Source organism: Amphiura filiformis, chromosome 1, assembly GCF_039555335.1.
Source record: "Amphiura filiformis chromosome 1, Afil_fr2py, whole genome shotgun sequence".
NCBI lineage: Eukaryota > Metazoa > Echinodermata > Ophiuroidea > Amphilepidida > Amphiuridae > Amphiura > Amphiura filiformis.
This window is the reverse complement of record NC_092628.1, coordinates 94511417-94583505: the sequence shown is the minus strand read 5'-3', so window position 1 is coordinate 94583505 and position 72089 is coordinate 94511417. Positions and strand designations below refer to the sequence as shown.

Below are 72089 nucleotides of genomic sequence, written 5' to 3'. Positions count from 1 at the left end.
ACAAGAAATGGATCAAATTGGAAAAAGATGGGTTTTTAAAAGCTTTTTGAAGCTGGCCAGTGTTTGGGCCTCCCTGATGTTACATGGGAGGTTGTTCCAAATTCGAGGACCAAAGGAAGTGAAGGCGTTATCACCAGCTAATTTGATTGTGGGAGGAATGGAGAGCCGAGTAGTATCCATGGAAGAGCGTAAATGACGAGATGTGGTGTAGGAATGAATTCCAGATTGAAGGTAGAGTGGAGCTATGTCATTGACACATTGATATATGATGGTGAGGATCTTGAAATTGACACGCTCCCTGATGGGCAACCAATGTAAGTCCTTGATGTATGGGGTTATGTGGTCACGACGTTTGAGGCCGTAGATGAGGCGCACTGCCCTATTTTGAATACGCTGCAGTTTGGATAAATTGATGTTGGTGGTGCCAGCAAGGAGAGAGTTGCCGTAGTCGAGGCGAGATAATATGAGTGCACGGATGATGTGATGGCATGAGTCTGTATCAAGGAAGCGCCTGACTCGAGCAATATTGCGAAGTTGGAAGTTAAGAGTTTGGCAGAGTCCAGATACATGGTCATTCATGGATAGAGGTGAGTCAAGTTTAACGCCAAGGTTACGAACTGAAGTGGCAGGTTTAATAACAGTATCGCCAACCATAAGATGAAGTGAAGAGGAGCGAGATTGATATTGTGTGGTGAGCCAAATACAATGAACTCGGTCTTGTCCCTGTTTAGTTTCAAGTTATTAGATTTCATCCAGTTGCTTAATTCAAGAATGCAGTTTTGTAGGCGATCAACAGCCAGCTGAGAATGGGATGCAATTTTTGGATTAAAAGATGTATACACTTGCGTGTCATCAGCATATATGTGGTACATCAGGCTATGATTACGGATAATGCTGCCAATTGGGTAGATGTAAACAGTGAATTGAAGAGGTCCCATGATGGATCCTTGGGGGGTACCACAGTCCAAATCGGTATTATCCGAAAAACAGTTTCCAATGCACACACGGCTATGACGATCAGTAATATATGATTTAAACCAGTCTAAAGCGGACCAGAAACATTAAGCGTGGTTTGAAGGCGACTGATGAGGGTGGTATGGCTTATCGTATCGAGCGCGCCGTCAGATCGAGCATGGCCATGACGACGACATGATTTTTATCCAGCTCACATAGAATGTCACTTTTAACTTTAAGTAAAGCAGTTTCTGTACTGTGGCCAGTTCGGTAAGCCGACTGATGGTCTTCATACATATGATGTTCATTTAGATAGTCTTTGAATCTTGAGGAAACAATACTTTCGATGACTTTAGCGAGAAACTGAATGTTGGAAATGGTGCGGTAATTTTTCAGGATATTTGAATCCAAATTATGTTTTTTCAACACAGGTGTAACAATGGCCTCCTTGAATGCATCAGGGAAAATGCCATCTCGCAGAGAAGCATTAACTATCTTAGTAACAATTGGAGAAACAACAGACACATTTTGCTTTAAAATCCAAGTTGGAAGTGGATCAAGATTGCAAGACTTATTTGCAAGTTTGCCGATAACCGTTTCAACCTCATCAACTAACGCAGGGACAAAACAAGTCAATGAGTCTGTTGTTTGACCACTGGATTGAACCATACTGTCATTACCAATACATATATCAATATCAAATTCGGCACTGATTTTATCAATTTTGGATTAAAAAAGCAAGCAAATTTATCAGCAAGTTCGGCAGCAGATTCATGGATTGGAAGACATTTACCAGATCTGTTTAGAAGGCCGTTAACTGTACTGAAAAGATCTTTACTATTCGCATTGGCCAGTTTGGACTTGAAGAACTTTGTTTTAGCCTGCAAAATAAGATCACTGACATGGTGCACCTGATCCAGATATGCAGAACGATCGTGCTCACTACCAGACTTGCGCCATTTGCGCTCTGATCTCCCGCGCACCCGCTTAGCTTTCCTTATTTCTTCATTGTACCAGGGAAGCCTACAGCGAGCAGCAACAAGTTTTGTTGAAAGAGGAGCATATTTATCAAGCAGGTTGGTACATATTTCTGAAAAACTAGATACAATATTATTAACATTATCAGAGTGAGGTAATTTTGAAAGACTACTGGCAAGATCACCAGCAAATACTTGATTGTCAAAATCACGGAAATTACGCAAGGTACGGTAAGTTTTGGGAAGATCAGGTTTGATATAATCAAGCTTACAGGTAACAATAAAGTGGTCAGACATTGGAGGAATTTTAACATCCCAATCAACAATAATATTGACGTAATTGACTCTAGATATTATAAGATCTAATGTGTTACCCAGCTTGTGGGTAGGTTTGGTCACATGTTGATTAAAACCATTAGTACAGAGAGAATTCATAAATTTACAAACCTCTGGTTTAGCAGGACGATTGACATGGATATTTAAATCGCCAAATATAAGAACCTTATTGGCCAAAGATGACACTTCATCTAAGAGGAATCAAAATCTTTAAGAAAATCATTTGTGCGAAGTTTGTTGACACTGGATGGGTAAGGTCTATAGATGGAAATGAGTATTAAACCAGCATGCGAGTCTTTGACGCATGACATCTCAAATGTTTTGAAACTTAAATCCATTGGGACAATGGACAGATTCAAAACAGATCGGTACAATACGCCAATTCCACCATAGCCTTGTTTTCCATCACCACGAGGGAAATTAAGATATGAATAACCAGGAGGAGTGAATTCATTAATTACAACATCTTCAGTATTGGTTAACCATGTTTCTTGTAACAGAAAAATGTCAATACAGTTATCCAATATAAAGTCACAAATATATAACGTCTTTTTCCTGATGGATTGAACATTCCATGAATATACTGTCAAAAAACGATCCACATGAGAAAATGTGCGAAAATTAACTGGTTTACTACTGGGAGTAGAGTTGCATGGTGGTCTGTTTGAACCAAGAACAGGAATTATGTTGTCGGAACGACTGTTATCAACTGGAGAGATGGAGTAAAGTGCAGGAGTAGGTCTGTTGGCACGCACATGTTTACTTATTCCAGCCCGTACCCCTCTGTGTGTCGGTTTACAAGATTTCTTGTTTATACCAAGGGCAACAATATGATTCCATAAATGTTGAGGTAGACGATGGTTTATGCAAGATGGTTTATACCAGAGAGCAGAAGTTACAGTCGTAACTAAACATTAGGCAGCAACTTGTTATGCATTAGATGATTTCATGAAGACCTTCATTTTGTCAAAGAACGTGCCATCTTGCACTGGTAAAGATAATGTAGTCCACAAGGTTACTCTCAATCAGATTTAAATAATGTCATTTTGGTTCACTATTTGGGACAGCCATCAATGCTAAATTATATTAGGTATTTTGTGAGAAAGATTTGTTTTCCCATATCATATTAATTTTGAATTTTAAAATTGAATTATTATTGAATTGTTATTTTAAATTACTGTTATCTTAATTTATGTTACATTTAATTATTTCCACCAGAATTTTGCATACAAAGAGAATAGATACTACTATTTCCTTACCACATCTCAACATGTACACATTATAGACTTTTCGCAACCAATCATGCATGATTGGTTGATTGCATGAAGGTCTTAAACTGAAGGAAAGTTTATGTACCATGCTGCCACTGGGAGAGTGTACTTGTCATTACCCCACTTTCACAACAACTGCAGACAATGAAAACGCTTCAGAGCTTGTCAGTCCTCCTGGTTGCTCTGCTAATTTATTCTGTTCATTATGCGATGTAAGCACACCATTGGACATATCAAAATCATCTGTTATATTTTAAACAGAATCAAGAACTGAGAAATTATTTTCATTCGACTGTGAGATCTTATATACCCGAAAACTAATCAAATTATGTGAATTCTTTACAAACTACACCATTTATTGAATTATTTCCTCTTTAACCTGGGACTTTTTTGAGTGAATAATCAACAACAAAAAGAGTGAATAATTATAGTAAATAATCAACAAATTGAGTAAATAATCAGCAACAAATTGAGTAAAGTCTGATGACAATAGCATGATGGTAGGTGAGTTTGATTTTAGGAAGATAATGCCTTCATGGCCTTGGTTCTCTTCTGTATTTATTTATTTATTCTTTAAACCTGGGACTTTTTTGAGTGAATAATCAACAACAAATTGCCGGTCACATCACCAAATGTGTTTTATAATTGTGATATGTTATTTTGTATTTTACTTTGTATATTGTATTATATATACTTGCTACTCGTACAAATTGAGTAAATAATCAACCACAAATTGAGTGAATAATTATATTAAATAATCAACAAATTGAGTAAATAATCAACAACAAATTGAGTGAAGTCTGATGACAATAGCACGATGGTAGGTGAGTTGGGTTTAGAAGATAATGCCTCCATGGCCTTGGTTCTCTTCTGTATTTATTTATTTATTTATTTATTTCTTCTTTAACCTGGGACTTTTTGAGTGAATAATCAACAACAAATTGCCGGTCACATCACCAAATGTGTTTTATAATTGTGATATGTTATTTTGTATTTTACTTTGTATATTGTATTATATATACTTGCTACTCGTACAAATTGAGTAAATAATCAACATCAAATTGAGTAAAGTCAGATGACAATAGCATGATGGTAGTTGAGTTGGGTTTATATTTTAATTAGTTTCTTATTTTTTAATTTCAACCTTTATTTTATTTGCTTTTGCGCATTTACTTTGTAGGCACGGCGTGGTGGCACAAAAACATGTGTACGCACAGCTATTACCGCAAATCGCACAACCCAAATTTGCTTGCGCGATTAAGAAAGATAATGCAGACGGTAATCATTGAAACAAGGAGGAGGAGATTCTCAAAACAACTCTCTTCTCCTGGGGCATCTGTGAAGGAAGATTGAGATGTTTGGAGTGCTGCCTATTGATTAAATTTTCTTAAGTTTGGATCAAATTAGGTATGAGGGGTTAAATAAAATATTTAACCAAACCCCTTGATGGGAATTCCCATCAAGGAAGTTATTTTTTAATGGCTGGATACCATTAGTGCCACCACCCAGACCATTGCTTGGGACGACATCCGCCCACCAAGAGCTTTTGCAACTCTGAAAAATACCAGCGGCAAGTTCTACAGGGTGGATGTAACATTGCCTTTACATTGTCTGACGTACGCCTGGCAGAACTTGGTCGGTTTAAGTTGCTAGTAATAGCGGTAGGCGCTGCCAGGAGTAGTGGCACTTGATGTGTTTTGCTGTCTTCTGAAGATAGCAGCAAGAAATTGCTATAAAAAGCCTCTTTAACACTTCAAATCAAGTTGGAATTTTTACAATAAGTTGCCACAACTGCATGGATAGTGACAGGATGCTGGTTTTGATTAACGCGGCTGTGTACTCTAGCCATTGTTTCTTTCTCAAAATTGAGGTTTTATGATATGTTTGTACCTTGTTATGTTTTTTATAAATACAAGGAATGAAAATCCAGATTTGTAAACTCCAACTGCAATATTTTAAGGATTTTATTTCACTATTCCACTCGTGTTTGAAATTGAAAAGGAAAGAAAATCTTTGTTGACCAGCAAGGTACACGCCGCAAGCAACAACTCATCGCGTTGCGTATCGCGCAATTTGTTAACGACAAATACGCTGACGATACGCTGACGCTTATCTGCACGCCTGGGCTGCATCTTATGGAAACACCACGGAAGCAATGATTTCACAAAAACCTAGTGGTCAAATGGCTCCGTTTTAGCTGATAAAATGTGGGGTTTTTTTCAAGTTCTTTTCGCCGATTTAAATATCAAGTTATGAATGGATTTCGCTCAAACTTCTCAAGGGGCTGTGGATTTACCCGATGTTCACGCAATATAAGTTACAAAAACGAAAACTGTCGCATTCTCCTGTGAGATTCGATGAAAGTGCAAAATGTGACCACTTTAAACTTCAACGGCCATTATTTCAATGTTCATTTTCTCGGTAAAATGACGATTTAGGTACACGATAACTCAATAAATACAGCATCTATAGGTAAGCAAATATGATCATCGTAAAAAGTATGATCAACTCAAGAAACGGTTTTCTCATTTTTTATATTTTGGTCTATTTCGATTTTGGGCATCATTTTGGGCAAATAGGCGTTTTTGAATTTTAAAAAGTTCATTTTGATGCCTTATATGGTCAATGTCTCAAAAAATAAGGCCAATATCAAAAAAATAAAAAACCGTTTTTGGAATGGAGCCTCAAGATTGAGCTAAAAACAAAATAAAATATTTTGGAAAGAGTGTTTTTTGTTATGATGTACCTAACAAATATTGCCAAAAACTCACCTATTTGTGATTTTCTTCAAAATTGTTGTTTTTACCCCAAATCTGTATTTATATTAAGATTTATTGATGTCTTGCCTTCATAAAAATGTATACTTTTATATGTTTTATGAATAATTACAAAGTTATTGCACTTTTACTACATGCATGTCTGAGAGTACACAGCCACCTTAATAAATATATTTAATCAATAGGCTGGAGTAGGGCTGCCAGAAAACCAAGGGAGGAAGAGATTGAGAATGGGGACTCAAGATGAGGGAGGGACTGAAGGGTTGGCAAACGGTGACAGGATGAGTTCAGGGCCCTACCCTGATCAGGCCAGCTATGCAGATGACTTGACGCCTGCAGCATTTGCTCGTATGCGGACACCTCACACCACATAATGACGGTTATGCCTTTGAAGAGACATTTGTACCAAGGGGATATGAATCGGAGTATGAACCAAAGGCACAGATACAGAGTTCTGAGTTATGTAGCCCTCCTCCATTATGGAGAGAGTGAGAAGTGCACAGGAATTTGCAGCTAGAATGGGAGAGAAGCCGAAGCGTGAGATGACGGTATGGGGGTACAATTGCAAGAGCCCGTGGAAAGGCTTCCTCCTGCATTTTGAAGCATGTCGGAAATATAATAAATGGACAGAGGAAGAGGCTACCTACCAATTATTTGCCTGCTGCCAGGGTAATGCAATGACCACTCTGAGTGTTAACGATATAGACCCAACTGAAACGCGGTATCAGGATCTTGTGGCATTACTGCAAAAAGAGTTTGGGCCTAGAGACTGGACTGAAAATTACTTTCAAGAAATGGCACAGAGAAAGCAACACCGAGGGGAGGAAATAACAAGCTTGGGCCAGGAATTCAAAAGACTAGTAGCGCTGGCTAACCCAGAGGCTGGTTAAGCCGAGAGAGACAGGCGCGACACTTCTTTGTAAAGTGCTCTGTAGGCCTGGGAGTACTACAAAGGGGTTTCTTACAATGGAAAGCTATAGGAGACACAACTGACTAGTGATTTTCTGATTACAATAATAGGTATATTAGTTTCAGCCCAAAATTTGACATCACTTTTGAAGAATGTTCCAAACATCAGACGATACGTGTTGTATATCATATTGTAGCACATGCAGACATGCCAACTTTGAAATCCAGATTTCCGTACTCAGAACAACAAAAATCCGTATTTTGCACCCTAAAACCGTATTTTTTAAATATGTAGGCCTACCTTTTGCATACCTGCCAACCCCAGGAACCCCAAAAGTAGAACACATAATTGCGAGGGAGCACTTGTGCGACCAAGCATGTAACGGCCGGGGTCCAGGGGCCCACCTTACGAATTTGCAATCAAATTTGGCAATACCAAAATACCATTCCATCAAATAAATCAATACAGAAAGATGCTTCCTTTACGAGTTATCACTCATTGAAAGTGCTGCTTTGCTATACTTTACATGGAAAGCGGCCATCTTAAAGTCGTCATATTTCCTTAATTACATGACTGATTAAGCTGATTTTCGGATATGTGATGCACAGTTGAAAATTGATTATTAAAAGATTTGGTGACTTCAGTCGACCTTTGACCTTGTATGTGACCTTTGACCTCACGAAATTGGATAAAGTATGTAGACCAAACAAATTGATATATTTCTGGAAACATGATTGGGTTTTGTTAGAAGCATGCTTTGTTAAAACTTTCCAGTTCAGAAAATCATTGATCATCATCATCATCATCATCATCATCATCATCATCATCATCATCATCATCATCATAGTATGTTTTCCAAAAAAATTAAAACAGTTTAATGCCAATGTCAATTAGAAGACTGTACTGGGTATAGCAGTTGTCTATGCATGGGTAAAGAAAAATATTTAAAATATTAATGTGCCACTGGGTGCACCATTGAGAAAACAAAGTCAGAAAGCATGAAGCATCTTGCAGGCTTATTCTTTTGCAGACCTAAAGGGCACGGTGGCTCAGTGGTTACGGCCTTGGACTCATAATCTGAGAGCTTGCTCGACGTGCGTGGGTTCGATTCCCGTCCCATCACCGTGCTAAGCGTCCTTGGGCAAGGCGCTTTGCCTCGCTTGCCTCACCCCACCCAGGTGCAATGGGAAGCTGTTTGGGGTAGTCACAGTCGTTGTACTGATGGACTCTGCGCCACTTGTAGGCTGCAAACGTGGTTCCGACATATTCTAATGACGGCGGAATAAATGTAAAGCTCTTTGAAGCTGTTTACCGCATAAAGCGCTATATAAATATCTACATTTATTTATTTATTTATTTAAATAGTTAACTAAATACCTCCAGAAGACATAGCATGTTTAGCAGTTAGATGAAGATGCTTAATAAAAAATATTACTGTGCATGAAAAATCCGCAAGTCAGGAGAAAATTATTTCGAAAACCATCTTGTACATGTAGGCCTATAAATATTTCTTTAAAATGTGCATGCATCGTGCGAAAGTCGGAAGTAAAAGGAGGTCGGAAACCTTGTAGGCTTATTCTTTTGCACCAATAGAGCTAAATAGTTAACTAAATACCTTCAAAAGACATTGCATTAGGTGGTTAATAAAAAATATTAATGTGCATGAAAATCTGCAAGTCAGAAGAAAATTATTTCGGAAACCATCTTGTACGCCTATTAAATATTTCTTTAATGTGCATGCATGGTACGAAAGTCGGAAGTAAAAGGAGGTCGGAAACCTTCTTCTATGCTTATTCTTTTGCACAAAGAGCTACATAGTTAACTAAATACCTTCAGAAGACATTGCATTAGGTGGTTAATAAAAAATATTAATGTGCATGAAAATCTGCAAGTCAGAAGAAAATTATTTTGGAAACCATCTTGTAGGCCTATTAAATATTTCTTTAATGTGCATGCATGGTACGAAAGTCAGAAGTAAAAGGAGGTCGGAAACCTTCTATGCTTATTCTTTTGCACAAATTGCTACATAGTTAACTAAATACCTTCAGAAGACATTGCATTAGGTGGTTAATAAAAAATATTAATGTGAATGAAAAATATGCAAGTCAGAAGAAAATTATTTCGGAAAGCATCTTGTAGGCCTATTAAATAATAATTTTTTAATGTGCATGCATCATCGAAAGTCGAGAGAAAAACGATGTAGGCAACCACTTAAACAGACCAAGAAAGTGGTCAAATGATACCAGTAATTCAGTCGGTAGTCTAATCTTGCAGCTGTTTATCATTTTAAGACACAACATTTTATTATTTTGGTCAAAATTCTGGAATTCCGTATTTTTTTGGGGGTGACCGTACTACCGTATTTTTCACGTTTTACCGTACAAAATACGGTGAAACCGTACTAGTTGGCATGTCTGCACATGATGCATACTTTTAGATGACATGTTATATTAGTCTATGGTTGCCATGGTAACAAGACTAGCCTCATGATTGGCTACACACGGCAAATGACAGAAGCTTGCACATCACCATATTTTGGTGGTGGGTGTATAAGAACAATGCGCAGGGAACCATGAGTTCAGATTGTTAGCAGTTGCAATGGTAACAGGAAATTGATGAATTAGGTAATTTTGTGTTATAATTCAAATTTGGAAAAGGAAAAATAAGATTCACTACATGATTACTGCCATAATGTTCTACCTTTATTTATTTCATTTTTGTGCCAAATTCATCCCCTTGTTTTTAACAAGCAATTTACATCAAGCAACCCGATCAAAGGATCTGGTGTAAGTTTTTCATAAAGCAGGACACTATCTAAGCTATGAGCAAGTTTTTCAAGTTGACACAGCATTAGCAGAAAATACTCTTCAATCAATGGATCTGGTGACCGATACCATTATACCACCAAACATTATTTGCCAACAAATTTGTCCATTTATACACAAAAGACAACATCGATTATCTGGATGAGCCACTGGATGAAAAATAAAATCATGGCAACAATGGCAAACACCTGTTGTCATACTTGCTACGCTTGAGCTGTCGACTAGTACTACTCTGAATGTGCCAGATGTTATTGGAGAAGTGATTCCTGCTTATAAAATACCAGGCAAAATCAACCAAGTATTTATAGCTCCAGTGAATAAGGCTTAGTTTGAGTCACCTGCATTAGAAGCATCTGAGTGTGTCAAATGTGAAATAGCTTCAGACATGGTGTTTTTCTTACACCGCCAGCAGTCACAAAACAAATCCAGATGGACAGTGTTCAATGAGGAGCACTCACAAGTGGACCCTGAACAGACTACTATCTTGGATATATGCCAATCATCCTTGCTCCAGCTTATGAGCTTGACACACTTAACACATGCATGTCTTTACACCTCAGACAAGAACATACGGTCATTGCAGTAGATTAGGCATTGTACTGCAAGTTGATGGAGCTAAATGTCAATGTACTATTGTTGAAAGCTGCTGCTTGTTGAATGTAAAGACCACGCGTAAGATTAAACCAGTTACCAACCTCGTAATAGGCTCGACCTGATGAGTGTTTCTTGGACTCCAACCTCTTAGCATGTTGGTATTTTGTGACATATATGTCTCCATCTTGAATCATATAATCTGCAATGAAGGCATTGACGAAAATGCCAAGATCAAAAGAAGCAACATCTATATCAACAAATGTTGCACGAGCTTTCTCGTATTGTGGAGGTGGTCTTTGATCATCTCCCAGTTTGAGTCCACTGATCGCATGTTTGGATTTGACTACAAGAAACTCTGGCAAAAAGCATTTGTTTTATCTTTCAATGAATCTACGTCAGCTTTTTCGTAGTTGAATATTTTTCTTGGTACTTTGGGTTGTGATTTGGGTTTCATGTTTATATTGCATTTGACCCCCTTAGAATTGGCAGCATGGTTCATTTTGATTTATTGGTCTGTATAGATTGGATTTCAGTTCAAACACCCAAATGAACATGCAAGTCCTAAGGGAAGCGTATTTGTGATGTTAAGGCCCTGGACTATATAAAGCCACAATCTAAAGGTGTATGTTTAATTTTTGTTATTTATTTATTTAATTATTTTGGTTATTTATTTTTACAATTTAATACAAGTCATGTATATTACTATTAGCAGGAAAAGAAAGCACCCTCCTTGAACACAGTTAAATAAAACACTTTCTTTTCATTATTACTATCTATTTAGATGTTGCATGTCGAGTTGGATGATCAACCTGATGATGTCAGCCAAACTGGAAGGGCAAACACTGAGACAAAGAGTTCCTTGAAAAACAAAATTCAACTGCAACTCCTGCACATACAAGTGTGGCTCCAAAAAAATTGCTGCATGGTTGAACATGAAAGGACACTGGAGAAAGATCTTTCAAATGTAAGCACTGCAAATATCGCAGTAGCAGAGCATGGAGGTAGTAGAGCAGAGCAAAGGATATGAAAATTCACAACAGAATTCATACAGGTGACAAAATGACAAATTTGCTAGAAAATTTGGACATGCATCCCACATTTCCAATTATAAAATACACAGGAAGACCACCCGCTGTGCCAAAGGTCACTTTTCTAGACATAATATAGAAAAGTGATCTTTGGATATGTGGGAGTCCTTTTACAGTTAACAACTAATTGAATTTGCCCAAGCCAACAATATCAAGATGTCCTCTTTGTCAATTTTCAAACATGCAACATTAAGCATGACTATTTAGATTTCATAAAATTAGACGATGTTATTGCATGCTCTCAACTGCAGGGACAGTTCCATGACTTTTGTACACAAATGAGCAACAAAAGTGGTACTTTCAATTTCTGGAAAAATTTTTGTCACAGAGATATGTTGTATTATATTGGCCTGTATTTGGCCATGAGGAGTAGGGACTTTGTTTTACGTCAGGCTAGCATGAAAGCCATAGGTCCTATTTTCCATGCTCTTGATCGCCACATGTATCTACGTCTTGTCCCATATTCGCTAGCTGACAAGATGAGTTCAAGAAGGGAGGATTCTGTGTTGCATAATCTGAAGATGGATGGTGTTGCATGTCTTTTGACAAGTGCCACAAGATGGATATCAATAGAAAAGTAAAGAACAGCAAGCCATCATCGAGTAATGAAGATTATTTACCTCACAGGGCACAGGTATTGGACAACCTTGACACGGAAATTGTAGTTTCCAAATTATGTGCAGCGACCACTTCACCATTCGAGAAAGAATGTGAACTTGGGCATATGTTACTGTGATTACCTCATCACCAGCTTTATTTGTCCACAGCGATCCTGGCATTGTTCACAGTTTATTCACTGATGAAGTGGCAGATGATATTGTTTCTGACAACTTATTATTGCATTTTTATTCAAAAGGCAAGTCTGCCTTTTTTGATTACATCAGATGTGACCTCCTTCGTGAACCAGGAGCAAAAATGCAAAGACGACAAAGAATCAATCTCAAAACGTTCTAGAAAAAGAAAAGAACTCCGGCGTTACTGCGCACCAGCAAAAACTAGAAATATCCGATCAGAAATTACAAATTGCTTGTCTACGGAGGCAGGTGCCCTTATTATTGACAGAAATGTATATTATTGCTTTAAGGTTAGGTGGAGGTATACTATAGAGTGAGAATTTATTAAGATTAATAGCAAAAGTAACAATTATTATAAAGGTAATGATGTTAAAGGTAAACATAAAAGGGGTACATGTAAGTTTGTTTTAAAGGATGCATTTATTGCTGCCAATTGATTGTTCTCCCCTGACACACACAATTAAATACACTACTCATCAAAATATCAAGGTAAAACAATTTCTTATTCTTTGTTTAAAAAGAAGGAGAGTAGCCAGAAAGAGAGAGAGAGAGAGAGCTTATTGCCGAGATGTAGAATCATGAACATCAGCATAATTATCATAAAGGTACAGGAATTTCTCAGGGGTTGAGACTATTAAAGGTACAGGAAGAGTTTCTCAAAATAGAGCAAGCTAGGATGGAAGCATATGCAGCATATGGTGTATGTTCTTATCACACTTCATTTTTGTAGAAGAGGACGAGAAGGCCTAACAACGCTGAAGAAGATTTCGTTAATTTTTAGACACAATGACGAAGGCACAGAATATGCAACCATGTCACATCTGGAGTCAACTAAGAATCATAAAGGTGACCAGGCTAATGATCCTGACAACAAGCAGGAGAGATGAATGTATGCGCATGAGACGGACCAGTGTCCTGTGGCTGCCTTGAAGCAATTGGTGGACCAGGCACCCACTATGCATACCCACCCGAGATCTTACAATTGGTGAGGAATATACTCCCCCGGAATGTGAAGGGGGATGTATTATAAGAAACAATGATGATTTCACTTGAGACATTCTACCTGGTTATAATTTCAGATCATACATCACCTAGAAAGATAAATCAATAGAATGTATTCCACATTGGTGGGGCTAGCCTGCTGGCATAGGAAGTCTGATCACTGGACAAGCTTTTATCTTCCAAGTCTTAATATCTTTTATTTGAATTGTGACTTGACCGTAATGGCATTAGTCTAATTGATCTTAAGGTGGTACTATACGCCTGATAAATGTATGATTATTTTTGCATTTTTCTCACAAAATAATAACACACTGGTAACAAAAGTTCTGCATATTATAGGGGCAAGGAATCCAGTTACTACACTGGAATTTGAGCGACTCAAGACAAGCGGTACGTTATTTATGATAAGAAAAGAGGTACCACTAGAATGTACCCCATTTCTTAACATTTAATACACACCTATGACGTCGCGCTATTGTTTTACCGCTCCATTATTTTCCACGAATGGAGCGATGATCACAATAACACGCCATTCGTAAATGCCTTTCTCTTTTCTCTGAAAAGCAAATACTTTTCAGGGAAAAAGTATTGGCATTTACTTAATGTAGTGTTAATATCAATTGCACTTTTGAAAAGCAAGTATTTACGAAAAGTACTGTATTGTTATCATCACTTCATTTATGCAAAAAAAAAAAAAAAAAAAACAAGAAGAAAATTATTTTCATTAATACAATAAATTGAGGAAGCGGATAGCAACATTTGCACAGTATTGTTATGGGACCTGAGAGCACATCAGACATATCGAATTACATGCTGAATACGAGGATTGTCCCTATATCTAAAAATAATAATAATTTTGATTTTGTGAAATTCGCGATATAATACAAATTATTAAAATTTCATATTTTTATATTTTTCCAAATTTAACAGTCCTCAAGTAAACTTTATAAATCTAATGATATGTAATTAAACTATAGGCCTATGTAGCTGGGATGAAAAGCCGACTCAATTGAAAATTTGACCTTTTATATTGAACTTAAACATTTTTTTCCAAAAAGACCTACATTTTTTAGTGTTTTGAGGAAAAATCTATATCTTTAATAATGAAGGTCACAATTTTCATATGATTGACGGCTGTTCAACCCAACTTCCTACTATTTACTGCATATCGTTAGATTTATACAATTTACTTTGAGGACTGTTAAATTTCAAAAAATATCAATTTTAATAATTTGCCATAAAATGTGTATAGTATCGCAAATCTAAATTATTTGATATCAGAAGGATGTGTCTGATTTGCTCTCAGGTGCCACAAAAAAAATACGTAAAAACGTCGCTATCCGAGCCCTTACAATGCAATCTGTGAAAAGCAAGTCAAGATCAAAACGGGCAGGTTAAATTGTTGGCTAAGTTGTACTTATTATGCAAGATGTATGTTTACCCTCACTTTGGAAAATGCTTATTTAGGCTTTACTTAGTAGGCCCTTTATTTATTTATTTGGACCTTTCTTTCACGCTTACTGTTTTTTTATAACATTTTTTTCTTCTTTATATTTTTATATCGTTTTCAGTGGCTTAGGCCCTCACGTATAATTTGTCATATTTTGGGCAACATTGCTACATATACGTAATACACATTCTGTATCAATGTATTTAGGCCTATGAATCTGTTTATTTTTAAATCGTTCTCTTCGGGCATGTTTAATAATGATAAAAGCCACAGTAGGTCTATTTTCTGTATAATTTTTATTTGTCATTAGTATATCTGATGTTTCACCTGATGGTATTTTGGCATGCTTGAATATTTACATACATCGATCAGTAGGCCTATCCGATACCGTAAAATGGGGTAACTTTGGGCACTTTTCAGAGTTTTTAAACCACTGCTTCCAAACAAAACCAAATATATTTCTAATTATCTCTTTTTTATGACATTAGGGTTCCCTTCTACACCTTGAAGTTGAAAAAGATTTTTGAATAATTTTGAAAGGGTGCCCTAGGGGTTGAAAATAGCCTGACCAAAGTTACCCCGCATTTGGGGCAACTTTGGTCAGAGTATTACATTCCATCTTCGCTGTATATGGGCAAGGTTTTGTTTTTTGTGACATTTGACCCCTTGCAAAATTAAGCAAGCACGCATCCTTGCTCACAAATATCGATTTTTATTTTGTCTGAAAAAATGTCAAAAAATGCTCATTTTTGGTCAAAACTGCCAATATTTTCGTACCTTTCAACGAAATTGGACATGAGCGACTTTTATTTCTTCCAAATATATTTCTTAACAAATTGAGACCAAATATGACTAAAAACAATATTGCTGTACGGAAATATGACCATTTAAAAAATACATTTGAACGACCAAAGTTACCCCGCATACCGAAGTTACCCCCATTTAACGGTAATTAAATATTACAATGTTAGGGACGATCCATTTGATTTCGGAAGGGGACTGGAAGTTGAGGTGGCTTTTATTTCAAGCGTCGAAGGCGGCGAAGTTTGTTTTGTTTTTTGCCGACAAAGTTCAGGGACATAATAGGCCTAGGTAAAATGTGTTGTAGTACATTTAAAATTTTCGTACCTTTTCGTACCTGATTTTGGTCCTTCTGCTGCGAATCAACGATATATATCCTCGGAATGATTCCATCACAAAATTATCCAAGATAAACAATAGTGTCCATAATTGCATGGTTGTTCCAAAATCGAACACTCGATTCACAGAGAAGAGTATCATTGCTCAGGTATAGCGATAGGTGTAGCTTTCTTTGAGGTACACAACTGTAATGACCATTTCATATGAACCTATATGACCTTTTTGCCCATTTTCCTTATTATGCAAAATAGAGACCTAAACGCAACTACTTCAACAGTTAACGCATTAGAAGTGGGCATAAAGAACTATTGATTGTCTAATCACTTGGATGTTTTTACTAATCTACGTTTATTCAATTTGTGTAACAAACATTTTAAATCTTTATAATTCAAGAAGGTGGTTACGGATGATTTGAACTAAACACCTGGATCGTGATATGATGGGTATTTCTATAGAAATTTTACATAAAGCTGAGTTGGACTATTTTTGCACTCGCACCTAAAATTTAGTACGATCATTATATTAGTGTATTGTCCGCATCAATGAGTAATTGATCAATTTGTAAAGAGCAGCCTATTTCAATAACACTCCATTCGTGAAAAATAATGGAGCGGTAAAACAATAGCGCTTGACGTCATAGGTGTGTATTAAGTCGGAAGATGGCGCGGATTAGAGCGTGAGTGGATAAGAATGGCTTCGCTCCGCGCTCAGCCATTCTTATCCACTCACGTTCTAATCCGCGGCCATTAACTATACTTAATGAACCACTTGTCTTGAATCACTGCAATTTCAGTGAAGTAATTGGATTCCTTGCCCCTATAACATACATAACTTTTGCTACCAGTGTGTAGTTATTTCTTGAGTAAAAGGCAAAATTAGTACAATGATAACTGTATATGTGTGATTGATTAAGGTACAAGTAATGACCTACAATCCTGGGGAAAAAAAGTTGGTACACTTGCATGAAATAATTGAAATGCATGCCCTAACAATGAGTGAATTTAAAAATAAGAACAATCATCCCCTTTTGTATACACCTGATGTACCAGTAATTTCTATCATCTAATCTATGTCAATGTATTTATAATTTTAGAAATTTTAAAATTTTAGTCATTCTCCACATTGTAACTGAAGACTGTGGATGGGCTAAACCATCTACACAAAACAAATTGGTATTGCTATGTTTTAAAATTTCACTAGTATAATTATATATACCTATTATAGCAATACTTCGCGGCGTGAGCATTCCGCGCTAGAAATAGAAATCAGTTTCCAGTGATAAGCATATTCTGACGAGTGTAGGTCGGCTTCGGCTGGCTTGCATGAAACAATATTGTAAATAATGCTTTAATAAATCACCAAGTCTATTTTAAATGTACCTATATTTATATATACACCAGCCTTCGTTCCAACAATCAACAATCAATCATTTCCTTTTTCTGTTTTGATGTATTTGTTCAAAAAATTACAAAGCCAAGGATTCCAAGCCATCAAGGAGACCATTGAACAGAAAAGCGCCACTATACAAAACATCATACAATCAGCTGCTCCCCATAAGAAATAAGCAAAGATGCTGTGGACTGGCAACTAACTGTGCTTCGTCTGAAATCTGCTTCTGATTTGGAGGATTTTCTGCATCAACAATACCTACTGGGCTTGAATTCCAACTGGGCAGGAACTTGTGATGAAAGGGTATGTTTGAGCTACATGATCATGTAAATTTCATGGTTTGAATGTCAAGAACAATGTGTCACCAAAATGAGGACAATGTCAATATTGTGAAAAGTTACATATTTTACATACTTCAGGCTTCTCATTGCCATGAATTGATTCTATGCACTTTCAAATATTGTGCCTGTGTGAAGCCCTTATTGCATATCTTACATTAGACTTTAATGAATAATTGCTTTGCATATTTCAAATTTTGTGCCAGTTTAAAGCCCTTGTTGCATACTTTACACACATGAGGCTTCTCACTGATATGAAATGCTTTGTGCTGTTTCAAGTGATGTGGCATTGTAAACCCCTTGTTGCCTACTTTACATACATGAGGCTTTTCATTGCTATGTATTAGTTTTTGCCTTTTCAAATAACATGCCAGTGCAAAGCCCTTGTTGCATACTTTACATACATGAGGCTTTTCATTGCTATGTATTAGTTTCTGCCTTTTCAAATAACATGCCAGTGCAAAGCCCTTGTTGCATACTTTACATACACGAGGTTTCTCTTTGCTATGAAATGCTTTGTGCTGTTTCAAGTGATGGGGCATTGCAAAGCCCTTGTTGCATACTTTACATACATGAGGCTTTTCATTGCTATGAAATGCTTTGTGCTGTTTCAAGTGATGTGGCATTGCAAAGCCCTTGTTGCATACTTTACATACATGAGGCTTTTCATTGCTATGTATTAGTTTCTGCCTTTTCAAATAACATGCTAGTGCAAAGCCCTTGTTGCATACTTTACATAAGGCTTTTAATTGCTGTATTACTAGTTTTTGCCTTTTCAAATAACATGCCAGTGTAAAGCCCTTGTTGCATACTTTACATACACAAGGCTTCTCTTTGCCATGAAATGCTTTGTGCTGTTTCAAGTGATGTGGCATTGTAAAGCCCTTGTTGCATACTTTACATACATGAGGCTTTTCATTGCTATAAATTAGGTTGTGCCATTTCAACTAGTGTAAAGCCCTTGTTGCATACATTACATGTAGGCTTCTATTTGCTATTACTAGTTTCAATCTCTAAAATAATTTTTTGTTTGTAGTATAATAACAAACTTTGGATTTATAATGAACAAGAATGTACTCCTGTTACATTGTCCTTATTTTGCCTCTTTGGGTCACATTATGGTTTGTTTCAAATTACACAAAGCTTAGTTTTTTACTTTCTTTTTTGAACTTATTCCACAGATGGCTAAAGCAGTATAATGTCGTTAAGGGGGTACTACACCCCTGCCCAATTTTGTGCCTATTTTTGCATTTTTTCCCAAAAATTATCGTGCATTGGTGACAAGTAAGATATGTATATTATAGGGGCAAGGACTACAACTACTGCACTGGAAATTCAGCAACTCAAGGCAAGTAGTTATTGATTTATTGATCAAATATTGGTTTTCCCTCATTTTTGTCTATAACTCCACAACTGTTGTCTGTGCTGAAATAAAATTTTCAGTGCAGTAGTTGTAGTCCTTGCCCCTATATTATACATATTTTACTTGTCACCAATGCGCTATAATTTTTGAGAAAAATGCAAAAATAGGCACACAATTGGGCAGGGGTGTAGTACCCCCTTAAGGCAGCCAAAAACAACGGGCAGAAATGCTCAGAACAACACCCTACAAGCTAAGATGCTGCCTTTTTTTTCAAAGGAGGATGATGGCCATGTGACAAACTTTATGGACCTAATGTACATGATCACATTATGAGAACTCTGGATGAACTGAATAAGTATGTATACACTGAATAAGTATTGTGCACATATTAAATTTATGATAAATTGATATTTTCTCCAAAAATACACTCCAATTGTCTAACTAGGATGAATGCCACAGGCAGATCTTGAAATGGGCGGGGAGCCAATCATGAACAAATCATGGCAAGTTACCTGGCCTCATAATGTCATGAATGAGGCCTAGCCCTTGGGGCCTATGTTTTTAAAAGGCAAGTCTTTTCAAATTTTAAATATGAACTTTTCATTTAATAAAAACTTTGCATACCATCAATAACAAAACAAATCTTCCATGTTATTCTGTTAAATAATTTTTTCTTTTGACAATTAGAGCTTATACTATATTATAATTATTATTATATGTGACCTTTGTAACATTTCTTCGTACAGGTCCTATAATTTGAAAATAATTTGAGTTTACTGTTTGTATTTAACTCTTTAATTTTTTTTAATTTCTGCTTTCTGCCAAGTATAAATATCATTGTACTAGCATAGTGTACTCAGCCTTTATGAATAAGCGTCGAGTTAGTTTTTTTATGTTTGTTCTGCCGAATTCTGTGCTCGTAGGATTTGTGACTCTCGTGTAGCACTTAGTCAACCGTATTCCAGATAAATTACGAGTCATCATCAGACCTAAACTTTTATACTTTTTATATTCTATCAATCATTTATTCTAGTCAGTGTTTATGAAGTGTCACATTGTTTCATTCTTGATTTTTTACTTTATAATTTGTATGCTCGACGCGGCGATAGAGTCCGGGTCGGTACGAACTTGGGAAAAGTCTATGAGTATTTTATAAACAAGAGTGCACGTGGTGATGTAAACATTTCCCGTTGTTTATTGTTTACATTGGTATGTCAAGGCCGACACGTGATGTTATTTTCCCTTTTTAATTAAACTCTTGACTGACTAGAAATGCTGGCTAGAAAGGAACTTTCTGATTGATAGACTTTAATGTCATTTTAATAGAAATATTGATATTCCAATAATAATATTGGAAAATGGAAACTTGTCACAAAATGTCATTTCAATATTTATTTATGCATGTACATATTTTATATTATTTATGAATACTTCCTTCAATAGAACTTTGATTTAAATGATACAAAAACTAATTTGTCTGTCTATTTATTAGATTCTTGTCTCTGGTACGTAAAATTTCATGGCGATCAGGCTATTGATCCTGACAACAAGCAAGAGAGACGAATGTATGCGACGCGACGCAAACGGACCAGTGTCCTGTTGCTGCCTTGAAGCTGTACTTAAGCAAACTGAATCCCAAGCAAGACAGCTTCTTCCAACGTCCGAAAAATATGAAGCGATGGGTTCGGGCAGATACCACATGGTATGAAGACGCACCAGTAGGCAAAAATATCCTAGGAAATATGATGAGTACTATCAGTGATCAGGTTCAGCTGTAAGAGCCAGAGATACACAAATCATTGCCTGCGTGCCACTAGTATCACAACACTGATACATGCTGGATTCAGCAGGAGTGACGTCAAAACTCTGTCAGGTCACCGGAGAGCGAATTCTGTTTGCCTAAAAAACAAGGTGAGGCATGTAAGTGTTGCGGACAAAAAAAAATTAACCAAGAAAATCTTTCTGAAAATAGAAAATTCAATCAAACGATAAAGAAGATACAACATGAACGCAAAAGTGTACTGATAGCTGTTGCAGCAGATGGTGGTATAATAATCCACCAAAAGGGAGGTGGTTTTATCAATCAGGTACACAATGGTGGTGTCCCATATTTTGCTCAAAGGATGGCTTGGAACTACCGATAGAATTTGCTACTCACAGCAAATATTCGCCAAGTGTGTAGCAATGGTCAATTCAGAAAGGGTGTCCAAGAAGCCATGTTGGACAAGGGGGTTATTGACCGACAACATTGCTTGCATCACCTGACAAAATCCCTTAGTCGGAACATTACAAGGGGAACATTAAAATGCTTGCCTGGGCCTATGCAAGCTTTGATTAAACAACAGAAACGAACCATGGCAAAGTTAATCAACTATTTAATCCACTGGAACGCTGTCAAGGGTAAATGTCAATGTACTATTGTTGAAAGCTGCTGCTTGTTTAATGTAAAGAGAACCATGCTTCCTCGCTGACCAAACACAAGATTAGACCAGTTACCAAGCTCGTAATAGTCTCCACCAAAATTCGTTTGCAATTGTGTTAGTGCTTTAAAATGGCGCTCGACCCATTTCGGGACGATATAAAGAGGCTCATTACTGCAAGTAATACTTACGACCAAGTATCTGTATTTTTAAAGAATTGTGGTTTAAGGCGAGGGTGTTCTGCCATGAACATACGTAGGTATTGTTATACGAACCAAATAATTAAAGCTGCAATCCAGCAGGAAGAGCTGAATCAAGTTGTTGCACAAGCTGTCCAGGAGGTAAGAACGTTTATCGTTAATTAAACAAGGTACAGGTAAATCCAGGTACTAACCGTTCGTTCGTTTTCCTGTCTGTTTTTGATTTACAGTAAACACTAAAAACACTCAATTTGTTTTATTCTTTTATTTTTATGCTTAGATTGTAAACTTAAAATAACCTTTTCTTGCATTTTAGTTTGGTCTAAATTGCAAACGAAAAACAATAATAAGTCGGGTTTTTTTATAGTTTTATTACGCTTTTTCTTATCCCTTTTCACATATTATTATTTCGAAAAACGGTCACCTACTGTTTCAATTTTATTAAATTATGAAAAAATTGTCAACTCAGAATGAAAAAGGGAAAATGAAAAATAACCATTACTGATTTCTAAATGATGAAAACCTCAAAATAGAAAAATGGAAAAGGGTTGTTTTCCTTTTCCCTTTTTCATTCTGAGGTTTATCATTTAGAAATTGTAACAGTTTAACTATAATAAATTATGAATTTTGAAGACGACGACGGGAAGGATCACCAACATAGGGTTGCTGGCATAGAGGAGCTTATTAACGTATTTGGCCATGTACTGCCACAGCGTTTTAATTTGTAGTAGCCTACATGTAAAATTAAATTCTTGGCCGATGTGAAGGGGCACTTGTCATTTATCAATGGGTATCATCAGTTTGACCACCCTCTATTGTATGTATAGTCGATATAGTTCTCATATCTTTTTTTCTTCAAAGTGAACCAAACATATAATGTTTAAACAAACATATAATGAATAAACATATAATGAATAAACATTCCCACCAAAGAAAACATTTTAATAACATTTTCGGGTTATATATATATAAAGGACATGAAAAAAAAAAAATTTATACGTTTGCATGGAAACACACTACAACGATATTTTTAAATAATTGTAAATTTAAACTTATGATCTCAACACAAAATTAAGACGTACCTCAAATTTTCGGTCACAACTTTGACCTTCATCTGGAGACTGGCAACCCAAGTTTGGGATCAGTGACCGAAAATTTGAGGTACGTCTTAATTTTGTGTTGAGATCATAAGTTTAAATTTACAATTATGAAGTCTACCAACACAGATGAACTTTAAATGTCATTTTGGTTCACTTTTTGTGACATCCATCAGGGCTAATTTTGTTTATTGTTTTGTGCAATATTAGGAACAAAATGTGCACAGTAATCATTGGAACATGCAGGAGGAGATTCTCAAAAACATCTCACTTCTCCTGGGGCGTCCGTGAAGGAAGGTTGAGATGTTTGGAGTGCTGCCTTTTGTCTTTATTACATTTTCACAAGCTTGGATCAAAAATTAGGTTTGGTTGGTTAATTCTAAATTAACCAAAACCCCTTGATGGAAATTCCCATCAAGGAGGTTATTTTGCCATTTTTAATGGCAAAAAGATTTATTTTAATTTTAATCGGTGATCGGATTATCATCTCGTATTTTTGATTTTCATTTGCTGTTAAAGGGCAGGTCTATAGCAAAAACAAGTTTATCTCTATTCGAAGAGAATAATTATTACATTACAAGTTGACACTTGTTGCAATTTTTGTAATGTATTTCTCCTGAAAAAGGAGAAATTGTGTGGGTAAAGTTCAGCCTCAGACGTGTTCTTCCCCCGCTTGAAGCGCACGTGTTCTCCCCGCTTGACTGATGACGAGGTAAATGAAGCGGCACTTTATCGTATCTCATCATACAATCACAACAACTTTGACAAGTTTGACATTAGCAACAATGAGTTGTACTATCACTTACCATAACAATGCTGCATAACAATATGCACACTATTGTTCTCTTCCGGGAACAAAGCCCACACAGTATTGTACTATGTGTTTGCTTTGTAATATTTCATCCAACTGAAACTATAGTATTGCAATATACAGGGAAATCAGATACATGAGTTTGTGGACTTAACACGGTTTATATGCTAGTCTCAGATGAAATTCTAAGCTCAAATTATGTATTTATTTTTTAGGCCTAATATAATATGAAATTTGTAATACTTAATTTGGCTATTTTTTCTGTGAACAACAACAGTATACGTTCTGTCCATTGAGAGCGTTTATAGTCCCTTTTCTCACAGCGGGCACATCTCATTTCATGACGTCACCGTTTTTCTAGGCCAAATCTGTCTCGTTCGAAGGAACTCACCGCCCAAATTTTTTTTGCGGAATATCAATTTTAATTGTCTTATTTTCTCAAAAAAGGAGTCATTTTCATTGTCCTCATAATATTAGCTTGCTATAGACCTGCCCTTTAAGCAACTTTCATTTGTTCTAATTAACTTTCGTCTTGATCATCACCAGCGATTTGCGGTTTATGATGATCACGATTTTATAAGCTTTCATAAAAAGATGAAATGCCATCACCGATTAATATTTTTTATACATGTCCCTTCCTATACTTAGGTTTTGCATCCATGATATATTATTATTATAATAGGTCTTTTAATGAACATGCATGTAATTAACATTGCCATATTTTTGAGTTTGGAAACTCGCTATTCAATGACTTCTCAATTGTGCCAGGGAGATGACCTTTCAATGGGTGATAGGCAAGCAGCCAGGTCACAAAAATGACTTTATTTTTATACAGTCTTGGGCGAGTTTTACTTTCAGTCGAGTTTAATTGCATGCATGCTTAAGGTGAAAACACCTATACTTAATCACTTTAAGGTGATGATTCCCCAAAATTCTTTGTCTCAAAATTATATCATAAAATGTGCACATTGGATTATTGATTTCCTGCATTAAAATGTAGGTTTGGAAATAACAATAATAAGTATTGACCTAAATCATAATTACCTCTTTAGGTATAGTATTTGGCGGTGTCCCATATTTTGCTCAGAGGATGGCTTGGAACTACCGATAGAATTTGCTACTCACAGCAAACTTTGCAGCTGCCCTGGCGCAAAACTGGGTAGATATCTTGAAGACCAGTGCACATAAACATTCGCCAAGTGTGTAGCAACGCCTCATTTTCCCAGGTTTCATATATTTGATTTTCTTGCCACACTCATTAGTTCTTTGGTTTTACTTAAATTTTTAATGGGTATTTTTCATGTGATTTTTTAATATGTATATCATGTATTTTTCTTAATAATTATGTACTTTTTAAGATATATTTTGATGTATATTCTTGTATTTACATTTTAATGTTTTTTATTGTAAAAACGCTTTGAAAATTTTAATATAGCGTTCTATAAGTGTCGTTTAATAATAATAATAATAATAATAATAATAATAATAATAATAGCAATGGGCAATTCAGAAAGGGAGCCATGTTGGACAAGGGGGTTATTGACCCACAACATTGCTCGTATCATCTAACAAAATTCCTTGGTCGGAAGATTACAAGGGGAACATTAAAATGCTTGCCTGGGGCCTATGCAAATAAAATGCAAGCAACAAAAGGACTAAAATACCCTCACACACATCACAGATTCTTCTCGCTTGGCTCTTTAAGAGCGTTGAGAATATTGTTCCAGATCCAGATCCAGAAGAATGTACAATCTATGGTTATCGTATTCGTATGCGGACCAAATTAAACAATTTATAAATTGTTGAAGATTTGTAATTTGTAAATAAGTTTGTGGTAAAATTGTTTTTTTTTTTAATTTTGCTCCAAGTTAAAGACGATGAACTGTCTGGATCAAATTAGAATAGGCAAGTGTGAAAATGACAAAATGTACAGACAACAGACAGTTGACATGCCCATGCATGTATCATGTGTATTGTATGTTTTTCTTGTTAAATTTGAAGTTTAAATGAAGTGTCAAATTTAACCACAAATTCTAAAGCGAGTCCTATTTTGTAAATTGTTAAACAATTCGATTGTACTAGTTGAAGGTTGCACCAAAAAATTAACTTCTTCAAATTGACTTGTTTAATTCTCATGATTGTAAACCTGTAACTTACTGAAGTTGAGTTGAAGTTATTCATGTTGTTATTAATTGCTGTTGTAAATTGCCAACATTTTATAAAACCATGTGTTTGAAGGCTTAAATGATAAAACCTACTTACCCTGAAGAACTCTAGGTTATGGTATTCATCCGAACTTGTTAGTATATTCCACTATATAAATCCATTCTACATCCAGGTGCTGATCAGCTGATCATATATACACTTGTTTACATGAGAATTAATCCAGGCGTGCAGCTCATTCACAAAATCAGTGCAATGGCAAAAGTGAGCATGCGAGTTTCACACGTCACACGTGGTCGTAGTATGACCAGATGACCCGGATAAAAATGATGATTCTGATCAGTAAATTCCAGCGAAATCCAGAAAATAATACTCAACATAATGCTATGATTCTCCAGATAATATATCACGACAATAAAGAACACAATAATGGTTTAATCAACTGTCTAATCGTCTTGTTTCTTTTTAACATTTCTCCCGGCATTTCTTTGACAGTTCGATGGAAACACAACACGTCAGTCAAACGGCTCAATCAACGGGGCCCCGGAACATGGATATCAAAAACTAATGATATCGTTCTGTATCCATGTAAATGACGTCATTAGTCGGGTTTCCCTAGGGGTATTCCATTATCTATGAGGGATGACGATTACCAAATTGAGAAAGTCACAAGATTTTCATGCAAATTATACGAAGAAAAGATAGTATTTTGTACACAAAATGGTAATGAATGACAATAATAACTTTGCACGATCTATTGTGAGGTCATTGTGTAAAATTGTCGGGTTTTGTTTTGGGCCTCGGTATTTGCGCCCTCGGAAAATACCTCGGCCCAAAACAAAACCCTCCAATTTCCCACAATGACCTCACAATAGATCGTGCGCAGTTATTATTGTCTAAATGGAAAGCATTCTTGCAAGATCTTTTCCAACACCACATGCTTGGCAAAGTTGTAGCCTATTACAATACACTTGCACATTACACAATACACATTTCCCAAAGCCAATCTTGAGATGAAGATTCTACCAGGCCTTCTTGGAGGTGCTGATAGACCAGCATCTGATCACAGATTCTTCATAATCGCACATAAACTTCCTGCACAACATTTCAGGCTAACTGACTATGAACAGTATATAACATAGTGCCAGATATTTATTGTTAAGTCGGCACCACAATGGCTGTGATGTGCTTACTTTGAACTGTCAAGTGATATGGAAGAGGAGGAGGATACCGAAATATGAAATAAACAATGGATTATTCCGCAAGAAATGTTAGTACAGAAACGGCAAACCTTCAGATACCATTGTGAATTGGTTTAAGACCTTACAAAATATTTAAAAAACTGGATGATATCATCCAGTATTATTCACAATGATGGAGCTGCCATCAGTCACCTAATAATAATTGATCAAAATATTCAAAAATCAAGTTCAATACAGCAGGCTAAATGAATAGATTTCTGGAGGTTTTAACTTACCAAATTAATTCAACAATTAACTTTGCATCGAATATTGCCTTCTGACCAAAATTTTAGCCATAAATTTAACATTTTTGCAGTTAATTTCAAAAAGCTTTGAAAAAAAAATTAGCCTAAGTTGACCATTTCAGAAAAACTACCCTTTTTTAAATACATCTGAATACACGAATACAGATGTATCATAAAATAAAGTCCTTTTCAATAACTTTTACCCTTCCCAACTAAGTTCTAAAAATGCAATTTGCAATCAAATTCATCATATATCTTACATGTGGTACTCTTGTTATTTCTTCTTTTTTCAATTATAATTACAGATCAGCATGATAAATGTGGAATTAATTTTACAAGTATAATCCAGCTGATAAACGTTACAACTGTGTAGCTGAAGAATTTCTTAAATACATCAACCAATTTCCAATTACCTAATAATAATACAGTAAAAAGTTATTGATTTGAGACCATCAGTTTACACAGAACAGCCATATGCAGCATGCCATATATAAGGATATGAAACAAGAAGATCAAACAATATCACTTTGTTAGTGTTGTTCCTGATGATATACCAGGTATACAATATGATTCTTGAAACAAAGCCAATTCGAACATGGTGAATAGAAGAAACATCAGAGCACCAAGAAGGACATTGGCAACTAGACCATTTAAGTCATGTTTGGTAGGATTTCAGCAATGTAAAATATATATCTGCTACATCATCAAAGTGACTCTCATGTTCTGTTAATTGTGGTTTTTTTAGAGCATGAATGATCCCAGATAACAGAAGAATGATTGTTCTTTGGAATATTTTAAAGAATGGCATAGACAACCCTATGTCTTGTCGTCTTATTATTGTTTGAAATTTATTTTGTTATTTATGAATGTTGTGCAATTTTATCATGTTTATTTTTTTGTTGTGCAATACTGTAGTAGTTTGCTATATAATTCTGGAATTATCAAATTGTATTCACAGCTGGTCTGGTTTTTAAAATATATATTTTATAATTCTTGTTGATGTATATATAGGTGTAGTATTTTTAAGCCTTTCACAATTTTGTATACTAATTTCATTATATCTAGATGTATCTATTATTTTGTGATTATGATTTTCGATTTTATATTGTAAAGTGCATTGAGGAATCTGCAATTCACAATGCACAATATAAATGCTGTTTTATTATTATTATTATTATTATTATTATTATTAACTCGATCAAAACACAACCCAAACTAAGCAAGAAAGAAAGAAACAATTCATATCTGACAAACTTTACTTTGACCTTCAATCCATGGTACTTGGATTCAAGTCTTATTGTGCCATATGCTGCTGGAAATATTTCCAGCAGCTGGCATCAAAGCCTCACAAACTAATCAAGACAGAACAGAGAACCTGCTTGGCTTCATTAGAAGCGCCAATGGACCTAATGATATGCCAAACGTCCTCGAATACGGTGAGTATACACATCATAATATCCGAACATAGCAAAATGTCTAGTCCTAAAAATGAGCAGTGAATTATTCTAAGTAAGTGTTAATAGTGCATACAGCCTGGGTTTGAAGATTTTGATACAGCTATATAAATAGTCCTATAATTTAGAATCCATCAAATGTCCCAGTATGTAGCTAGAGGGGGCAAGGGGAGGCACATGCCCTGGACGTCATATTAATGGGCACCAAAATGAAGGTGGTATTTTGTACCCTTGCCCGGTGCCAGAACCCCTATTGTCCAGAACAGATTGGTTAGCAAAAATATTCATATCTGATAAAATTAGTATTTAGGCACCAGAAACAAACTTGTTCGATCTTTGGATCGACCGTCGATGCTGCTTCGATGTCTGTTATTAATGAACTATCAACTAATTAATAAGAATTAATGCTAAATTTATATCGTACAGATTCATATTTATAATGGATAGCCTAAACAAAACCAAAAGGCAAGAAGCCCAAAAAATGGTGAGTACCACACCTTCATTGAGATGTAATCCAATTACAACATCCGATACGTCAATTACTAGACTATAACATTTTCATGCACTAAATACATCCAATTTAAAATGACAATTTTTTTTCCTTATAGCTGCTGGAAGTTAGTGAGGACTTGAAAATCTGCACGGCAAAGGTTAATAAAGCCGCAGCAATGTTGCGGCTATACAATCATAATGATTCACATTCACCGTGCAGACCTCAACCATCAGGCATATACCACGCCGCATACAGAAGAACTTGGTCTGCGTCCTCTGCGACATCGTCATCTTCAGCTTCATCTCCATCTCCACAAAGAACGGGGATGAGTCCTCAGGTATCATCAAGCAAGTCAAGACCAGCAGTAAGTCCGGCAGCTAAGGCTGCCGGCTGGGACGATATAATTAGTAAGTTTTATGACGCATTATATTGCTTACATACAAACTTTTGGTCACGGATGAATTTGGGTTTCAAACTTTTGTTGATTCGCGAACCGCGCGCTTATATGCAAAGACCAAGACCGGTACATCCCCTTCACAAACGAGTCGGCAAGGCAAAGGTAAAGACCTCAATACAACTTTTAAGGTGAAACTCTGCACACTATACACGATTCTGAAGAGGTACCAAAACGTTCAGTAAGTATATTGACCTGATCAGCATAATCGGTTGCATGCATCATTCACTAATTATCTTTCACCAAATGTTTCTTTATCCACAGCATTAATGGAAAAAGAGGATAGCAATGATGATGATGATGATGATGATGATGATGATGATGATGATGATGATGATGATGATGATGATGATGATGATGATGATGATGATGATGATGATGATGATGATGATGAATGATGATGATGATGATGATGATGATGATGATGATGATGATGATGATGATGATGATGATGATGCTGCTGCTGCTGCTGATGATAAGGATGATGATGATGATGATGCTGAAACAGAAGACAATACAGAAGAAGACAGGGAAGAAGACAAAGGAGAAGAAGACAAAGGAGAAGAAGGAGAATTTAAAATTCAACCAACTCAATCATAATATATGGGAACAAAATTGGCAGAAAAAAAAGGGAATAATGGGAACGGGAATCATTTGCATTAAAATTTAATAATATAAACAAAAAACCTTTATACCGACAGTTGTCGTTCATTTCTGACTTCTGTGTTCTTGGTCTTAACTCGCTTTATCTTGCCGTTTATGGGAAAGGGTATAACAAAGAATTATAGAAGGGGAACCCATACTCGACCACCATAGGCTATATTCCGTGGAGCAAACATTCGGAATATTCGGTTTCCCTCGGAATCCGCTCAAAGCAATCGTTGTCATGCAAGCGCGACATGGATGATGGGCACACTTAACAGACGCGAAATACACACGATACCAAGACGCTTCATTCAATTCCGCGCACCGTAGGCAAACGAATGACCCCAACATTTATCCCCGGGTATTTCTTCCCATAGCCGAGGCCTACATGGCGGTCAGTATAGAGTCCGGGTTCTTCTTCTAATTGCGTGGGGTGAGGGGAATGATAAATCGCCACAACATTATCATCACCTGTTCATTGGTTCTTCCCATTTCATTAATCGCTCCGGTTTACTCTCCTAGCGGGGCCCGCGGGTACCCGCTAGTATCCATTACAGGAGCACTTTAGATGGGATAGAATGGGTAGATATGACTTGATTTTGTACCACACTAGCTGATGGATATCAATCCCCAACAACAGCAATGGATAGTTGATCATATGGGCCACACACTATAGACATCCATAATATTCATTACAGGAGCACTTTAGATGGGGTAGAATGGATAGATATGACTTGATTTTGTACCACAAAAGCTGATGGATATCACTCCCCAACAACAGCAATGGATAGTTGATCATATGGGCCACACACTAGACATCCATAATATTCATTACAGGAGCACTTTAGATGGGATAGAATGGGTAGATGACTTGATTTTGTACCACAAAAGCTGATGGATATCACTCCCCAACAACAGCAATGGAAAGTTGATCATATGGGCCACACACTAGACATCCATAATATTCATTACAGGAGCACTTTAGATATGATAGAATTGGTAGATATGACTTGATTTTGTACCACAAAAGCTGATGGATATCACTCCCCAACAACAGCAATGGATAGTTGATCATATGGGCCACACACTAGACATCCATAATATTCATTACAGGAGCACTTTAGATGGGATAGAATGGGTAGATATGACTTAATTTTGTACCACAATAGCTGATGGTTATCACTCCCCAACAACAGCAATGGATAGTTGATCATATAGGCCACACACTAGACATCCATAATATTCATTACAGGAGCACTTTAGATGGGGTAGAATGGATAGATATGACTTTAATTTTGTACCACATTAGCTGATGGATATCACTCCTCAACTGCAACAGCAATGGATAGTTGATCATATGGGCCACACACTAGACATCCATAAACAATATTTAAAAATGCAGTGATTTATAGAGCGCTACGCACAGGCACAACGCCTAAAAAACAGGAAAGATGCATAGTGATGTGCGCCCTTAAGGTGCAAGCATTGTATGATTCTATCCGTATGATTGTATGATTTCTATATTTAAACTTTGAAACGTGCCAAAGCAAATAACCCCGCCTCAAACAGGTGCAACCTATGTCTATGGGAAAAGTATTTCATAATATGCAAAGCATCAATGGCAACTTTAAACAAGCAAAATGAACTTGTAACTGCATGCAGACATGCCAAACAATTCCTATTAAACAACTTGCGTATCTTAGCAACGCTACAAACTTGTGTGCGTGCCTTAGTAGCGTAATAAAACTTGGCGCTGCTTTTTAGCAGCGCAACACACGCTTACACTGACAGCGCGCGCATATTGAGTTAATTATTGTTCAGTTGAAAATAAAATCATTTATCTGAAGAGTGCATAGTGCACGAAACTAGTCAGTAATAAATGATTAATATAAATCAAAACTGTTAGTTTGTCTTCTTTGTTTAGCTTTAACATATGTTATATTTTTACTGCCTTTCCATATGAACACAAACGACCAGTTAATGCTGGCAACGAAGGTAAACATTTTACTTTAAAATATCTTTAATGCAGTATTAGGCACAAGAAAACATTGGGTATGTGGTGATACATATGGACAGCACAAACCAACAGCTTTGTTTAGAAGCAAGACGACGACTCACAAGTGTGCACAAAACCAGCACTTAAACATATTGGTGGCACAGCTGCATCGCACACCAGGTTTGTTGGTTATATAATTATAATAATAATTATAATTATATAACTTTGTTTTCATTTCTTTTATTTAATTGTGTTGTCATTCCATTTTGTTTGATCAATGTTGTTGTTGCTTTCAGAAATGGCACCATCATGCCGGCCCGCACGCTGGGGCCTGTTTGGGCCATCGTTCATGCTTATGCTTAGTGCAAGACCATCAATTTTTGTTGGTTGTTTTATTGAGGTAAGACCAACACACCTCTCCCTGTTTATTTTATTTTGGGTATACCATACAAGGGTGCGGGTGAGTGAAGTTGTCCATTCTTCCCCAGAAACCTCCTTCCTTCATTTAAACCAAAGTCCTCAGGATTTTTACATTTTTTTCCCTCTCTCTCTCTCCTTTTCCGCTCCCAGTACTTCTGTCAACACTGCCAATTTTTGTACTCATAGTGATATATTTTTGTAATACAAATATGGTTTCATGATTTATTTCATTTATCAACAGGAACATGGTTTGCAGATCCGGAGGATCACCATCACCTTGTATAATGCATAGGGTTTCCAACAAGACTAGGAAACCCACAGCATCTAGACATGAGAGCTTTTACAAAAGTTTTGGCTGATGTGGAATCAGGATTGACTGATGCTGCCTTAAGAGGAGATCACAAGCAGAGTGTGAGAGAAGAAATATTGACTCTTCCCATCATGTGGCTAAGAGCCTAATGAAACTTGGCAGAGAGCGATTATGTACAGACCATTGCCAACTGATATGAAGCCCATGATGGAAGAGCAATGAAGACAAGGGAAAATATAACAGCAAACTAGCTATACAGAGGGCTTACTCTAGAGTAAATTATGAAATGCTTAACTACATTTTGGATGACTACACGCTGTGGCATTGATAAGTCAAACAAGTCACAAAGAACATATTTGCTATTAAAGTTTGTATTCTCATAATATATATTTTTGTAATACAAATGTGGTTTCATGATTTATTTCAACAAGAACATGGTTTGCAGATCTGTAGGATCACCATCACCTTATAAAACATATAAGGTTTCCCACAAGACAAGGAAAGCCAAGATATCTAGACATGAGAACTTTTACAGAAGAATGATGTGGAATCAAGATTGACAGGTGCTACCTTAAGAGAAGATCACAAGCAGAGGGTGAGGGAAGCACAAATATTGCTCTCCATCATGTGGCTTAGAGCCTAAAGAAACTTGAGCTACTCAACAGAGAACGATTATGTACAGACCACTGTCAACTGATATGAAGCCCATGATGGGAGAGCAATGAAGACAAGGGGAAGCAGAGTGTGTGGGAAGCAGAAATATTGCTCTCCATCATGTGGCTTGGAGCCTAAAGAAACTTGAGCTACTCAACAGAGAGTGTTTATGTACAGAGACCACTGCCAACTGATATGAAGCCCATGATGGGAGAGCAATGAAGACAAGGGGAAAACATAACAGCAAACTAGCTATACAGAGGGCTTACTCTAGAGTAAATTATGAAATGCTTAACTACATTTTGAATGACAACATTATCAACTATATTGAAATTTTCAAAAGAAATCTGTTTTCGTATTTACTCAATTTCAGTTTAATAAAAAATCATTTTCCTGGTGGTAGTGTTAGATGTTTTCAAAATTAATGTATTTAGCTTTAGTTCCTGTTGTAGGAAACCAGAGTTGTTTTGGGGTCTTGCTTTATCTTGAACATATTACAAGATGAAATAGGTAAATACTCTTTAAAATATCCTGATCTGAATATACTGATCAACCATGCTAGCTAATCCACTATTTTTAAGTGGCGTACCGGACCAAATTTCCAGGGTGCAGGGCAAAATTGTAAAGTCGTCCCCCATGTTGCTGACCAGCTGCTAGAATGTCTTTACCAGGAAAAACGCACACACACGGATGAAACAAGCTTAATTTTGGCTTGAAATAGGTCCAAACAAATCTGCAAAAAATATCCATCAAAATTGTAACACCATCCTTATTTGGATTTGTTTTGAGAACTTTTGAACTATGATAGGTCCAAACGAAGATGTAATTTACAAATTTTGGTTAATTTTCTCCTGGTAATTTGATCTAAGGAGAAAACTTCCTCCTGCCTGGTACACCACTACTATTTAAACAATATTTTGTTAAAGTACTGAAGTCACAGCTATTTTCCCAATTTTCCTTTTATGGAAAAACTATGTTGGAACCTTGTTACAATGTCATCAACATTTTCGACTGGCGTTTGATGTCCGGTTAAATACCATTCTTAGTCAGTGGGAGTGGTCTAGTTCGTAGACACATTTTTGATTGGACAATCGCAAGATTTCGGTGCCGTTTATCAGGCCGTAGACGACCCCACGTCATCATGCGTCTTGATAATGCCTTACACGCTTGTAGAGGTGCGGCGTATGTATTGGCGCTGTAATGCGTGAGACTAGTGCGGAATACGCGACGCGCTAGCAGTAGGCCCCCACGCGCAACAGAATACGTGAAGTTGTAAACAAGTTTCGTTCATTTTATAATGAGGGAGTTTTTATGACGGTAACTTAGTTTTTGCTTTAAAAAATTGTTTACAGTTATTAAAATAATATTTAACTGACTAAGAATGAGAATAAGCGATAGAATTTTTATTTTGCCTATCCTCTACCTATGATAGGCGACAGGCAGGTCCAATATTTTTATCGTAGTGGATACGGCTGCGCCGGCATCCACTACTCAAAATATTGGACCTGCCTGTCGCTCTATATCACACGGTAGAGGATAGGCAAAAATAAAATTCCTATCGCTTATTCTCTAAATAATGCAAAGCCATTTCATGATAGATGACAGAAATATGAATCGATGAATTCTTTACATTTTGCAGTGTCTTACTCGAGAAAAATCCCCTCATACCTGTTTTTTCCAGACAATCCTTCTGAGAACTGGTTGCTTGGATTTCAGTTTGAAATCCTACATTAGAAGCCTGGAGCAACTAGGGCTCTTCACACTTGATTGAGAGTTTCCTGTCACATATTTTCAGAAAACAAACATGGCAACTTTTTCATTATTCAATATTTACCCAACTTTCATTATCAGTGAAAATGCAGAATTAAACAGTCTTAGGAAACAAGCTCTTGTTTTTAATTCTAATTTGTGAAAAATTGCAATAATGAACACAAACATGGGTGGGGCCAGTGCTGTACGGTGCGACTAAATTGGTCGCATTGGCGACTAACATTTTGCCCATGCGACCAAAAGTAAAATTCGTAGCGCCAATGGCGACTAAACATTTCACATGTTAGTCGCCAGGGCTAATCAATATTTACCTCACAGACTAAACAAAAATATACAGTGATGATGAGTGATCCATAAAGTATCCATTTAATGCTCATTTTGTACACAAAAATCGACTGGCATTCGGGTGAATTGGCAAATATTTTTCGTAAACACAAGTGTTCAACACTTCCGGGTAGGGATAATCATTAATATTCATCATTCCCGGGATTCCCCGTGACCCAGTGAGCATGTACTGTTCAGCATTACACTGCACAACGGGCGCTGTGCCTCACTACTGTACCACTGTGACCTGTGCATGTCGTGCTGTGTCACTCACATGCACAATGAATATTCAACGACGTGGCTATACAGGCTGACATCGTGAAGTGTACATGTGCTACACAGTGAGCCAATGCAGAGTGTACGGTCGAGTGTTTTGCATGTGAATACATCGAGGGTGTGCTGGTGTATTTATGTTGTGTGATGGGCTGAAAGTTTATCAGGAGTAGGAGTTTAATAATGGCAACAAAGAGGACATTGTTGGATTTTTGGAGGCAAATCGGGAAATACTGTTGCTCCGGAAGTTCGTGTTGAAACTGATGATGGAAGCAGTGGGGGAAATACAGATTCTTCTACCCAACCCGCTCAACCTAAATGATGTAAATTCCAACCAACATGGGCCGATGACTTCGATTGGTTGGAGTATGATGAAGCCAAGGACACGATGGGTTGTGAAGCAAAATGAAATCACGGAGGTGAAGATTGATTATGAGCTCAATGGCGACCGACTGTTGAAGCTTTTAATCGCCAGCAAATGCAAAATATGTACATACCGTACCATCCAATAGTATGAATGTATGCCTATGAATATATATGCATTCTTACTTTTTTTACTTGTGAGCAAAATTGATGGGCGCCTAAATTTATAAAGTTAGGCGCCATTGGCTCCTCAATCAGTTTTTGCACCGTACAGCACTGGGTGGGGCAACAGGAAACTTGGAATCAAGTGTCAACAGCCTAATAACAGGAATCTGGTTGAGGAACAAAACAAGCTCCCATAACAAAGGATGACTTGCATCCTTAAAAATTATTTACATACAAATGTACACAAATAGTAAACAAGTCCCAAGTACCACTTCTGCTATAAAGGACAGTCATACACGTGTATAGCTTTGTCGTCTGATACGGACACAATCTTGGATCCATTCCCGTTATATTTGGCCTGCCATACCTATGAAGCAAATGCAGAAACAAAAGAAACATATGTCACTAATGATAATATTTTAATTAAGTTAAATGTAATATAAACATAATTTGGTTGCTGTTGGAATTCAATGTAAATAGTTCCAACTTTCATTACAAACAGTCATACTGTCCATTCCATTAAGAGTCTTTTTTTTTATTACATATTTGAAAAAATAACAAATTGTGTCAAAGTCATCAAAAAAATTGTTAGCACACCCTTAAACCCAACGTGATTTATACTTTTCAAATGCCAAGTTCAATTTGAAACCCCTTTCTTTTCAATTTTGCCTCATTTAGGCAGTTACTTGGGTCCAACAAAAGGGTTCGCGACATACTCACAAATCGAAAGCGGTCCATTCTCAAGGGCACACATCCTGTCAAATTAAACAAAAGTATCTGTCCACCAAGAGGAATCCACTGGGTAATGCTAGATGTTGGTAGAAACAGCAACACTGTCTGGTCTTGATTATGTTTGGCTATGTCATCAAGACAGACAGTGTTGCTGTTTCTTCAAACATCTAGAAACACCAGAGTGATCAAGATTCCTGATAGGAATTGAAATATTTCTGAATGAGTATCAGTTTTTGGAGCAGAAAAAGAACCTTTTCTACTTAGTTGAGGTGCTGAGTTTGGAGGAAAGGAATACAAATTATCATTTTAAAAGGATACTACCCGATACAAAGGTGAAATTCCAAAATTGCTAAACTTGTGTTGAAAACCACTCATCTTGTGCATGGTACCCTAATATATGTCATCTATGACCCCTACCATATACTTGTAAACACTAATCATTTCCAGAATGTATGTTTTGTATTGTTCATAAGTGGACTGCCAGTTGGCAATATGCAACTTTTTCTTGAACACATGTTTTGAGCAAAGTATTACAGTGAGGCTCTGATTCCTTCTCTGGTGCATTTCATTTCATATACAATTGATGTATACAAGTTTCAGAATTATTTGCTCTTACCTGGTCATAGTGGTCATAGAAAGTGGCTACATACTGCCTGGCTGTTGCATCCCATACTTTCACTGTCTTATCTGAAGAACTGAAATAATCATCATAAAAACAAACTTTGGTTTATATTGAGAAATTGATGTATGAAAATATATGAAGACACACAAGTCACAATGGAAGACAATAATTGGGTACCTAGCGCATACCAACAAATTGTATAATTGCATTAACTGGAAATATCCTTACTTATTGTATGATGCGCGTATAGTCCTACCTTCGAGTAAAGTCCCACCCCAAATATTATAGAAATTGTAAAAAAAAGAAAAGAAGTTCTTTATTTCTTTTGGTTTAGCAGTGTCCCTGGACCTTTAGTAGTGTCCCTGGACCCCATTAGAAATAAGTTATTATTTATGACTTTCATGGGTGATCCTGTTTTAACAACATTTTGTTTGGAATTGTAATCTTTTTATCTTTAGCATATTTTTTTTTAATGTAATTTTTAAGATGTAAAAAATGTGTTATTTTTTATAAATGTTGTTATTTCGAATAAATTCAATCAATCAATCAATATGCTAGGATCATACGTCATTGACTTTATTCATTTTAGAGAAAGGAGAGTTTTCATGATGGTGACTTAATTTTCATACATAAAACTAGTTTCAGTTATTAAAATAATATTGAACTAAGAGTGAAAATAAGCAATATGAATTTTTGTTTTTACTATCCTCCCCCATGTGACAGACAACAGGCAGGTCCAAAATTTCAAGCTATTGTTTATTGTTTAATTACTAAGGTAACACAAAGTGATACAGGAAAATGGAACAAACTTGTGCAACTATCATGGTAAGGTAATCACCATCAACAAGTGACATAAATACTTTGTATTTGTAAACTTATCTACATGTACCTACCTTGATACAAAATGTGTGTTATCTGGACAGAAATGTACACTGAGCACCCATGATGCATGCCCTGACACAGTGTTGGCCAAGTTGGCATGTTGCCTGTGAGAAGAAACAAAAAACATCCAAAATATTTACCTATCAAAACAGGTTGTGCTCCAGGGCTCAAATTTGACACCAGCCCATTGGGCAATCGATTTCAAAAGGAATCACCCATTCAGGTGAGTCCATTTGAAATTCACACTGGAATTCAGCTGGAATAGCCCAATACACGATTTGGGTAATTCCCAAAAGCCTTTGCACAGATAACCCATAATTATGTCAATGCACAAATTATTGCTGTGCAGTGCTATGTGAGCAAATGAAGTCAAGCACATTCACAAATATGTATATTGCAATGGATTCAGGTTATTATCAAAATTAGCAACTAAAAAATGCAAACACATCGAGTATGTATATTTGAGCCTTCAATAAAGGTGCACATTAAAATATTTGTTTGATAAGATAAATATGAACGTTGCAAAAATATATCAAGTTCAAATGCTGGTGTGCCAGTTGTAATCTACAGTAATTCATAATTATTTACACTTCTGTAATAACAGCTAATTATTGGAAGTCATTAATGAAGTAGATAGTCTACAAAATTACCTTTGCACTGTATCAAAACCAAATACTGAAAACAATACTGAAATGGTTCAGGTCATATGCTCTTTCACTTTTTCAGATTCCTTGAAATCAATAACAAAATAAATCATTCTTACACATCATAGATTTTAATGTGGCCATCATCTGATCCTGTTGCTAATAGCTGTGAATCTGGTGAAAAACACAGAGATCTGATAGGCATAGCATGACCTGTAATGCAAGATGACAGCAAAATATCATGTGTTAATTCTATGTTTACTATACACATATTTTTAAATTGCACACAAAATGGATGCATATAACTATGAGGCCTTGTCAAGAATTTTTATTTGCGAGCTGATATAAGGTTGATTGAGCAGTGCTCCTGAATTATACTGAATGATTTGTGAGGCTGTAATTACGCTGCATGGTTTGTGGGTTGTATCACTTGTAAATGCGATTGTGATCACAAAAATTTGGTACAGTAACATGCCAGGCTGATATTACAAACAGAGAATGGTTATTTCTCTTCCTCCAGTTACCCAAGGAAGATTTTTTTATCATTCTTGATCCCTGTCATTTTTGACTCAATATAAGCATTTTCTATTATTTTCATTGCTTGTTTTTTTTTTAGGTATAAGATTAGTTTTATGGAAGATTATTTACCCTGTTATGCGTAAGTTGTTTACAAACATGCAGCTTGTTTTCACCAGCACCAGACTTGAGCCTCCTATTCCTTTTCTAAAACATGACATGCTCATAGTAAACTAGGAAACATGTATCAGTAGTTATAAGAACAACCTACCATTCAGGATATTTGGTTGTGCTTTTTCAATGATATTCTTTTATCGCTATTGATTTTATAATATATTTATTCTGTCATTAGACTCTTCTCTTATGAATTCTGAAGGTGTTGGTTTCATACACATAATTCATAATGTTAATTTTGTATGAGTATTATAAACTCAGAAATAAAGAAGAGCCAGTTTGCTCAAAATTTTCTGGATAACAAAGGAATATTGTTTTTTATCAACCACTAAGGGAAACATCAAAGAACACCGCCAACCGGAAATATTTTCAAATCTAGTCAGAGAGTGAATACTTATATGCTTTATCTAGTCAATGAGAACGTATTGCATAAGCACAATATGCGTATACGGCGAGGTTCACACATAACGACAATTTGGATAAACAGTGCACGTAAAATGCAAGCGATACGTAATACCCAGCCATCCAATTTTTGTAGTGTTTTTTCTTTTTTGCAAAAATTAGAATGTTAAAAATTTAATTATTTCAATATTTAGAATGACTTAGTGGTATGATAAATTTGTTATTAGATTAAGCGTCGCTATGGTATGGGAAATTATTGTGCCCTCAGTGTCATACTGGGTTCAGCCTTCATGCATGATAATTTCCTGTATATACCTCCACATCACCTAACAACTATTAGTCTCTTATTTGCTGATGTCGTACCTTCTAACGTATGTAAGAGTTTTCCAGTCTGGATATCAAATATATTAACTATACCATCCAAGGCACCGCTTGCAATATATCTGCCATCAGGACTCTGTGGTACAATAAAAGAAATAACACACATGAACATTAGTCAATATATACTAGGCCTAAAAAACATGATTTGTTGTGTGGGGGTTTTTATGGGGGTTTTTCACACCATACATTGCAATACTTTCTCCTAGCTGTAATTTTGTGGGTTTTTTACAAAGCTGGCGCATACAATCATTTATCTGACTGCTCCTAAGAACTGATCATTGAACATAACTAATAGTCGGTATATCTACCTCAAGTCACTGGCACTATAACTCTGAAGTTCAGCATGTGCTACGTTGGCTTGACATGGTTTCTTGTGTGTATATATGCGGCATGTTGAACGCGCACATACAATTATGTACACGCACCAAGTAACGCTAAGCCAATTTAGCCAACGTAGAACACGCTAAACTTCAAAGCTACAGCCAGTGACTCAAGGTAGAGATATGGACTATAGGTCAATTTGATGATAATCACTCAACAGTTTTCATTAAATAACTCAAGAAATTCCTTTCTATGTGTCCATTGGCCTATAGTCCATTTGGCTTCCTCAAAAGAGTGACATCAGTACTTTGTTGGAGTTACTTTGAGTGTGTACGGACATACCGCCTCTGATGGCATGTGTAAACCATTCCAGTTCTTTGAGTCAACTTGTACGATTTAATACTACGTGCCATGGGGCACACACAGATGTCACTCTCTTGAAGAAGCCAAATGGACTATATCATAGCAGATTCAACCCATTGTGGAACATTTTTCAAATAAATTCAGGCTACCGGGCGATCATGCATATCACGCTATGTATGCCTGGCATATGATTGACCGGCAGCCTGGATTTGTTGAAAAAACATCCCACGATGGGTTGAATCTGCTATAGTGCATTGCCTACTGTTTTAGATTAGTCTCTGTTGATGCAAACACAGTTTCAGACTTAATGACTGTACATTGTACATATCATATGTGTTGGGCTAAGTGAAGTTTATAAGTTTTCAAAAGAAATATCTTACATGCATACCATGTGAAATATCTGTGAATACTTACATATGCAACACTGAGTGTGAATTTGCCTCTTGTGTCAAGTGATGATTCCTTCTTTCCACTTTCTACTCCAAACAGGTTGATTTTACCTGTGTGGCTACCAGATGCCAAGAAACGACCATCCGGAGAAAAAGTTATCGTCCACGCATCAACTAAAATATGAAGAGAAAATATTATTTGTTCAAATGTTTTGTTTTTGTAATTTGTATTGTATTTTACTGTAACTTTACATGAAATAAATTATGACAATATATTCTCCTTTTAACAATCTCACACTGGATGTCCAGCAAGCTGATTCTGCTTTTCCCTATCTCTGCATATCAAACATTCACTTCTGCATCTTGAATTTGCTGCTTTGCACATACACTCTTTGTTTGTCTCTAGTAACTTAATTGTAATTAACTTCCTACACTGGATAAAGAAGAACTCACCTGGTCCTGCATCAATGGCCCTCATCTGTTTGCCAACCTCAAGATCCCATAACCTAATATGGGCATCTAAAGAACTGGATGCTGCAACTATGTGTTAGAATGGTCAAGGAAAGTGGATCATAGCATATTATTGGATTGTATAATGGAATGACTGCATCTTATTTCAACAACTCAATCTTGTTCAACATTTCTTTGAAGTCACAATCATAGCTGTTCCCAACCAGTCAGTCATAACTGCATTTTGGGGTCACAAGTTCTATACTGGTTTTGTGAGATTGGAGCCCTGTTCCAAAGTACAGAGGAAAAACATCTTCTTTTGACATCTGTTTACCTTCAAGAACTCATATTGTACTCAAAATTGCATCATACATAATGCTATTGATTTATCACCAGGGACAGGCGATTTGCGCGGAAAAAAATAGCAAATTGCGCGGAACTTTTTTTTTCAGTGCAAATCATGTATCCCTAAATTGCGCGGAAAGAAAGTTCCGCGCAAATCGCCTGTCCCTGTTTATCACTCATGGAGGGCAGATACATGTGATGTACCTCCTGCATTTATCAGCAAGAGCCCGAAATCAAATGATAGTTAAATTACGTCTTTAAGTTTAAGCTCAAGTGTTACAAAGGTTTGCGCACTTGGCAAAATGTTTTACCCACAGAATGCAAGCAAATGAGCCGATACGGAACTTTGCCGCCCGTCTTCGTGGCCAGGCAGGGGTGTGTAATTTCATTGTGCCCTGCCCAAATTGCAACCAGAATGTTGACTATAGTGAGCATGTACTACAGGGACGCCATCCTCGTGGCATCAGCGACGAGGAAATTCAACTGGAGCTCCTTGGGGAGCAGAAACAGAACATGACTTTAGAAGAAACTGTCAGCTACATAGAGGCAAAAGAGAGCGGAAGCGATCCGCCACCCGCCTACAAGGTAACATAGCCTCCACTGCTGCCACAAGTAGCTACCGCTCAATGAAGAAGGCAGATAACACTCATCAAAGACACATTTGCAACTATTGTGGTCAGAAGAGTCACATGGCACACGTCGCAAGGACCGTGAGCAGTCATGCCCTGCATTTGGCCATGTGTGTGGAAAATGCAGTGTTCGGGGCCACTTTGACGCAGTTTGCCGCGGTGGTGGCCGCAAAGGACATTCCAAAGAACCTACTAATCAAAGAAAAGGCATGACAGACACAGAAAGCGCCATATTTGACACACTTTGCAGCATTGACAATGACTCTAATGTGTTTAATGACTCTAACCTATGTAGTTTAGATGCAGGAGGTAGTCCTGTGATCAATCTTGACCATCATGTCTATAATAATCTGTGTAAAACTTGGGAACGTCGGGCATCTGATCCCCAACCCCTTATAGATGTAGCCATTCGTAATGCGCTCCTTCAGACTATGATACGCTCGGCCTTCACTTGCCCCCGCGCCCCAAGTACTGCCTACTACCGCAATAATAGCTGACACTGGCTGTCAGTCATGTCTGGCAGGTACCAAACTCCTCCAGCGCATGGGTCTGCAAACCCACCATCTCACACCGGTCACTATGAAAATGAGTGCCGCTGACAACAAAGGCATACGCATCCTCGGGGCACTTGTTCTTAGAATCTCGGTACAACAAAAGATGGTACTACCCTACAAACACGCCAAATTGTCTATTTCACAGACACAAATGACAATCTGTATTTAAGTAAGCAGGCATGTATTGACCTAGGGCTGATATCAGACAGATTCCCAACAATTGGAGAAACTCAGCCGGCGTGTGCATCCGGGATAGCAAACAGCGACCAGTCAGCAACTGACCCTAAACTAAACTCATGGTCATCCCTTACTGCCCCATGCGCTTGCCCCCAACGCCAAGCGCCCCCACCACCCCCAGTGACACCCCCTCATCAGTGAGACCTTGCCCCAGCCTCTTTGATGCCATTGAGAAGTTCCCTACCCCGCGCAACATTACTGACATCCGCTCCTGGCATAGCCTGGTCAACCAAGTAGCTTATGCCTTTGCCTCAGCGGAAAAGATGCTACCATTCCGCCGCTACTTAGCCCAGGTACCCCATTTACATGGACGGAGGAACTCAATGACCTGTTTGAAGAATCAAAGCGGATCATCATAGAGGAAATCTCCAAAGGTGTCGAGATCTTTGACAAATCTCGCCCACGTGTCTTGCCACAGATTGGAGCAAAACTGGGATTGGCTTTTGGTTGCTCCAAAAACATTGTCAATGCACAAAACCAGACCCATTCTGCTGCAAGACAGGGTGGAAAGTCACCCTGGTTGGTAGCCGTTTCACAACCCCTGCTGAGTCCCGCTACCACCCTGTAGAAGGGGAAGCTTTGGCTGTCGGAGACGCATTAGATAAGGCACGCCATTTCGTCCTTGGTTGCGATAACCTGATCATTGCAGTTGACCACAAGCCCTCCTCAAGGTCCTTGGTGATAGATGCTTGGAGGATGTCCCTAATCCACGACTTCGCAACCTGAAGGAAAAATCACTCCGCTTATCGATTCCGTATAGTCCATGTTCCAGGTGTTCGCCACAGAGCAGCAGACGGAGTCTCCGCCACCCGTCAGCAAGTCCAAGGGCATGTACCTCCCAGATGATGTTGCTACACTGCATCACGATACAACATACCTCCCCTCACTCTGCTTGAATGCGCACGTACATATATCGCCCACATCTATCACATGTTCACATGAGCCTGATGCAGTGGCGGCTATGTCCACCTCCCTTAGTGCCCTTAAGTCTATCACATGGGACGATGTGCGCCTGGCGACAACAAGTGATCAGACATTGTCCAAGCTGCTGTCAATAATTGAGGATGGTCTGCCAGGATCACGCCATGAGTTGCCTCCCGATCTCCAAGATTACTTCAGCCTGAGAGATGGTCTCTACTCTTTGGATGGCGTTGCCATGCACAACCACCGCATTATTATCCCCCCATCACTCCGCCCTGAGGTTCTGAAGTCCCTCCACTCAGCTCATCAGGGCATCTCATCCATGACCTCGCGTGCGAAGCTTCAGTTTTTGGCCAGGCATTACGTCCGATATCCACCACGTGCGCACACGATGCTCACAGTGTAATCGTATGGCCCCATCACAGCCCAATCCACCACCTACCCCACCTGTTGCACCAGTGTACCCATTTCAGTCGATATGTGCTGACTATTTCCACCTTGCTGGCAACAATTACTTGGTCATTGTGGATCGCTACAGTAATTGGCCAATTGTGGAACGGGCAGCTGATGGATCAAACGGCCTAATCTCCAGCCTCAGGCGTACATTTGTCACATATGGAATAAGTGATGAGCTGTCCTCTGATGGTGGTCCGGAGTTCTCATCCACCGCCACCAAGACCTTTCTCAAAAATTGGGGAGACCCGCACCGTGTATCATCTGTTGCCTACCCTCACAGCAACTGCAGAGCTGAAGTTGCAGTTAAAACGGTTAAACGCCTTCTTACTGACAACACAAACCCCAATGGAGACCTAGACACTGACTCCTTTCAACGGGCAATGTTACAATACAGAAATACACCAGACAAAGGGACTAAACTCTCCCCAGCACAGTGTCTGTTTGGTCGACCCATACGTGATTTCATTCCCATACACCCCGGTCGCTATGAACCACACCCAACATGGAGAGAGACACTGGCAGCCCGAGAAGAGGCCCTGCGTAACAGACACATGAAAATTGCAGAACGGCTTTCCGAGCACACAAGACACCTTCCTCCCCTTGTTATTGGTGACCACGCACGAGTCCAGAATCAAACCGCCCTCACCCAACCAAATGGGACAAAACAGGCATTGTCATTGAGGTGCGTCAGTTTGACCAATATGTGGTTCGCGAGATGGCTCTGGCCGAGTAACCCACGTAACAGGAAGTTCTTGCGGCGGTATACACCTGCAGTGTCTTGCCAGCCCCATCACCTCATCTGCCCTCCTACACCACCAGTCGTACCTCGCAGACCCTCCCTAGCATCTGCACCCAGCGACCGAACAAGGTGACTACAGGTATGCCACCTAAGGACAACACTGCCCCACCTACTCCAGACACACCCACAACCCAACCAGCACCAAACACCCCTGGACCAGCATTGTCTCTGGATCCGCCACCCTCTTCCACCCGCGACACTCAGCTTCCACAGCGCGCATTGTCACGGTTGCTACCCCACAACTCTCCGGGTCTAAAGGAAACATACACACCACCAAGCCTGCATTCCGCAGCTCCTTCTGTCCGGCGTTCCATGCGCCTCAAGACTGTAAATACTTAGCTAAGTTGTTTCTCAGTCCTTGATATACATGTGCTCATTATCCAGGTACCTAAAATAATACACTCAAGGACTTGGGGGCATAGAGGATTTACGTTATTGTATAGTATGTTACAGTTAGTTATATATCATTATACCATTATATCATTCCAGATCTTGGTCATTGTTAAAGTCCACAATAAAGAACAAGACAAGACAGGACAAGACAACAAATACTAGTAGTAGTTATTAATTTACCAGTTACATAGTGAAATGATCCAGAACTACATTAATTTTCCGCCATGAGCGACAAACAAATAAACACCTTATTGACAGAACTGAATGTACAATATTTGAATCCACTGACAGAGTCTCTCATTCTCTATATAACTGGGTGTGATTCAAAACTTGTGAAATATTCTAAGTAGTAGAAAATCCTGAAAAGCAGCATGAAATTGGGCTAAAATTACTCCCCAAAACGGGCTGAAAATCAATACAATTGCGTAAATTTTAACCACAAAAATCCTGAAGAATCACACCACTGATATAATGCACAAACTGTTCTAAAAATCTTCATTCTGTAGGTATATATAAAAGGATACCGGTACCCGTAGGGTTGATGTCTACTGACACAACCCCTAACTGATGACCTTCTAGTGTCCAACGTAGCTTCAGTTCATCATTCTCCCTGAAAAATAAAATATATATGATGTGATCAAATTTTGTTAGTAGTACAGTAGATTAGTAAAATGGTTAACGAAATATGCAATTTATTTCATTAATTAATATGCACATCCTGCATGCAATTTTCATGACAGAAAACTATACAGTATCCAAATTCTTTGTGCTTCATATCCTACTAAGTTTTAATTTCATTGGTCAATAAATTTTGGTGGTAAATGAATTAGGCTAAGTTTAAATCTATACATACACCCCTTTTGGAAGACATGACCTTAATCTCCCACACAGGGGGCATAGATTTTAAATGGAGTCACCCATTCAGGTAACCCCATTGGGTTATGGATTTCAACTGGAATAGCTCATTATTGGTTGTTTGTATCGGTGACATGACCAAGAAATCTCACCATCTTGACTCTACATAGAAATCTTTAATTTTAATTTTGATTATGAGAATGCCCAAAAATAGCTGCCAAAATCAAACCAGTAAGGAATTTCCAGACTGCTTAATAAAAGCATTTTTTCCATTAAATTGCTAAACACTTACCATTGCCAACACTTGACTAAGTCATCCACACCGCCAGTAACAATATTATCCACACCATCCTTATCACTCTTTACCCATGCACAGCACCATATGCTGTCATCATGAGCTTGCTCCTTCTTATGTTGCACACTATACTGTAGAATCAAACAAAACATTGGGTTTTATGCTTTACATTAAAACTTAGAGAAAGTGAAACAAACACCTCTTGATGAAACAATTCCAAAAGTTTGATTTCTTATCAGGGAAATTAACTTTAAATAATTAGCAAAGACAAGCCAAATTGGTATTTTCTGTGCTGTGAAAATTGACTAGAACTGCAAGGCCCTCAATTTGGATTTTGCGAGGGTGTACCATTTGACAGACGTGAGAAGTGGGTAAGTGCAATATAGATGAAACAACCCGACTGAGAGAATCCTTCGCAGTTTTTATCCCGCCTCATACGCTCGCGTAAATTCACGCCTGCGTCACATGATTGATCGGCGAATGAGGTGCTGATGTGTTAATGGTTTCAACTATTTCCTGTTCGTCTGGCTTCACCTGAAGCGTTGAGCAGTATTGCTACAGATACAGATACAGATACTAGCCAATAAGAACCCGACTTCATGTTTACACCATACATGTACATGCCCAGTGAGGAACACCCCACCGTCATTGGGTGACGTCTATCATGCTCCGGTAGGGAATCAAGACATATATATTTCCCGATAGCGAGTGCCGGTCCACACAAACTCAATGGACTGTGTCAAACAAACTCACGCACAGAATCAACGGATTCAATACAATGTCATAATGTATGTTGCTCGAAAAAGTCTAGCCAAGAATTTGCTCACCGATAGCTTCACATTCTAGGCTAGAGACTATTACAGCCGATCACGACAGGCGATTGCATCAAAAATGTTGCTACAATGACACTTCAGCAAAATTTTAAGACTGTCCAAAATAGGCAAATCTTGCTCAAAAGATACAGTTGACTCATCGAAATAACTTTCATCTAAATTTCCACATTAACACTGAATAAATAACCTCCGGTGCCAAAAACTGCACTGTCGCTGTCTGACCGAAAAACGATAGCAAAGCACTCTAGCATCGGATGTGTAACTATCGTGTGCAAATTCAAAGCTAGAGTTCTCGAATAAAATGTATAAGTTGTATGATGTAGGCCTATCAGTTTTCCAAATTTATTTCATTTTCAATGAAAAATCCGATAAAACAAGAGGCTGCATTGACCTAGACCCTCCCTCGGGTCCGTGGGAGAACGACTGGTAATGTAGATTACATAGCATTAAAAATCAACCCAATACACGGACCCTCCCAGTCTGTAGGCAATTTGACTTCCAGCTCCCACAAACTGCTGGAAGTTCACTTTTACGGATTTGGAGTCACGCAATCTTTCTATATACCACGTCCATGTTTTCGCTACATTAACGTTTGTGTAAGCGACTAAAACAAAGATATTGTATCTGACCAATCAACGCAGCTTGGCAGCGCGGGATATTTGAAAAGGCTTCCTAGCTAAATAATGTGCAAACATTTGCAAACCGCACGCGATAATATACATAATATGGACAATAGGCCTAAGTCCGAGTCGAGTGGTTGCCTTTTATTATTGCGGCGTACCATGGGTCTATCAGACGCGTGCCACTTGAGTTCAATACATCTCAGTTGTTGACAAGTGTCCCATCCGATCTTGCGCCACATCCCGCGGCATAGCTTTGTGCTACCATATTTGAATTGAAACTGGGGCGGGGCTTTCGTAATTGACATCGGAATCACCGTGCTTCGTTGAACGAATATTTGGAAGTGAGATCTCTAACAGATTGGACCAGTCTCGGAATCAGCGCTCAATGGACTTTCGCGTTCACTTATAATACTGAGTATATTTCTATATTGCTGCATGGTTGACTGTGGTGGGTGTAATTAGTGGCGCCGATTTGTGGATGAAGAGGAATGGGTTTTTTGCATTGAAGAAAATAAGGGGGGGAGTTGGCATTTTTTTTCATAGGGCATTACGTAATTATTTATTGTTACATTATCCAGAGATGGAACCGAACCGAGACTGGGGGCCAGTCTACATTGACCATGAGGCACGATAGCCGTAATGAAGCCCGAGTCCCTTGGCCTATATCCAGTCTGGATACATCACACGTCTGTGTGATGTATCCAGTTCATCGCCGAACTAACAGATACAATGGATAAGGTGGAAGGTTTAGCATAACGGCCTGCCTATTTACGCTTTCTGAAAACACTCTTGCACATAACATACAAAACCACAAATTCACTAACTTCAACTTGCACTACCGATACAATGAAAAATATATTAATTATTACCGATCCTTCAGAATACTTGCAAATATTGGCAGTTTCATAAAATCCCGCTGCTTAAAATCATAAGTTCTACGAAGTTCTGCCAGATCCAGGTCAGTAATCACAGGTGGGCGAATCTACCAGCGTGACAAGACCAGAGATAATAAAGGATGAGAGGCCACGCTGCACTAAATAGCCTGATTCATGGCGCCGTCGCTGGCCAGATCTTCTACGGTTGTGTATAATGAGTAGAGACCATAGAGCCCTATATAGGGCTCTGTGGAAGAAACGGTTCCTAATTTTGAAGCCATGGATAATATATTCATTTATACGAGAACCATATTTTTGTACCAATCACAGAACAGAATTTCACCTACTCACAGCTGTCAATCATTCTTGTGAAACGTAAGCTCCGCCTAGTATCAAGGCCTTCTTCTGCGCATTGGTTGTGCGCATTTACTAGCCTCCAGCACAAATCCTGTGCACACGATGGTTGGATGGGCGGTTTACACAATAGGAACTGCGATGCATCCTAAACTGGGTCGTTTCCGTGTATTCGCATTGCATGGTGGGTAATCGCCTGCCAGTTTTTGACTAGTTTGCGTAGCTCCACGTTCACAACAGTTTAAATTCAACACAGGTAAATACATATAAAAATTAACATGGACACAAAATTGACATAGCTTATGTAATTCAAATAATAAAATAATAAAATGTAATATTATCATGATAGATGCACCTTTTATTAAAACTTGAAGATTATTTAGTCCAATATTTTGTTTGCGTTAGCTCGCACGAGTCACAAAATGGCGATGCATCTCGCAATTTCTGCATGGCATTCATTTGCATTAGTAACTGTCCTCAAACTAGCGCCTGTGTGTCTCAGGCCTGATAACGACCCCAGGTAATTTTATGCAGAAAGTTTCCTTGCGAACAGCTGCAGGTTACAATTAAACAATGAACACGGCTTGTTTATGTACATGCGTGGGGAGGCTTGTACGTCAGCTGACGTTTTTTGGACTTGTTCCGGCGTGAAAAGTGTCGTTTTTCTTCATGAAAAATACTAGCGATGACCAGTTCTTTGCGGGCTATTTGATTTACAGGTATGTCGGTTCGTCATAGGGTAGAAATGATAGCTGTACAATTTGTATAACATACAGTTTGACATAGGCCTAAATATTTCTGGGCACAAATCGACCTTCCGTATTATGCACAAGTATGTGGATGTGGCACATATACCCTTGGCCCTGATCTCAAAACAATTCAAAATGGCGGAATAAAATGACCGTGCGCAGCAGTTGAACATCCTGGTCATGCTGGTGGATCAAACCTACATCCCATGATCCAGGGCCTGTGAAAATTGTAATTTTGCAAGTGGCGATTTTGGATGTCAATGGGAAATACACACTTAACGATTTGCGCCGGTTAGAAACTTGAAAAAAAAATCTTTATAGTATTACACCCTGGCCAATTTTGTGCCTATTTTGCATTTTCTCAAAATTTAAGCATTGGTGACAAGTAATATATTTATATTATAGGGGCAAGGACTAGAACTACTGCACTGGCAATTTTATTTCAGCACAGACAACAGTTGTGGAGTTACAATCAAAAATGAGGGAAAACCAATATTTGATCAATAAATCAATAACTACTTGCCTTGAGTTGCTGAATTTTCAGAGCAGAAGTTGTAGTCCTTGCCCCTATAATATACATATCTTACTTTTCACCAATGCACTATAATTTTTGAGAAAAATGCAAAAATAGGCCCAAAATTGGCCAGGGGTGTAGTACCCCCTTAAAATTTCATAAACTTATATAAAAGTGGTACTAACCTTATTGTGCTTGCTAATTTAAGACTCGGTTGAAACAAAATTAAGGATCGAATGCATTTTAGTGTCCAAAAGGCAAAATTATCGTCAAAGTTCTGCGAAATCGGTGAAGCCAGATAATAACTTAGGCTAAATTTAGGGTTCAGAATTCGAATCGGGAACGAAAATATCCGATCTTTGCGATCAAAAACACAAAATAACAACTTTAAACATACTATTGGCAAAAGACATTACTACCAAACAATATAGAATAGAAAATTTGACATCATTTTCTCAAAATATTGAAGAAATTTGCTCACTAGACATCGAAAAAGTACGCCATCCAATTCCCGTTCAAACGCGTGGGAAACTGAAAGTGCATAATCCCCACTAGCCACCACCCCGCTTTTCAGATTCTCGAGTGCCAAAATGGGTCAAAATGAACATTGTAGCCGATAAATCCTGCTACGGCTCTGTCAATTCCAAAAAGTTGACAGCCCTGCCATGTGAGGGCCTGCTTGGAAAGGTTGCCGAATTCAGCAGGCATTGGCAGACTATTTCATGATTTTGAAGCCAAGTACACATACAAAACCGGGCCCAAAACCGACCCTGCGATCATTAGTTTTCCTTATATACAAAATGTTAATGGTCTTTGGACAGATCATTCAAAAATGCAGGAGGTACTTACCATTTTTCGTATTCGATAGACGATAGCACAAGAAAACAACGACACTGACTTCTACTTCGCGGATTTCGCGTCCTGATTGCCACGGGAATTAATGGCCTCCCGTCAACTCGGCTCCTGATCAACTGGGCTTATAATTTGCTTTCCCAAGTCTGCTTGCTTGCTTTAAATTTGGGATTTTCCTCTTTTCATTCTTCCTTTTTTGTTTTTCTCTAAAACATCAACCATAGGCCTATTGCCAGTCACTGCCAAATAAAATTAAAAAATTGTTTCATGTCCACACCTTTTTTGAAAATGGATAATAAAATAAATGTTCATGATCCCCTTTCCGCAGACCCAATCGCCGAAACAAATTCTGAAAAGGTGACAAGAAATGTGTGCGGCTGCTTGACAAAAAAAATGCACAGAGTGAGCAAAATTTTTTAACACCACACAATCATGCAAAAAGATTGCGCAAAAAGTTGTGAAAATGTTTGTTAATAGTCCCAAGCTCTTTAAGGGGTGGTGCAATAATTATGTGTACCCCAGAAGGGGGGTGAATTATAGGGGGCAAAGATTTTTGGCAGGCCAAAAGGGGGGCAAGCATTTTTGGCAGGTCGAAAGGGGGGTCAAGCGATTTTTGGCAGGTCGAAAGGGGGGGGCAAGCAATTTTTGGCACAGATATTTTGGGCACTGTTTCTATATTACGCCCTAAAAAGGCGAGGAAAACGTTACTGAACACGCTCAAATATGCAAAATTTCCTGCTCGCTATGCTCGCATTATATGTTAAGACAATTTAAGGTTTTAAATTCGGGTTCCCCAAAATCTTGCATGTGTAAGGGGGGGGGCAAAGATTTTTTGGCACGTCAAAAGGGGGGCAAAGGTTTTTGGCACGTCGAAGGGGGGGGCAAAGGTTTTTGGCACGGCCAAAGGGGAAACAAGCGATTTTGGCAGACCATTTTGAGAATTCACCGGGGTACACATAATTATTGCACCACCCCTAAATAATAGGGCCTAACACCTGCACCCCCCTATTCTTGAGGTATAAAAATTATGACCACAACTTATTTTGGAATAAAATTTCCCAGTATATTCAAGACCCCCTTCCAGAAGAAAATTGCAGCCCCCTAATTTTGTACCTTGCATTTTCACTAAGTGGACCCCAGCCCCATTCATGCATATCCGCATAGGACTATTAGGCCCTACAATCATGAATTTTCCCCATTGTTCCACCGCTCGTTCCTCCTATCCAGGGGGTCTTGAGAGGAAATCTGAAATGGAACCATGAGGGGGAATGCAAGGGGTTGTCATTTTCTTTAGAATGGGGAGTCATATAATTATACCGGGGTCATAATATACCAAAAATAGGGATCACCCCCCCCCAAAAAAAACAAAATCATAATAGAAAAAAAAATTAAGCAATATAAATTGCCCTGTGCATTTTTAAGTTTTTAGCACATAAAACATTATGTTTTGGGGTACTAAAATTGCAAAATTTAGCACATCAAAGAGCAGAAAATACTTGAATGAGTTTAATCATGTTAATTTCTGGCTAAAATAGTCTGAAATCGAAATTTTTCTCGCGCTTCAAGATTACACACCCAGTTTTTGCCCATCACATGGCCTATTACTCCCCATTACTCCATTACTAATAATACACAAATCTTTAATTTACACACCAGGGTTTTTTAATTTTAACACCCAAACCTTCAAATCCATATGTAGGCCTATACATTAAAGACCTTGACAAGAAGAGAGGGGTGCAAAATAACGCAAATCAGTGTGAAAATAGCACATAAGTTTCAAAGTTTGCGTGTATAGCGCTGAAAAGTTTAGGGGCTATTACGAGCCCCCGGAGGTAAAATTTCCAAACGGCTCGCCAGAAAATTGCTTCCCCCCCCTCGGCCTGCCAAATATTGCCCCCCCCCCGCCCGCCAAAAAATCTTTGCACCCACTTGTGCATGCCAAATTTTTGGGATCCCTTTGCAAACCTTTTAAAATGGTCTAGATATGTGTTGCAACACAGCGAGCAGGAAAATGTGCGTGCATGTTTAATAACTAGTGTTTCCGACTGTCGTACTGTCATGTCATGTCCGGACCTCAAGTTCCAATCTGGAGTTTAATAATCTAAAGGCAAGGCCGATTTAGATATGGGCCGAGTTGGTTTCAATTATCGACTCGAGTTGACCAGCGTCTGGTGCAGCAGCGTCCTTGTTTTCTGATCGTGTGAAGAAAGAAGTGTGAAAATGTCTCTTGAAATTGAATCAGCTGAGTAAGTTTTTAATTTTATGAGGTCCTCAAGTTAGCTTTATATTGTACAATTATGTACAGCGTCGCGGAGGAGCTGTGTAGTCTATTTAGATCATTTAATAGATGATCATGTGCATGTGTGATTTTAAGCTTACCTCAATGCTCAAAATCAATTCAACAACACAGCACACTGGGCATGATGATAATACATGCAAGCCAAAGAGGGCTCCCTTTATCAGGATTTTATGCCCCCGTGATACTTCCTTGCCGCTGCGGCAAGCGGCATGAGGTATCAACCAATGACAAGCCTTGATTATGTCTGTTTCATGAACAGCTTACACTATTCTGTCGGTCGGACATCCGGGCTATCTCTAGTCTCGGGCCCAAACTGCATGTGGCTCACGGTTTGTTATGAACAACAGAAGCCGGCTGTGAAGGAGGCTACATAGCGATGTTGCTGGAGTGATATTCAATTTCGGAAAAAACAACACTCAACCATGGAATTTAATTTTAAGTTTGTCAGTATATAAACGGTAAATCAAGTAAGTTTTTTCCACTCTGAAGACTTAGAAACGGTTGTTTGATTCCATTGACTATTTGCGATCGAAATTTACATAACACATGACAGAAATCGTCAACAAAAATCGAATCAGGGACTTGTTTTCACTCGACCGTGATCAACAGGAAGTGACGTGGCACGGACAGACAGAATATAGCTAAAATAATAGTTTCTCGATCATGAGAGCTCAATAGGCACGCAATGACAATTGCGTCGCCGTACAACGCCTACCACACATGCTTTGGGTAGCGCTGCATTTCCTGTGCATGCACAATCGATCGCGCTATCGTGTCATTCCACTAAACTTGCGACATTACGCAGTGCATGCAGTACATTCATTCTCTCATGATCGAGAAACTATTATTTTAGCTATAGTTCACCACGTAAACTTGTATGGCTCAAAATTTGGACCGCTCGCCATTAAGTTTACTGCTTTCTGTGTTTTGAAATTTGTTGACGTTTTAATGATCCCCGATTTCCAGTCGATTATTTTAGCTGTGTCACGTCACATGCATGACGCTAGTTGGTACCAGCCATGATCGCCGATAACGATGTGATATGGGACTTACATAGGATTACACAGAGATATTTCTTGCCAAAATTTGACCATTTCTAGGTAGCTTGGCCCTACTTTGTCTGCGTTATATGAAAAAGGACAGTCTAAGGGGGTACTACACCCCTGGCCAATTTTGTGCCTATTTTTGCATTTTTCTCAAAAATTATTGGTGACATTGGTGACAATTAAGATATGCATGTTGTAGGGGCAAGGACTACAACTATTGCTCTGAAAATTCAGCAACTCAAGGCAAGTAGTTATTGATTTATTGATCAAATACTGGTTTTCCTCATTTTTGACTGCAACTCCACAACTGCTGTCTGTGCCGAATTTAAATTTCCAGTGCAGTAGTTGTAGTCCTTGCCCCTACTATAATATACATATCTTACTTGTCACCAATGCGCTATAATTTTTGAGAAAAATGCAAAATAGGCACAAATTGGACAGGGGTGTAGTACCCCTTAAGTAAGTAAATGTGCAACGCTTTTGATGTTTTGGGAGACTGGGAGGATCAGAACAAAAAATGATGGAGCCTATTCTTGACTGTGTAATATTCCTTCAACCAGCTGCCGTGGCGGTAACAGTCTTATACGATGGACAGATAGTATCAGTTTGTGAATGAGGACATCGTATAAGTTCCTTGTTGTGATCCGCAGCCCCATCCCCCCCCCCCCCCCCCCCCCCCCCACTTTTCTCAAAAATAGTTGAGATTTTTATACCACTGGAAACCTCTGGCTACATAATGTTTATGTACCAAAAATTTCTTACAGATTCGTTTAGCAAAAATATCGTCAAATTTGAATTACAACATGGGCCTATGGGGCAGTGACAGTGTAATACACATCATCATCACATCAGCACCTCATTCGCTGATCAATCTGCATGGCATTGAATGACGCAGGTGTGATTTTTGCGCTTTGTTGGCTAGTGGGATTGTCTTTGCAAAATAGTATAGTAAAAAAATGAAGCATTGCACCGTGAAAAGCAATGGAAGTTCAGAAGAAAACATCCAATCATGTCAGGTAATAAAATCAAAAATGTTGCTAAAATTGCACTTTAACTCAAATGATTGTCATGTTTTAGACTGTTCAAAATAGGCAATCTTAGCTGTCTTGTAGCTCTAATAGGTATTCTTCATTAAAATATAAACTATAATAATAATTAATATCATCCAAATCTAAACATCAACAGAATATTATGTGTTCGCAAACAGTGTCAAAGCAGATCTACCGAAAAACAAAATTTGGATTCTCGCATGGATAACTATCTTGTTCAAATCTGCCTCCAGAAGACATGATGCATGGAACAAGTACAAAGCAAATGAGTCAATCAATATCACAACTGTGTATTTCTTTTGTGCTTTATGCACATATCATGTCTTCTGAAGGCAGATTTGAACTAATGACCTTTTGTGAAATTGCCCTATATTCATTTGTCACAAAGTAACAATTTTAAAGTATATCTTGTTTGTGTGTGATTTTTTGACAGCGTGATTCGTCTAATCCAGCAATACTTGAAGGAGAGTAACCTACTGCGCTCTCTACAAATGCTTCAAGAAGAATCTACAGTGTCTCTCAACACAGTGGATAGCAAGGATCAGTTTATGTCTGAAATCAACAATGGCCACTGGGATACTGTGTTACATGCCATTCAGTCTCTCAAACTGCCTGATAAAACTCTTATTGATCTCTATGAACAGGTATTTTAGATTATTTATACATTTGTTTGTTTGTCTTATGTGAATTGCTATTATACCCCTCCCCCAAAAAATAATTTTAGGTGAATGCTGTTAGAGAGGTATTTTATTTAATTTTATTTAATTGGTTCATTAAAACTACATGAAAGAATTGTAAGCAATGAGCATAGGCTGTCTAGATCTGTACAAGCTGGAACTTCAGTTCCTTCCACTTTATTTGAAGGAAAAAAGGCTAAAAAAAAGTCTGGTCTTCAGCTGTGTGCATTCATATTTGTGTAAATAGCCAGCAAAAAACACAAAACAATTTACTGACAAGTTAGATGTTTTGATAGCATGCAAAAACATTCTTAAAAACTTGGTCCAAAACATTCTATAATATTTTTTAGGTGTTGACAAAATATTTTGCCAAACTGTTTGCCCAAAAATATTTTGCAATAACATTTTGACAACATTCTGAATATGTTGTTGTTGTGTTTTTCATAAAAAAATGTTTAAAAAAAAAAAAAAGGTTTTCATGACTTTAATATAAACCATCATTTAAAATGTTATTTTAAACATTTTGACAAAAACCAAAACATGTTTATAAGTTTTAAAAACTTTGTTTGTGTTTGCTGAGTATATATTTTTTGCTCATTTTCTGACAATGTAAAGCAGTACTCAGTAGCTGAAATCTGATGTATCAACTTATGATAGTGAAGGCATGACGATGTCGGTGTCAACAAATTGAACAATTTCTTTCATGGTTTTGCCAAAAAGTTAAAATAAAAATTACAACATAAAACTTTTTCTTTCAGATTGTGTTGGAGCTAATAGAGTTGCGAGAACTTGGTGCAGCCAGGTCTCTACTGAGGCAGACAGATCCAATGATCATGCTGAAACAGCAACAAGCTGACAGATATGTTCATTTAGAAAACATGTTGGCCAGATCGTACTTTGACCCAAGAGAGGTAGGTTTTATACTGCAGCTAGGACCAACTGGTATCTATACGCATATTATTTTGTGTGTTTTTGGTGTTGGGCTATTCCAGTTGAAATCAATACACCCCCTATGGAAGACATGCCCTTAATCTTCCACATACTAGGGAATGTGAATTTCAAATGGGGCTATGCTCGGACTCCATCTGAAATTTACACTCCCTTTATAATGTCATGTCTTCCATAGAGGGTGTATGGATTTCAACCGTAATGGCCTATTGTCGCAGCGACAAAATGTGGGAAAAAAATATAAAGCTTATTAGAACAAGCTTCCAATTGCCATCAGAGAAACGCCAACAATCCCAATTTTGTTTAAATTGCTGAAAACTCACTTGTATCCATATTGCTTTCTGTAGTTTGCATACATATAATAATTATTTCATCTTGCTTTGTTTTCTTGTCATGCCTTTCCAAAAAGATGATATAATATGATAGGCACTATAAATCTTGTTATATGTATTACAGCGGAAAATTGTACAAAAATGTAGCTGGAATTTCAAATTGCACAGATATACACATAATACACATTCACACAATTACAAACACTAGACTATATACACGTAGGCCTACTGGCTGGTAGAGACCATTTTTGCACAGGACAGTGTCCAAGCAGATAGAGCAGTCTACCACCAACACCCCCTTAGGGACCCCTTGGCAAAATTGGATTGGATAAAGCAGCTATAGACCATTGATGTCATTCTTTTTCCAACACAGGCTTATCCAGATGGCAGCAGCAAGGAGCGTCGTCGAGCAGCCATAGCCGGTGCACTATCAGGAGAAGTAAGTGTGGTGCCTCCCTCACGTCTTCTGGCTCTGTTAGGTCAAGCTTTAAAGTGGCAGCAGCATCAGGGTTTACTGCCACCAGGATCCACAATAGATTTGTTCAGAGGTAAAGCTGCTGTGAGAGATGAAGAAGAAGAGAGGTACCCAACACAGATGAACAAAACGATCAAGGTAAATTGACCTGGCAATATCCTCATATAGGTCAGTAAAGTGACCACCTAGTAGATACAGAATAAACATGTCATGTGTAATCAAACTTTCTTTGTTGCTGCTGCGTTTATAATCACTAATTCTTGTCATTTGTTTTTACTTGATTTTTTTAACTAATAAAAACCAATTAATATTGAAAGATTTTATAACAAAAATTGTAGCATCGTTAATATGTGTCAAACGTGCCTGGGGGTTGTGTTGTGTGGATGCTCCCAAATGCAATTTCAAAATCTGACATAATGGCAGCCATTCCGCATGACTTTCTTCCACTAGCATATCACCTGCCAACTTAAACTGGCAGGTGGAACCATTCAGTACTGCTGAACATATTTGGATCACTTATCAGCTCTGATCAGCTTGTAATAGGCAGGACTCATAACATCATGGATTGATGTAGAATGGCATACACACAGCTGGGCGCAGCACCATATTGCTTGACTAACACACGCTTTTGTGAATTTACGTGAGTGTAAGTTGGGACTTAATTGAGTTGCGCTGTACAAAAACTGAATAATTATCGCCTTTTATAGTGATCATTACATTTGAAATTATAACATACCCCTGTGAAACATTTTAGAATTACGTCTTCCACAAAGGGAGTATATTTTTCAAATAGAATTGTCCAGGGTGGATTATTTTGAACCCATACTCCCCCTGTATTTTTGCTTTACCTATATCTTCCACAACTGGAGTGAATATTTCAAATGGAAACTACCCAATTGTCTATTCTATTCAAAACACATACTCCCTCTGTGGAAGACTTCAGCTAAATCTTTCACAAGTTGAGTATTGGTTTCTAATGGAATAGCCGAATGAGTCATGCAGTGGTAGCAGTTGCTGATAATTACCCTTTACTCTTTTATTTTTCAGTTTGGTCAAAAATCTCATGTTGAGTGTGCAGCATTCTCTCCTGATGGTCAATATCTGGTTACGGGTAGTGTGGATGGTTTCATTGAGGTGTGGAACTTTACAACTGGCAAGATCAGGAAAGATTTGAAATACCAAGCACAGGTTGGTGACTGCAATACTCTACAATGATTTAGTAGATTTTTAAATTTTTAAATCAGGTTAATGTGAATTCATTCCCAACTTTCGCCAGTGTATTTTAGGGTGATTGCTATTTTGTTAAATTGTCTTTTATAATAAATATCAACTCATGAGTACAGGATTTAAGGTCTATAGCAGAGGGTATAGGAAAATAACCTATTTGTTGTCAGTTGACACTGGATGAGTGGATGTAGTCATATGCCTTGCATCATGCTATGTTTCAGTATTTTGCTTGGTGCATTTAGCATTAATCTTTTAAAACACAGTTTTCTTTTAATCTGAATTACCTGATTAAAAAATAGTTGATTTGAAATCAAACAAAATTACACAACTTTCAGACCTGTTGGTCCAAATGGCCTTTCTGGACTTTTAACAACTTTTATCTTCATGTATTTATTCTTTCAGGATAGTTTCATGTTAATGGATGATGCCGTACTATGTATGTATTTCAGCAGAGATAGTGAAATGTTGGCAACAGGAGGCCAGGATGGCAAAATCAAGGTTAGTATCGTTACAGCATCATAATTCCTTACTCATCATGCCATTTAATTGGATATTAATCACAAGTGGTGGTATATGATATCCAATTTATTGAGCAAAGGGGGAAATTAATCATTGCTCATCCTTAACCTAAATTGATGTCCTGTAGACTTGTATCCATGCCTGTAAATTAGTGGATTTGGGGTGTATTTAGGGATGGGATTTAATTATAAAACACTCAGCAAATCCAATGAAAGCACTAGAAATTTCCTTGGCAGTAAGTACGGTAAATAGTAAATTAGTTCCTACAGGCAAGTCGAATCCCAGTCTGTGCACTAGGCACAATAATGCATCCTAGCACAAGCCCATGTCAGCCAGGAAAGGTGAACTTCAAAACTGCTCATGAGAAATAATTTGAAATGGTTATGAAATAATTGTAGTATGTTTTCCCTTTTCCGCATATCCAAGATGGCCGCCATTATCCCACGTGCAACTTGCAATAGTGCGACTTGGCGCAGAGAGTATGATTTTGCACTACTAGCGATATTGCAAGTTAACCCATCATACATATTAACTATTGCTGACTCTTTACCCATATATAAAGTATTATAATGAAGCTGTAACCATGGATTTTTATACTGATTTGAATTCTAGGTGTGGAAAATCTCAACAGGTCAGTGTCTGAGAAGATTTGAAAATGCACACAGCAAAGGTGTTACACAAGTGAAATTCTCCAAAGATGGAAGCCAGATTCTCAGCGCTTCATTTGATCAAACACTCAGGTATATATAAACATTTTCTGTCTGTCTGTGTGAAACAAGCGAAACAAGCGAAAATGTTCATATTAAGATAGCATTCAATAATGTGAACCGAATAAATTCAAGCATGTACGAAATCCCTAAATGTCTTAAGACTAATACCATTGACATCTTTGGTATTTGTGAAACATTTCTAAAAGATGATAATAAGATATCTGTCGACGGCTACAGTTGGATCGGTAAAAACCGAAATAATAAAGGAGGTGGTGGTATCGGTTTTCTAATTTCTGATACTTATAATACGATAGATGATAACATGTTTATGTCTGGTAATGACGAATATGAGCGCCTAAAGTCAAAACCAGTGATAATTCGGAGATTTCCATCTATTGTGCATATTTCCCAGTAGATAGATCTAACCCTACTCTTAGCGATGAACTGTACAATCAAATTCTTTCTGAAATTATAAAAATTCAGGACTTGAATGACGATGACGTAGACCCACATATTTTAATCATGGGTGACTTCAATGGTAGAATAGGAGACCAAACGGGGGATACAGTTGTTTATAGTAATGGTGAAAAACTGCTTGATTTCTCTCATGATTCGGGTCTTGCTATTGTAAATTGTACCAACAAATGTAGTGGTAAAATTACATGGTTTCGACACCCTCATTCTTCCACTATTGATTATTTCCTCGTCTCGGATAGTTTATCTCGATGTACAAATAAAATGGTTATTGACGAGGAGCGTAAATATAATATTGGCAGTGATCACAATATGCTTTTCCTATACTTAACTATTAATGATAAAGCCTTCAAAAGTTATAAACCAAATAACAACAGGCTTGTATGGGATATTAAGAGAGACCAAGATTTTACAGATTATAGAAATGAGATCAAGTTGCAATTTTCTGATTGGAATGCAAATTCGCTTTGGGATCCTGATTCCCTATGGTGTGACTGGAAGAACAAGCTTTTATTAGCAGCAAGTAAAACAATAGGTACTAAAAAAACAAACTGTAAACAAAAGCAATGGTGGGACAAAACAATTGATGAGGCTATAAAAGATCGGAAGAAAAGTTGCCAGGCTCACCACAAATGGGCCACTTCAAATGATAAAAACAAAGACAAAGGGAATGAATTATGGAATGATTACATTCAAAAGAAAACACGTGCTAAATGTATGATTCAAGATCGTATCAAGCAAATGAGAATTGATCGTAGCATTAAGATCACTAAAGAGGGCGGTCCTTCTTGTAAAGATTTTTGGCAAAATCTAAGAGGACATAAAAATGAAAATAATAATGTGTGCTCTTTAAAACTACCAAACTCCAATAACATTACTTATGACTGTAAAGTTATGAACCAAACAGTTTCACAGTATTATAACTCATTAGGCAAGATGAACAACCAATTGTATCAAGAGGAATTTATTAATGATATGCACTCAAATGTTAAATACTTGAGCAGTCACAGTGATTGTGATATTTCTGATAATTTTCTGCATAGTATTGTTTTCACACTTGACGATGTAATTGAATCTATTAATGATGCTAAAAACAACAAAGCACCCGGCATTGATTCGATCACAAATGAACTCATCAAGAATGGCGGTGATGCACTAAATAGTTCTATGTTCACCTTGTTCAAAAGGTTAACTTACTTAGAAAAAATCCCTCAGGAATGGAATAAAGGTATAATTATTCCAATTTTTAAAAAGGGTGATAAAAAGGATCTAAATAATTACAGAGGTATTACCCTAACTTCATGTGTTTCTAAGATATTTAATCGTATTATTTCAAAGTCAATTGCCAATTTTCTGGAGGAAAATGATACACTCGCGGAGATACAAGGAGGTTTCAGGAAGGACCATAGATGTGAGGATCACATTTTCACAATTAAGACTAAGAGTATCATTGCCACTAGACTGGCCGAGAATAAACCAACCTTCTTGGCCTTCCTGGATTTCCGAAAAGCTTTTGATACTGTATGGAGAAACGGTCTTCTTTCAGTTGCCTGGAACATGGGAATACGAGGAGGTGCATGGAAGCTAATTGAAAGCTTATATTGTAATGTAGAATGTAAAGTTAATTTTGGAAATATTGACACTGACTTCTTTGATGTGGAGGAAGGTTTAAAACAAGGATACATACTATCTCCGATACTGTTTAATATATATATTAATCAACTTGCAAAAATTTTCAATGACTGCGGAACAGGTACTTGAATTTGTGATATTCAAATAAGTTGTTTTTTTTGGGTTGATGACGCCGTTCTTCTTGCTAATGACGAAGAAGAACTTAAAAAAATGCTAGACGTTGCATCATCGTTTTCACGACTGTGGAAACTAGATTTCAACTACGATAAGTCTAATGTTTCGGGGTACATATATCAAAAAACCTTTCAGATCACACTCATGTCAATGAAGTTGTGAAAAAAGGGAACAGACTTATTGGTTATATTAAGTCGATCTTGAACAATCACGATGACTTTAATAGAGTATATTATGGAGATATCTTATGGCGCACCATTGCTCTTCCGTGCATAAATTATGCATGCGCTGTTTGGACATGCGGGGTGAAACAGATATGAAAAGAATTGAAAACCTACAGTTACAAATGGCCCGGTATATTCTTAAGGCCCCACGCAACACTCCGACTGCTGCTCTTTATGGCGACTTAGGATGGCAATCAGTTGCTTCCATCCAAGAATCTTGTAAAATAACTTATTTTACTCGTCTAAGTTCAATGGATATGCACCGATGGCCAAAATTGCTTTTCAACACTTTATTTACTCTAAATCATCGTAATGTCAACCAAACTCGGTTTAAATGGTTAAGTTGTATCAAAACTGCTCTTGATAAATGTAATATGAATCAACACTTCACTTACAACTCGTCACTTAATCCAAAATGGGCAAAGACATTCAAGAAGATCAACAAAGCTGTTTACGAAAATGTATGGTGTGAAGATGCAAGAAGCAAATCTTCCCTCACAGATTATGTTAAATACAAGAATTCTCTTATTTTGGAAAAGTACCTTCTTGACGAAACTGATTTCAAATGAACCAACCTGAAATTTAAAGCACGTTCTGACATCCTTCCCCTAAATGGCAGAATATATAGATGGAATGAGGGCATGGACAAATCTTGTTCTCTTTGTAAAGGGAGCGTTGAAGACCTCAGACACTTCCTTTTCACTTGCAGCTCTCTGAATAATATTCGTTCTGAAGAGTATTTAAAGCTGGAGCGTGACCTCGGTGACAGAAATCTAGAGGCCCATTGGCAAACATTCATAGCAGGTGATTTAGATATAAAAATATGTTTCATGTTAGGTACCCCCGTAAGTTGGGAAGAAGGTGGTAATTGTTTCGATATATTTTGCAAATCCTTTTTAAAACGTGCGTGGACAAATAGATCATCGATTATTAAGGAAATATAAAATTAACTGATAAAGTGATGCTAGTGAAATTTGTTTAAATGTTCTTTATAATTAATTTGTTTAATTGTAAACCTATGTATATAGGACTCTCTTGTACATATATAATATGATTGTAAATATAGTTTAAAATTCAAAATAATTCCAAATCTGTTTCACTATAGGCCTAATACAAATAATGATGCTGGTAAAATCTGTAGGCCTATCAAATGTACTTTGTAACTTGATTTGATTTGATTTAATTCACCTATGTACATATGATTGTAAATAGTTATGATTGTAATTATTGTAATATAGGCCTACATAAGTTTGATTTTGTGTGCATGTGTGTGAGGGTATGTATGTGTGATATGGGTGTGGGAGAGTAAAGGTGAGAGGGGGGAGCGTGGGGGTGTGCGTGATTTGATTTGATTTACCTTTGTACATATGATCGTAAATAATTTTGATTGTAATTATTGTAATATAGACCTATATACATAAGTTTGATCTTGTGTACATGTGTGTGAGGGTATATTATGTGTGATATGAATGGGGGTGAGTAGGGGTGAGAGCGTGGGGGTGTGCGTAAGTGGGTTGTGTATCTTTTATACATTGTACATTATTTAATATTTATATTGATTACTATGAGTTATTGTTGTTGTTGTTTGAAATGTATTTTTTGTCTTTTATATGAACGCACCACCAATTTAGGCGTGTGCCGCTGATTCAAAAGCGTCTGTTCAAATAAATAAATAAATAAATAAATAAATAAATAAATGTGTGTGTGTCTCTGTAACTGTGTACCTGCATGTCTGTCTCTATTATCCCCAAATAATTTGAAATTAAAACAAGGGCATCATGATGCCATGTGTGATGTTGGAAAACAAATCTACAACCATATTTGAAATCATTTAAACAGCTTTTAGGTTTAGATGAAGCTTTTATTTACAATTCAAATGTGGGCAGATTTTGGTATATACATTTGGGATCAATGCATCATTGCTTCCAATGATCTGTAAAAGCACAAATGTCGAGGATTTATCATTCTCTATATACTGTTGAATGGGATTGATATTGAGATCTTTCTAAGTATAAGTTTATTTTGCAATAAAATAAAAACATTGGTAACTACTTCTTTTTTTATCACTATTGCAGAATACATGGTCTGAAATCTGGCAAGCTCCTGAAGGAATTCCGTGGGCACACATCCTTTGTGAATGACACCATGTTCACAGCTGATGGTCATTTTGTTTCCAGTGCTTCATCTGATGGCACTGTTAAGGTCAGTTGCTATAATCATGTGTGTATTGATATGTAAAAAAAAAATTATGATTTAAATTTTTTTTTTACATTTCCGGAATTGGATTTGTCATAAAAAGAGCTAAAAAACTTTTTTGGACGGGGTGATACCCTGCAGCCTATTCCCAGGACAATCCCCTTTGCACCCCCGGCATGTTTTTCAGGGAGTGGATTGTTACCTCACTTACACCTCTGATCAAGAGTCTTTGTTACCAAATTGTACTTATGATAATTTGCATAACATATCGTTATGAACACGGCAGAGTGCCGAATACACAAAATTGCTGTTCTGAGTAAACGGCGTTTGAAAATCTTGGTACCATTCCATTGGTCCTTCTAAAAATTTAGAACATTCGTGAGCACTCATTTGAAATGTATATTATAGAAGTGAATGTACATGAAAATATTGGCAATACTTGCATGTTCTGAAATAATCGATATCCTTCAAAACGTGTTTTAACAGCTATTCGGCTTTATGCTGTATCCAAAATGTCTCTACCACTGCGCAGACATAGGTCGAATACGCATTCAACTATGTGTAAACCATAGCACGCATTCTTGATTTGGGGCTTTGTGTAGAAATTACTGGTTGTCCTAAGGCTATGTAGACTTAACTTGCTATATAAGTTATAAATAGTCATCCCTGTAATATTTAGCAAAAACTCGAGGATTTTAAAGCAAAAATAACAATATTGGCCTATATTTTATGTATGATTTTCCGGGATTTTCCAATTTCACGGGCGCGCACTCACATTATGAAACCACAGCAATATCATGTGGGGAATGTTTGTACTTATTTTGGTATCACTGGATAGAAGATATCTATTTGGTATCAAATATGTCAGTATACGACATGTAATATAGAAAATTCGGGACTTCCCGCTATACAATACTATAGATCAACATGATTTGTACAGCTAAGTATACGATTCGTCTCTATGCCGAATTCATTTATCGCACTTAGGCGCGATTCGTCCAAATCAAAATTTCAATAACTACGTCGGTGAGTAAGATATGCCATTAATTTTTGGTGGAAATTTGCTCAAAATTCTCGATTCGTCACTCTGCCGAATTCATAACGATATAATGCTCTCCATTATTTGAGTCTGTAATTGGTCTTAATGGGAATATGTTGTAACAAAATAAGTACCATGATCAAGTAATCTCAGGATCATAAAATAGGGTATCGGTTCTTTTGACTAGTAGTCATATGGAGAACAAATGCATTTTTTCCAAGCTTGCAGTCTTCTAATTTTGTAGAGGTTTGATCTCTGGAGAAGTACACAAAACCATCCTAAATTGGTATGTTATTTTCTGCATCTTTAAGTTCCCTAAATCCATGGTCAAACTTGGTCGTAATAACTTGCTGAAAGCCATATTACGTAAAGCAAAAACATTTGCATGCGGGGAACAGAGCTGGCGTTGCATACTTTCAGGTGGTTGTTATCTCTATCTTTCTTTGTCTTTTCTTCTCTAGGTATGGAACATCAAATCTACAGAATGCGTCAGTACATTCAAATCCTTAGGTGGGAGCTCATCAACAGATATTACCGTCAACAACGTCTTAGCATACCCAAAGAATGTAGAACAGTTGATTGTATGTAATCGCACCAATACGGTGGTTATCATGAACATGCAGGGCCAGGTAAGATGAAAAAATGGAAGATAAATCGCTGGGTCAAATGCAGAACCTCATGTGTAAAAAGTGGGCCCAATTACATAAACCTCATATGTAATGACTTTTTGTTCAACATTAAGAGGTTTAACATAGAAAATCCTATTGGTTATTGGGTCATTTACAGTCAGTTATGTAGTATACGTAAATTACAGTTAAAAAGGGGAGTTTCAGAAGGTGTGTTGGGGCATTTTCTTAAAGTTGTCACACATATAAAGATTGACCAAAATTTGAGCCCATATTTTACATAAGGCTTTGTATTTGACCTTTGGAATTACATTTGAGGTTTTCCCACCTGATGACATAATACATATTGCACCTGAAATCACTCTCTTAACCTTTTTGGCCACTTTAACCAGCCTGCCTAAAAAATTAGTACTACAAAATTGTATGTGCACAATGGAGAAGTTTCTCACTATTTTTTCAATATATTTTGTCTTCGCCTTAGATTGTGAGAAGCTTCAGTTCCGGTAAAAGAGAAGGAGGTGACTTTGTGTGTTGTTGCGTATCACCGAGAGGTGAATGGATCTACTGCATTGGAGAGGATCTGGTGCTCTACTGTTTCTCAACATCAACAGGCAAATTGGAAAGAACACTCACGGTAAGTCTCACCTTCTTTATATCATCAGCTTTCCTTTTCTTACTCTTGCACAGGGGTTCTCAACTATATTTGCTTACAAGCCAAGGAGAGCCAAAATTTATTTCAAAGATTTGTGTTTGAGGGCCAAATACACCTAGGTTTACTATGTTTACTGTACGTTTCAGAGCTGTTCAAGAGCCAATCACACTGGTCGATGGCCGGATCTGGCCCGCAGACTGCCAGTCTAGCATGCTGGAAAACAGAACATGTGATCATGATCATCTTTGTAATTTTGTTTTTAATAAGAGAATACAAAGTGTTTAGTTCTTCTTTTTCATTTCATTTGTATCTTGAAATATGCTTCTTTTTTGAAGCACTAATAATAAATCATTGAAATCATCACAGTATGTAAACAATTTTTATAAGCAAGAAAATTAAGTTTTCCGCAACTGGCAACCATGCAGAGAATGTGTGTGTGTGAGGACTGTGGAAGACAGCAAACTTTTGGCCTTACTTTTTCAATGTTTCATTTCATTATCAATTATTTTGCACTATTCAGTTTTACCATTTCTCATTTTACAGGTACATGAAAAAGATGTAATTGGAATAGTACATCATCCACATAACAATCTACTAGCCACATACAGTGAGGACGGACTACTCAAAACATGGAAACCATAGGAATAGTACTTAGGCAAATCCATCATCGTCATTATTGACAAGGAGAGAGAGTTCTCTGTCTTCTGTACCATCACAGCAGCTTTATGAAGGATGTAACTGGTAGTGAGCAGTGTTTGCTCTTCTTAGAGTTAGGTGCAACAAATGGACTTATTGGTTGTTCTCAAAATGGCAAAACTGTACAATATTTTAAATTGAGAACATCAACCAAATCCCATTTTCACTGCACCAAAACCATTACATAAGACATTGGAGTGAATTGTACGGAGAGGGAATTAAATTAAGCATTGAAACTGACTTAATGCTTCTGAGTAGAAGTTATAAGTACATCACCTGGGAGCTTGTCAGACTAAGTAAGAAGCACTTTGTCTAGTTCTACCATAAAATTGTCAATACCTGTGGATGAGAATGACATATGAATTATGTAATCTGCTATAGAATATTTTATGCAACTGTTCAATTGGTTTTCCATACAAAGCATACATGCATAGAAGTATTCAAATTAGTATTGTACTAGTATAATGTTAATGACTGTCTCAATCACTTGCTCCTGTCTCATCGCCCCGAGCCATGGGGGTTGTGCAAGCATTACTTGTCATACTTTTTTTTAATGATGTCTTGTATTTTGCTAACTATAATGTAAGTAGCTATCTACAATCTCGGAAAAACATGTTCAAACACTTGCTCTAAATTGTATGTTCTTACTATACTACACCTAAGAATTATAATAATGTTGCATCAATGTTCTGCTTCAACATAACCCCTCTCCTTTCGCTCTTAAATCAACATTGGGAGAATATAAAATGGTGATGTGCATTCCAAGTTTCCAACATTGGACGGGGGTCTAAGGGGGATCATTTCCAATTAGGCTTTTAAAGTGTTCAAACAATTTTTTAGAGATTATAGATTTTGGCATCAAGACCAATGGTGATGGTTTTTAGTTCTGATATCAAGAAATTAACAAAGATGATAACTTTGAATTACAAGCAACCCCTAAATGAAAGGCTCTATGATTTTGTCACAAATGTGACAACACTTCAGCTGTTATCAAGTGACTATTGTATTAATTCGTTCCATTGACCGCTCATGCCCTTATAAGCACCCACCCAGCAACTTAAGAACAAGCTAACTGTGATATTATAAACCATTCACTACAGAGCTTTTGGTGTTCTTCTTAAAATAAGTTGCCTTAGTTAACAAATACATGTAATTAAGGTAGAGCTAAATGTGGAATTCTTATGGGTTTATTATTTATTTCATGTATTTTTTTATGTTCAAAATTTCCTGTGTTCGGAAAGGTATAAAAGCAGATGTAGAAACTGAACACCCTGACAAAGTATGCAAATATTGAGTGTGCAAGAGTATACAAATATAGCACAATATCAAATTTTGACTTTTCCCATTTCACAAGCCAAAGTTGTGAAATGGAACAGTCCAAATTTGACAGAGTGATATATATGTATTTATACCATTACACAAACATAGGCATGCAATATTTGTTTTATATAATGATACGATTCCTGCCGTTGAATAGTACAAGATATTTAACGGCGCAAATCAATGCCATCGTTATATAACAACACAGTTATGTCAGGACTTCAAAATACCATGGAATATGAAAAGGATACCTATCTGGCATTCCATGATACTCTCCCATGTCTTTGTTTTTTAGTAGCTAAATTCTTCAATGTATCATGAATTAATAACTTTTTTTTTCTTTTTGTTAATAATCATGAATTAAAAATACAATAATACTAAATGTTGTCATTGTCATTCGTCAGATTGGTTAGTTTTGTGTAAGAACAGGTGCATAATGGGCAACTGCACACAAGAGTCAGGGACCATATTAAAATGCATTCCTTGGATGTGTTTCAATGTGAAATCGTCTTGTGTGTGCAGACAGCATGGTGTCATGAGCACCCTACACACACACAGCATCTCATATGAGTGTCCTACATGCACACGTACAGGAATGCACTGTAAACAAGAAATGCAATAATTTCCAGAATGAAGATTCTAGTGTACAAATATTGAATGTTTAGGAGTCCTGAACTCGGAAGACTCTTATTTTTTTCCAAATGTTTTCTCCAAAACCAGTTCATTTAAACATGTTCATGCCAAATCAGTTCATTTAAATCATGCTTTTGAAAAATTGCATATCACATCCTAAACAATGTGGTAAACTTGCCCGTTCTGGCTTGAAATGCAGAAAATCAAAACATATGCAGTGTATGTCTTTGACCTCATGTCAGACCGAAACTCAACAGTTTTGATTAAGTTGAAGC

At 37.4% G+C, this 72089-nt stretch overlaps 2 protein-coding genes across 2 annotated transcripts; one reads left to right on the top strand and one right to left on the bottom strand.

Annotated features, from left to right (window-relative positions):
* Positions 1-36810: 36810 nt before the first annotated feature.
* LOC140158369 (uncharacterized) lies at positions 36811-53014 on the bottom strand. The gene is made up of 10 exons (XM_072181463.1): positions 52864-53014; positions 48064-48197; positions 47441-47526; positions 42586-42672; positions 42158-42306; positions 41042-41135; positions 39706-39799; positions 38954-39046; positions 38055-38133; positions 36811-37073 (listed from the first exon to the last, which is right to left on the bottom strand). The coding sequence occupies exons 1-10, from the start codon at positions 52864-52866 to the stop codon at positions 36984-36986; spliced, it is 909 nt and encodes a 302-aa protein (XP_072037564.1). The 5' UTR covers positions 52867-53014; the 3' UTR covers positions 36811-36983.
* Positions 53015-54985: 1971 nt separating this feature from the next.
* On the top strand, positions 54986-71563 carry LOC140158358 (WD40 repeat-containing protein SMU1). The gene is made up of 11 exons (XM_072181453.1): positions 54986-55112; positions 57694-57904; positions 58696-58848; positions 59591-59830; positions 60740-60880; positions 61322-61417; positions 62051-62178; positions 66728-66854; positions 68349-68516; positions 68995-69147; positions 69709-71563. The coding sequence occupies exons 1-11, from the start codon at positions 55087-55089 to the stop codon at positions 69805-69807; spliced, it is 1542 nt and encodes a 513-aa protein (XP_072037554.1). The 5' UTR covers positions 54986-55086; the 3' UTR covers positions 69808-71563.
* Positions 71564-72089: the final 526 nt, after the last annotated feature.

Coding starts and splice junctions, on each gene's coding strand:
- LOC140158369 (XM_072181463.1), bottom strand. Junction 42,673..47,440: donor CATCAACCCTACGGGTACCG/GTATCCTTTTAT, acceptor TCTAACACATAG/TTGCAGCATCCAGTTCTTTA. Junction 38,134..38,953: donor AACACACATTTTGTATCAAG/GTAGGTACATGT, acceptor TGATTATTTCAG/TTCTTCAGATAAGACAGTGA.
- LOC140158358 (XM_072181453.1), top strand. CDS start 55,087: ATGTCTCTTGAAATTGAATCAGCTGA. Junction 59,831..60,739: donor AGATGAACAAAACGATCAAG/GTAAATTGACCT, acceptor TTTATTTTTCAG/TTTGGTCAAAAATCTCATGT. Junction 69,148..69,708: donor AATTGGAAAGAACACTCACG/GTAAGTCTCACC, acceptor CTCATTTTACAG/GTACATGAAAAAGATGTAAT.